This window comes from Silene latifolia, chromosome 10 (genome assembly GCF_048544455.1).
Source record: "Silene latifolia isolate original U9 population chromosome 10, ASM4854445v1, whole genome shotgun sequence".
In the NCBI taxonomy this organism is placed as follows: Eukaryota; Viridiplantae; Streptophyta; class Magnoliopsida; order Caryophyllales; family Caryophyllaceae; genus Silene; species Silene latifolia.
The window spans coordinates 163,618,196-163,690,284 of record NC_133535.1 but is presented as its reverse complement, the minus strand read 5'-3'; the positions used below and the strand labels follow the sequence as shown (position 1 = coordinate 163,690,284).

The following is a 72,089-nucleotide window of genomic DNA, read 5'->3' as shown; positions in this document are numbered from 1 at the left end:
TCTTGCTGCGAGGGGGGAAGCCGGGAAGGCTAAGCTGGATCTCCGTGCTGCTGAGGGGCGTGCGGAGGAAGCTGAGAAGCTGCTGAGGGCCGAGAGGGCCAAAGTTGAGGATGCTGATGGCGCCACGGCCAAGATGATGGAGGAACGGGACAGGTACAAGGGCGCCTACGACTCTGTGGTTGCCAAGAGGGACGAGTGGGAGGATCGGTTTCAGAAGCAAGCAGAGGTGCTCAGGGGCACGCAGGCTATCCTTGCTCAGAAAGAGAAGGATATTGAAATGCTTCAGGATGAGCTCCTTCCTAAAATGTGCGTCCGATTCGGGACCAGGCCGAGAAGGCGACCAGGGAGGCGATAAGAAGACTCGTCCCCGAGGGCTCCTTTCCATGGGATAAATTTGATACTCTTTTGGATGAAATGACTGATGCTGAGGAGGCCGCGGCTACGGAGAAGGCTGAGGCGGCGAAGGCGGCTCAGATAGCTGAGGCCAAGGCGGCTGATGATGCGAAAGTGAAGGAGGATGAGAGGCTGAAGTTGCTTGAAGGTGCTCGGCCTTCAACAAAGCCGCCACCGATGATCTTTGTGGCTACGACGCAGGGGAGCATCGAGCATAGGGAGACGGGCGGTCGTCACCGGACTCACCCGGCATCTCGGATAGCTTTAGCTGTTCGGGGGCCAATTATTGAGCCTTCTCTCCCTGCCATCCTTTTGGCGCTTTAATTTCCAAGTCTGTACCTTTTTGCTTTTCTGTTTCCTTGCTTTTTGTAAAGCTCTGGTAGGTAGAGTTTAGGCAATCCTTATGGGGACGGCCGTCGTTTGTACTCTTCTTGCAGTCATTTTAACAAGGTTTTATCTTTTTGGTCCTCGGCTTGGCCGGGACTCTGATTACGATCCTTTATTTGTCTTCTTGTGTCACTGACTGAGGCGATTTGAATGTATGTCTTAACCGTGTAGACATATTGACCGCTAGATTGGCGTCTTAATTGCACTGTATATGTTTCTTAGCGTATCGGCCGACGTGTTCCCCGTCGCTCTCGGTTTTGGTCGAGGTAATCGGGGTTGCGGTTTTGATAGCAATCGCAACTGTGTAGGCACATTGACCGCTAGATTGGCGTCTCAATTGCACTGAGTATACGTTTCTTTTTAGCGTATCGGCCGACGTGTTCCCCGTCGCTCTCGGTTTTGGCCGAGGTAATCGGGGTTGCGGCTTCGATAGCGATTCTTCCCTTCGAGTTTCTGTCTAGTGGCAAATTGTGGAGGGGACAGATACTGATGGGGAACTTTGGGCGATTCACTTGCTTGTTATCATCGTGCGTTGGGGTGTCCACAATGTGTTCGGACACCTCCGCCGCTATACAAAGTATTTTCTCAAGTTATCGGTGTTCCAATGGCTCATCAGAGGCACACCTCCCATGTCTGTCAGCCGGTATGTACCCGGCCTTATTTCTTCGATCACTTTGTAGGGACCTTCCCAGTTGGCCGTCAGTTTGCCATGAATATTTCCTTTGTTGGTGGCGGCCGACTTCCTTAGGACTAGGTCTCCTACTTTTAAGTCCCTTTTGTGGACTCTTCGGTTGTAGGCTCTCTTCATCCGGCTCTGATATACGGCCAAGTTGAGGCGTGCCGTGTCTCGGCTTTCTTCGACCAGGTCAAGGGAAGCTCTAAGGCCTTCCTCGTTTTCAGCTGGGTCAAAAGTGGCCGTTCGAATGTCGGCACCGTCGCTTCGATCGGCAAAACCGCTTCGGATCCGTAGACCAGGTGGAAAGGGGTGTATCCCGTGGCTTCTTTCTCCGTGGTTCGAAGGGACACAGACGCCGGGTAGTTCATCGGCCCATCTTCCTTGAGGTCTTCAACCGTCTTTTTCAAACCGTTGAGGATGGTTTTGTTGGTCGCCTCCGCCGCCGCCGTTGCTCTGTGGGTGGCAGACGGAGGAATACGCAAACTTGATGCCGAGCTCCTCTAACCAGTTCATTATTAGGTCGCTCCAAAACTCTCGGCCGTGGTCAAATACCATAACTTGGGGCAATCCGAAGCGGGTTATAACGTCAACCACATGCCCCATGATGGTGACCTGGTTGGTTGGCACCGGCGCGTCGGGTATTATTGGCATCCCGAACTCCGGTTGGATTACTCCGCCGGTGGAGGGCTGCATGACTCCGGAGTTGTTGAAAGCGTCATCTTGGTAGAACGCGGTTTCGTCGGTAACGACTGCGTCTTGCTGTTTCGACATTTTCTCGGCTTTTTGGGTGGGTTTTTGTTTTGAGTTTTGTTTTTGTTTGGGAATGAATGTGACTAGCTTCTAGTGTCTTCCCCACAGACGGCGCCAATTGTTCCGGGTATAATTTCCAGAGCAGTGATTAGTTACCACCCTTGACTCGTAGAATAATGTCTTGAGCTGAATCCTTCTTGCTCCTATCGTCCCACTCGGCCTCTCCTGCAACAATGAACGAACTGAGGGCTTGGCTGTGTGCCAAGCGTACTCACTCCGACGCTCAAGTCAGTAAACTTAAAGGATTAAGCTGTGTTACTTGGCTAGATGCGTATTGTAGAGAGATAAGGGAGATATTACCAGATGAATAGTGTATTTAGGTTATAATCGTGAGATGCTTTCCTCAATGAAGGTTGAGGAGTATTTATAGACTTTCACCTTTTGTCACGTAGTGGCCAAGTGGCCAAGTGGCTAGCAGGTGGAAAGACTGATCTATCCCTCGGCCGAGGGACCTATGGCAGGCCGGCGGACAATGTTGACTCGCCGCCGAGGGGTCTTGGATATGAGTACGCGGATGTGTGTCCCGGCTGGCAGGTTGTCACGCCGAGACCCAGGTGGCGGGCCGATGGGATGCATCGGCTAGGCTATCTAAGTCGTTGACTTGCTGTGGATATCTTTGACCTTGCTCAGTGTGTTGACTTGGTCAGCGGTGCAGAATATGCCCCATCAGTTCTAATTATATTATTTCAAAACAATGTTAACCATCAAATTTACCTTAAATTATAGTTCACAAATAAAAATATTGAAATTTTTGGATTAAACAATCATTAAACATCAAATACTCCAAAACCATCATTTATTTTTTGATTTAATTGTTAAACAAAATTTTACGGACAAAATCATCGTTTATTTTTCAGCGTCTATAGTTCTCACTAAATTCCTCCAAAACAATGTTAACAATCCAATTTACCCTTGAATTATTGTTGGCAAATAAAAATATAGAAATTTCTATTTTGAAAAAACTTCTTTTAGGTTGAATTAATTATGTATTCCAGCTATTTTTAATGAAAGAACAATAAAAGGTAAACAATAAAACAAATTACCGCGGCAAATATAGTATAATAATTAAAAAAATCGAAAACAACAACAACAATAATAATAACAATAATCGTGACAAAAAACTAATAAACATAGCAATATCTGTAGCAAAATACTAATAATCTGTGGCAACGTTTGGTAAATTTCACGGGTAATAAAATTAGTTATGCTTTAATTAGTACTATTCTCATTAAGCTACATGATAATCTTGAAAAGTCAGTTCGTGATGTTAGCCCTCGTCATTTGTACTATGTAGTCAAAAGTCAATTGTCTGCGAATACAAAGATAAAGAATGTGATCAAAATCATTGATGATCTATGTTGTTTCGGGAGTTGCACCCGGAAGTCATTAGGAATGAGCTATTCCCCTTTGTAGCTATTCGTTTTGTGCTTATATTTCACTTAAAGAAACCGATATGGAGGGTAATGAGATAATCACTAAGTGTACAAACATGGTAAGACATTACCCAATTGACATGAACTCGACCTTCAAGATAGAGAAATCTACAACACGTCCCGCAAAATTAATATTAGTCCCGGATCTTGTTCTCTGTCTTTGCGTTGCTCAGCTCTACAAACTCGGACACATTGCAGTAAGCCATTAAGCCTATTTAGCTGTAGCTATCAATCCAATTCTTTACAATAACCGTGTATTGAATCATGCAGAAGGCCAGACTCGAAATACTCGTACATGACAAATTTGGGGCGCTCTCTATGAGAGGCAAGCTATTAAATGTGAGGGTAGCTAATGTTAAGCGAATCTCGGAAAATTACGCAATCAATAGTATAATAAAGAGTCTGGGTCTGAAGCGGGAAGAACGTTACGCTTCAGACGACAGTGTCAATGATAAGTCCAATTTATATACATTTTATCCCTTATTTTAGCTCCAATTTACATGTCATTATGCACTAACCTTAGTGATATTGAGCTAATATTTGCTTTCTAGTTCTATTTGTATGTTTTGTCATATTTTGTAGGTATTTGAGCTTTTAGAAGCTTAATCCTACTCATTTGCAAGTCACTAGAAGCAAGCTAAGTTGAAGACTAAGTATGGACTAGCATGAAGATAATGTTTGGACTTACATAAGCAAAAGTGATGGATTAAATGAAAAAATGCACAACAAAGTCAAATGGAAGTCAAGCCCAAATGCAAAGTCCACAAAATGCAAACATAAGATGCTAAATATTGGATGCTACTTTGGATGCTTTGAGGAGCTTGGGATGTCAAATTGTGATTAATCGAGTGATTAAACAAGCATTAAATCATAAGAATTGGATACCATTTGATAATTAATCACAATTGAAGACAAATAAGCGAGAAACACACGACCCCGATCGGGGTTGAACAGTCCACGGGTGTGTTCAATGCTCCGTCAAATGCATACGTTTCCCTTATGATCTCCTATAAATAGAAGCCTCTAGGGACGACTTGGGGACAACTCTTACACATATTTTTCCATCTAAATTCTCTCTAAATTTTAGTAGTTAGTTTAGGTTAGCTTAGTTTAGTTTGTTTACATTTCCTTTAAGCAATTACATTACAATTCAATTTCAAGTTTAATTACAAGTTACATTTCAAGTTTGTTCTAGTTTCATTGTTCTTCTATTTCCATTTCCATTTCCATTCAAGGTAATTCTTATTCTATTTTCATTATGTTATTTATCATTTCATTTAGCATTAGTTTAATTTACATTTCCACCATGTTAGAGTAGTTGCATTTGTCTAAGGAGTAAAGGAAGCCATGCATGATTAAGTAATATATAAATGTCAAAATGAGGTTAAGTTAATATTGTCTAAATGTTTCTATCATATGTTTGCACCTTAATGTTTAATCTATGTTTAAAAGGCTTTATTCATTTATTAAGTTTGTTCATTCGTTCTAAAAGTCGAGAGGCATGGAATTGAATTAGACTAGGCATGTGTAGTAGGACGAACTAGTCATGGACGAGAGTTTCTCTAGGACTCGGTCTATGGTTGACACTAATATCGTAAGGTGGGTGTCTCTAAACCTAAACATTTACCATAAAATCAACTTCCTAACTTCACATAAGCATTTACGTAATTAGCATGTGTGACCCGACCTCCCTAGACATTTTATTTATTATTGTTTTATCACTTCAACCCAATCAATCAATCGATAATCTATCAAAGTAAAATTCAATCCATAACAATTAATTAATAACTTCCGTCTCCTTTGGGTTCGACCCCTAAGTACTACATTCATTTGTTTTGCTAGAGTATAAATATTATCTTTGCATAGGTGTGCGATAGCCTATCAAATTTTGGCGCCGTTGTCGGGGAGACGGTTTTGTTTGCTAATTAGTTGTTGAATTTTACCTTATTTTATTTTGTCTCGAGGAATATTTGTTCCTTGGGATCATCTCACAATTTCTTTGTAGTTTTAGTGCCTATTTTGTAGGTAATAAAGCTTGGCCTTTTATAATGAGTTACGAATTCATCCCACAACTCAAAGATGAGCCTTTTCCTGACTATCTTGACCGATTCTACTATTTTTGCAATAGTCTCATGTCCCTTGGACATGTCCTTGATGGGGATTACTTGGGTCATTTTGGGCTTGGTGGCATGGATTCTGAGACCTGTGGATTGGCTCTAAAATTGAGTAATGGGAGTCTCTAGTCTCTACAACATGATTGGGCCGGAACTTTGGAATTTCTTAGATTTCATGGCTTCCGAATGTCGGGAATTAGCAAGCCAATTCCATTATTGGCGCATTGAAGAGGAGCTTAAAGTGTTACAGGCTCGTTTGGGAAAAAATTCTCAAGAGAAACCGAGACGACGTGAGCCTATCTTCTCTCATTTTGCTTTTCTACCTCCCCATTGTGAGTCTTTTGCTACTAACGATTTTGACCTATTGGATGATGATGATGATGGTCCGATTTTATCTTTTAAAATCCCCCTAGTGTCATTCAAATAGAAAATATAGAGACTCATGTTGATGACATTAACCCCATAGTAGATGAGTCACCTTCTATAAATGAATTTGTCGAGATTCCTTGTAATTCTAATGAGGTTTCTCCCGAGTCTTTTGACCCCATTGACAATTTATTTGTAGAAGATATTGTTGATCTATTTGAGGAGGATAGAGGTCTAAGCACTTTCGACTTAGAAATTAAGTGGGATAAACCTCCAATTTTTGATGATCCTCTCCTCTTTCATTCTACTTACCACCCATTTGAGACCATTTATGATTATAATTTGTGCTCTAACGATTTATTTTGTGGTCTTAAGAATGATACTCCATTTCTTGCTGACGAGTGGAGTGATATGGTGGTATTATTTGAAGTCTCTCATGCGCCAATTGATAAGATATCCTATTTCTTACCTTTGATCATTCATGCTAATATCTTATCAATTGCGTATATATGCTTCCATGTTTCCCATGCGCAGGTTTATGATAGACTTCTAAGGGCTTTGGCGAGCTTTTTAAGCAACAAAGTCCTTTGTTCTCAAGCCCCTTCTCAAGCTAGCTTGGGGGAAGCTTCTAAAAGTTGGTATGCATTCATTTTCTTTATTTCCCGCATGTGTCATTTCCATTTCCTCTTGTTGGCTTTACTTGTCTTACTTTGTTTTTTTTTTTGCGGTTAACCCCGTTTTACACATTGAGGACAATGTGATATTCTAGCTTGGGGGAGGGATTTAGTGTGTCAAGTTGTTTTATTGTTTTCAAATAAATTGAAAAAATTGTTTGGTTTTCATTTAGTTAGTGTAGATTTAGTGAGAATTTTTGAAAAAAATTGTGTTGTTTTTGCTCTAATTCTTTGCTTGTCCTACTTATGCCCTCTTGTTTGTCCCATTTTTGGCTTGATAGCTCTTGATTCGCTACTTTTGACGGGATGGAGCATGCATGGGGATGTCTTGACATAGTAGGTGGAAGATGGATTTTGGACCAAGTAAGCTTGATCTTGACTTTTTGCAAGCCACAAGATGGTAAGGTAGAACCTCCTTAAAGGCCATTTCATCTTTATTTGGTCTCACTTAGGTGAGTGGTAGGTCTCCATATGGTGTGTGTTACATCAAAACGCACAAGTATAGTCTTTAATTCATCTCTTTAAGCATTACTTTCATTTTGTTATGCATTTTTGAAGCCTTTCACTTTGATAAACTAGCCCATTTTCTAGCCCCTTTCACATGTTCTTATTTCCTAGCTACATATAAATAACCTACCCTTGTTAAGCTAGTAGCTAAGTTCTTTTGGTGATGGGATGCTCAAAATTGGGATGATCTTTAAAATCTATATCAATGTGAAATTGGTTTGCCGGATATGTCATTGTTTTCCGGAGTTATGAAAGAAAGAATTGGAGCAAGAAAAAAAAAAAAAAAAAAAAAAAAAAAAAAGAGTCCGAAAAGAATGAAAAAAAGGAGAAAAAGAAAAAAAAAATGATGAAAATGAATAAAGTGTTGTAATTTGGAAGAAAGGAAGAAGAGCTTGTGTTATTAAGAGTTCTCTTATGTTTATCAATATCTTATGGGGAATTTCTCATGATTAGTAATGTAAGAAGTCATTTGTCATTTTGCCTTCTAATTGGGTTATTTGGGTTGGATTGAGCATTCTTACATGGTTTTGTTGCTAGCTTAACTTTAGCTCCACAAATCCATAATCATTTGTCCTCCTTATGTCTCATGTCACAAAAAGCCTTCTTCTTACCCTTTCGCTTCATTATTTGCTTGCATTTGATTGTTTTGCTTATGATTTGATTGTTTACCATATTAGATTGTGGGCACATTCTCATGAGTTGAGGATAATTGAGTGATTATTCACAAAATGTCCTTTACACAAAATTGAGTTATGAGTGGATCGTGAGAGTCCGAAAGTTAAAAGAACATGCAAGAGCCGAAAAGTTTATTTGAAGTCTCGACCACGCTACGCCGCCGTGTAAATCTCAACCATGATATTGCTTATCCTAATGCCCATGTTGTTTAGGGATTTGAATCATTTTGCTTGTTAGTCATTTTGGGATTTGCAATGTTGGGATGATTTCTTGGTTATGGACAAGCAAGGGCTTAGCTTGGGGGAGTTTGATAAGTCCAATTTATATACATTTTATCCCTTATTTTAGCTCCAATTTACATGTCATTATGCACTAACCTTAGTGATATTGAGCTAATATTTGCTTTCTAGTTCTATTTGTATGTTTTGTCATATTTTGTAGGTATTTGAGCTTTTAGGAGCTTAATCTTACTCATTTGCAAGTCACTAGAAGCAAGCTAAGTTGAAGACTAAGTATGGACTAGCATGAAGATAATGTTTGGACTTACATAAGCAAAAGTGATGGATTAAATGAAAAAATGCACAACAAAGTCAAATGGAAGTCAAGCCCAAATGCAAAGTCCACAAAATGAAAACATAAGATGCTAAATATTGGATGCTACTTTGGAGGCTTTGAGGAGCTTGGGATGCCAAAGTGTGATTAATCGGGTGATTAAACAAGCATTAAATCATAAGAATTGGATACCATTTGATAATTAATCACAATTGAAGACAAACAAGCGAGAAACACACGACCCCGATCGGGGTTGGCATCCCCAATCGGGGTTGAACAGTCCACGGGTGTGTTCAATGCTCCGTCAAATGCATACGTTTCCCTTATGATCTCCTATAAATAGAAGCCTCTAGAGACGACTTGGGGACAACTCTTACACATATTTTTCCATCTAAATTCTCTCTAAATTTTTGTAGTTAGTTTAGGTTAGCTTAGTTTAGTTTGTTTACATTTCCTTTAAGCAATTACATTACAATTCAATTTCAAGTTTAATTACAAGTTACATTTCAAGTTTGTTCTAGTTTCATTATTCTTCTATTTCCATTTCCATTTCCATTTAAGGTAATTCTTATTCTATTTTCATTATGTTATTTATCATTTCATTTTAGCATTAGTTTAATTTACATTTCCACCATGTTAGAGTAGTTGCATTTGTCTAAGGAGTAAGGGAAGCCATGCATGATTAAGTAATATATAAATGTCAAAATGAGGTTAAGTTAATATTGTCTAAATGTTTCTATCACATGTTTGCACCTTAATGTTTAATCTATGTTTAAAAGGCCTTATTCATTGATTAAGTTTGTTCATTCGTTCTAAAAGTCGAGAGGCATGGAATTGAATTAGACTAGGCATGTGTAGTAGGACGAACTAGTCATGGACGAGAGTTTCTCTAGGACTCGGTCTATGGTTGACACTAATATCGTAAGGTGGGTGTCTCTAAACCTAAACATTTACCATAAAATCAACTTCCTAACTTCACATAAGCATTTACGTAATTAGCATGTGTGACCCGACCTCCCTAGACATTTTATTTATTATTGTTTTATCACTTCAAACCAATCAATCAATCGATAATCTACCAAAGTAAAATTCAATCCATAACAATTAATTAATAACTCCCGTCTCCTTTGGGTTCGACTCCTAAGTACTACATTCATTTGTTTTGCTAGAGTATAAATATTATCTTTGCATAGGTGTGCGATAGCCTATCAGTCAAGCAGTTGCGTTATGGTCAACTTATGATAATGGCTGATCCGGTAAAGTAACTGTCAATTTTTCTTTTTCTCCCGATATTTTTATTACGCGTCCCAGGTCATTTCAGGAGTTAACCTATTCGATTTCAGACTCGGATAACGAGTATTAATACATTTTTCACGACTATTTTAGGTTCGACGAAGGTTGGTTTATGGCATATCGGCACCCCCAAATGTATTTTGTTGCTACTCAAATTTTGCGTGGCCCCTTTATCTGACTTGAGGAAGTTTCTGTGTAATTTTCGGAGAATTTTGTTCTGGGACCCTATAATCCCGAAAAACCGTGTATTATACACTTCATATTCAGCCATTCGGGAGGTTATACCGGACCCTCGTTCTTTTTCTTCTGGTTTTCTATCACGCGTCCAAGGTCATTTCAAGAGTTAACCTATTCGATTTCAGTCTTAGATAACGAGTATTAATACATTTTTCAAGATTATCTATGGTTCGACGAATGATGGTTTATGGCATACCGGCACCCCCAAATGTCTTTCGTTGCTACTCAAATTTTGCGCGGGAGAATTTTGTTCCGGGACCCTGTAATCCAGAAAAACCGCGTATTATACACTTCAATTTCAGCCGTTCGGGAGGTCGTACAGGATCCTCGTTCTTTTTCTCCCGGTTTTTCTATCACGCGTCCGAGGTTATTTCAGGAGTTAACTTATTCGATTTCAGCCTCGAATAACGAGTATTAATACATTTTTCAAGATTATCCGAGGTTCGACGAATGCTGGTTTATGGCATACTGGAACCACCGAATTTATTCCGTTGCTACTCAAATTTTGCGTGGCCCCTTTATCTCTCCTGACGAACTTTCTGTGTGATTTCCGGAGAATTTTTTTCCGGAACCCTGAAATCCCGTAAAACCGTGTATTACACTTCAATTCAAGCCGTTCGGGAGGTCATACCGGACCCTATTTCTTTTTCTCCCGGTTTCTCTATCACGCGTCCGAGGTCATTTCAGGAGTTAACCTATTCGATTTCAGCCTGGGATAACGAGTATTAATACATTTTTCACGATTATCCGAGGTTCGACGAATGTTGCTTTATGGCATACCGGCACCCCCAAATGACTTTTGTTGCTACTCAAATTTTGCGTGGCCGCTTTATCTGACCCGATGAACTTTCTGTGTGATTTCCGGATAATTTTGTTCCGGGATCCTGGAATCCCGAAAAACCGCGTATTATACACTTCAATTTCAGCCGTTCGGGAGGTCGTACCTGATCCTTGTTCTTTTTCTCCCGGTTTTTCTATTCCGCGTCCAAGGTCATTTCAAGAGTTAACCTATTCAATTTCAGCTTTGGATAACGAGTATTATTACATTTTTCACGATTATCCGAGGTTTGACGAAGTTTGGTTTATGGCATACCGACACCCCGAAATGTCTTCCGTTGCTACTCAAATTTTGCGTGGCCCCTTTATCCGACACGAGGAACGTTATGTGTGATTTCCGGAGAAATTTGTTCCAGGACCCTGGAATCCCGAAAAACCGTGTATTATACACTTCAATTTCAGCCGTTCGGGAAGTCGTACCGGACCCTGTTTGTTTTTCTCCGGTTTTTCTATCACGCGGCCGAAGTCATTTCGGGAGTTAACCTATTCGATTTCAGCCTCGGATGAAGAGTATTAATACATTTTTCACGATTATCCGAGGTTCGACGAATGCTGGTTTATGGCATACCGGAACCCCCAAATGTATTCCGTTGGTACTCAAATTTTGCGTGGCCCCTTTATCTGACCCGAGGAATTTTCTGTGTGATTTCCGGAGAATTTTGTTAGGGACCCTGCAGTCCCGAAAAACCGCGTATTATACACTTCAATTTCAGCCGTTCATGAGGTCGTACAAGACCCTCGTTCTTTATCTCCCGGTTTTCTATCACGCGTCCGAGGTCATTTCAGGAGTTAACCTATTCGATTTCAGCCTCGAATAACGAGTATTAATACATTTTTCACGATTATCGTAGGTTCGACGAATGCTGGTTTATGGCATACCGGCACCCTTAAATGTCTTCTGTTGCTACTCAAATTTTGCGTGGCCGCTTTATCTGACCCGATGAACTTTCTGTATGATTTCCGGAGAATTTTGTTCCGGGACCCTGGAATCCCGAAAAACCGTGTATTATTCAATTTCAGCAGTTCGGGAGGTCGTACCGGACCCTCGTTCTTTCTCTCCCGATTTTTCTATCACGCGTCCGAGGTCATTTCAGGAGTTAACCTATTCGATTTCATCCTCGGATAACGAGTATTAATACGTTTTTCACGATTATCCAAGGTTTGACGAAGGTTGGTTTATGGCATACAGATACCCCCAAATGTCTTCCATTGCTACTCAAATTTTGTGTGGCCCCTTTATCTGACCCGAGGAACTTTATGTGTGATTTCCGGAGAATTTTGTTCCGGGACCCTGGAATCCCGAAAAACCGTGTATTAACCGGACCCTGTTTGTTTTTCTCCGGTTTTTCTATCACACGGCCGAAGTCATTTCAGGAGTTAACCTATTCGATTTCAGCCTCGGATAAAGAGTATTAATACATTTTTTTTATCCGAGGTTCGACGAATGCTCGTTTATGGCATACCGGAACCCACAAATGTATTCCGTTGCTACTCAAATTTTGTGTGGCCACTTTATCTGACCCGAGGAATTTTCTGTGTGATTTCCGGAGAATTTTGTTCCAGGACCCTGCAGTCCCGAAAAACCGCGTATTATACACTTCAATTTCAGCCGTTCAGGAGGTCGTACAGGACCCTCGTTCTTTATCTCCTGATTTTCTATCACGCGTCCGAGGTCATTTCAGGAGTTAACCTATTCGATTTCCGCCTCGGATAAAGAGTATTAATACATTTTTCACGATTATCAGAGGTTCGACGAATACTGGTTTATGGCATACCGGCACCCTTAAATGTCTTCCGTTGCTACTCAAATTTTGCGTGGCCGCTTTATCTGACCCGATGAACTTTCTGTATGATTTCCAAAGAATTTTGTTCCGGGACCCTGGAATCCTGAAAAACTGCGTATTATACACTTCAATTTCAGCCGTTCGGGAGGTCGTACCCTATCCATGTTATTTTTCTCCTGAATTTTTTATTACGCGTCCAAGGTCATTTCAGGAGTTAACCTATTCGATTTCAGCCTCGGATAACTAGTATTATTACATTTTTCACGATTAATCGAGGTTTGACGAAGGTTGGTTTATGGCATACCGACACCCCCAAATGTCTTCCGTTGCTACTCATATTTTGCGTGGAAACTTTATCTGACCCGAGGAACTTTCTGTATGATTTCCGGAGAGTTTTGTTCCGGGACCCTGTAATCCCGAAAAACCGTGTATTATTCAATTTCAGCCGTTCGGGAGGTCGTACCGGACCCTCGTTCTTTCTCTCCCGATTTTTCTATCACGCGTCCGAGGTCATTTCAGGAGTTAACCTATTCGATTTCATCCTCGGATAACGAGTATTAATACATTTTTCACGATTATCCGAGGTTCGACGAATGCCGGTTTATGGCATTCCGACACCCCTAAATGTCTTCCGTTGCTACTAAAACTTTGCGTGGACGTTTTATCTAACCCGAGTAACTTTATGTGTGATTTCCGTAGAATTTTGTTCCGGGACCCTGGAATCCCGAAAAACCGTGTATTATACACTTCAATTTCAGCCGTTCGGGAGGTCGTACCGGACCCTGTTTCTTTTTCTACCAGTTTTTCTATCACGCGGCCGAAATCATTTTAGTTGTTAACCTATTCGATTTCAGCCTCAGATAAAGAGTTAATACATTTTTCACGATTATCCGAGGTTCGACGAATGCTGGTTTATGGCATACCGGAACCCCCAAATATATTCCGTTGCTACTCAAATTTTCCGTGGCCCCTTTATCTGACTTGAGTAACTTTCTCCGTGATTTCCGGTGAATTTTGTTCTGGGACCCTGCAATCTGAAAAACTGCGTATTATACACTTCAATTTCAGCCGTTCGGGAGGTCGTACCGGACCCTATTTCTTTTTCTCCCGGTTTTTCTATCACGCGGCCGAAGTCATTTCAGGAGTTAACCTATTCGGTTTCCGCCCCAGATAAAGAGTATTAATACTTTTTTCACGATTATCCGAGGTTCGACGAATGCCGGTTTATGGCATACCGGAACCCCCAAATGTATTCCGTTGCTACTCAAATTTTGCGTGTCCTTTTTATCTGACCCAAGGAACTTTCTGTGTGATTTCCGGAGATTTTTTTTCCGGGACCTTGTAATCCCGAAAAACCGCGTATTATACACCTCAATCTCAGCCGTTCCGGAGGTCGTAAACAGACCCTCGTTCTTTATCTCCCGGTTTTCTATCACGCGTCCGAGGTCATTTCAGGGTTAACCTATTCGATTTCAGCCTCGGATAACGAGTATTAATACATTTTTCACGATTATCCGAGGTTTGACGAATGTTGTTTTATGGCATACCGACACCCCCAAATGTCTTCCGTTGCGACTCAAATTTTGCCTGGCCCCTTTATCTGACCCGAGGAACTTTATGTGTGATTTCCAGAGAATTTTGTTCCGGGACCCTGGAGTCCCCAAAAACCGTGCATTATACACGTCAATTTCAGCCGTTCGGGAGGTCGTCCCGGACCCGGTTTCTTTTTCTCTCGGTTTTTGTATCATGCGTCCGAGGTCATTTCAGGAGTTAACCTGTTCGATTTCGGCCTCGGATAACAAGTATTAATACATATTTCATGATTATCCGAGGTTCGACGAATGGTGGTATATGGTATACCGGAACCCCCAAATGTCTTCCTGAAATCCCGAAAAACCGTGTATCAATTTCAGCCGTTCGGGAGGTCGTAACGGACCTGTTTTTTTTTTTCTCCCGGTTTTTCTATCACGCGTCCGAGGTCATTTCAAGAATTAACCTATTCGATTTCAGCCTCGGATAACGAGTATTAACACATTTTTCACGATTATCCGAGTTTCGATGGTTTATGGCATCCCGGCACCCCCAAATGACTTCTGTTGCTACTCAAATTTTGCGTGGCCGCTTTATCTGACCCGAGGACCCTGGAATCCCGAAATTTTGCTACTCAACTTTCTGTGTGATTTCCGGATAATTTTGTTCAGGGACCCTGGAATCCCGAAAAACCGCGTATTATACACTTCAATTTCAGCCGTTCGGGAGGTCGTACCTGATCCTTGTTCTTTTTCTCCCGGTTTTTCTATTAGGCGTCCAAGGTCATTTCAAGAGTTAACCTATTCAATTTCAGCTTTGGATAACGAGTATTATTACATTTTTCACGATTATCCGAGGTTTGACGAAGGTTGTTTTATGGCATACCGACAACCCCAAATGTCTTCCGTTGCTACTCAAATTTGGCGTGGCAACTTTATCTGACCCGAGGAACTTTATGTGTGATTTTCGGAGAATTTTGTTCCGGGACCCTGGAATCCCGAAAAACCGTGTATTATCACTTCAATTTCAGCCGTTCGGGAGGTCGTACCGGACCTGTTTGTTTTTCTCCGGTTTTTCGATCACGCGGCCGAAGTCATTTCAGGAGTTAACCTATTCGATTTCATCCTCGGATAACGAGTATTAATACGTTTTTCACGATTATCCGAGGTTCGACGAATGCTGGTTTATGGTATACCGGCACCCTTAAATGTCTTCCGTTACTACTCAAATTTTGCGTGGCCGCTTTATCTGACCCGATGAACTTTTTGTATGATTTCCGGAGAATTTTGTTCCGGGACCCTGGAATCCTGAAAAACTGCGTATTATACACTTCAATTTCAGCCGTTCGGGAGGTCGTACCGGATCCTTGTTATCTTTCTCCCGGTTTTTCTATTACGCATTCAAGGTCATTTCAGGAGTTAACCTATTCGATTTGAGCCTCGGATAACGAGTATTATTACATTTTTCACGATTAATCGAGGTTTGACAAAGGTTGGTTTATGGCATACCGACACCCCCAAATGTCTTCCGTTGCTACTCAGATTTTGCGTGGCCACTTTATCTGACCCGAGGAACTTTCTGTATGATTTCCGGAGAGTTTTGTTCCGGGACCCTGTAATCCCGAAAAACCGTGTATTATTCAATTTCAGCCGTTCGGGAGGTCGTACCGGACCCTCGTTCTTTCTCTCCCGATTTTTCTATCACGCGTCCGAGGTCATTTCAGGAGTTAACCTATTCGATTTCATCCTCGGATAACGAGTATTAATACGTTTTTCACGATTATCCAAGGTTTGACGAAGGTTGGTTTATGGCATACAGATACCCCCAAATGTCTTCCATTGCTACTCAAATTTTGTGTGGCCCCTTTATCTGACCCGAGGAACTTTATGTGTGATTTCCGGAGAATTTTGTTCCGGGACCCTGGAATCCCGAAAAACCGTGTATTAACCGGACCCTGTTTGTTTTTCTCCGGTTTTTCTATCACACGGCCGAAGTCATTTCAGGAGTTAACCTATTCGATTTCAGCCTCGGATAAAGAGTATTAATACATTTTTTTTATCCGAGGTTCGACGAATGCTCGTTTATGGCATACCGGAACCCACAAATGTATTCCGTTGCTACTCAAATTTTGTGTGGCCACTTTATCTGACCCGAGGAATTTTCTGTGTGATTTCCGGAGAATTTTGTTCCAGGACCCTGCAGTCCCGAAAAACCGCGTATTATACACTTCAATTTCAGCCGTTCAGGAGGTCGTACAGGACCCTCGTTCTTTATCTCCTGATTTTCTATCACGCGTCCGAGGTCATTTCAGGAGTTAACCTATTCGATTTCCGCCTCGGATAACGAGTATTAATACATTTTTCACGATTATCAAAGGTTCGACGAATACTGGTTTATGGCATACCGGCACCCTTAAATGTCTTCCGTTGCTACTCAAATTTTGCGTGGCCGCTTTATCTGACCCGATGAACTTTCTGTATGATTTCCAAAGAATTTTGTTCCGGGACCCTGGAATCCTGAAAAACTGCGTATTATACACTTCAATTTCAGCCGTTCGGGAGGTCGTACCCTATCCATGTTATTTTTCTCCTGAATTTTTTATTACGCGTCCAAGGTCATTTCAGGAGTTAACCTATTCGATTTCAGCCTCGGATAACTAGTATTATTACATTTTTCACGATTAATCGAGGTTTGACGAAGGTTGGTTTATGGCATACCGACACCCCCAAATGTCTTCCGTTGCTACTCATATTTTGCGTGGAAACTTTATATCGACCCGAGGAACTTTTCGTATGATTTCCGGAGAGTTTTGTTCCGGGACCTGTAATCCCGAAAAACCGTGTATTATACACTTCAATTTCGGCCCGTTCGGGAGGTCGTACCGGACCCTCGTTCTTTCTCTCCCGATTTTTCTATCACGCGTCCGAGGTCATTTCAGGAGTTAACCTATTCGATTTCATCCTCGGATAACGAGTATTAATACATTTTTCACGATTATCCGAGGTTCGACGAATGCCGGTTTATGGCATTCCGACACCCCTAAATGTCTTCCGTTGCTACTAAAACTTTGCGTGGACGTTTTATCTAACCCGAGTAACTTTATGTGTGATTTCCGTAGAATTTTGTTCCGGGACCCTGGAATCCCGAAAAACCGTGTATTATACACTTCAATTTCAGCCGTTCGGGAAGTCGTACCGGACCCTGTTTCTTTTTCTACCAGTTTTTCTATCACGCGGCCGAAATCATTTCGGGAGTTAACCTATTCGATTTCAGCCTCAGATAAAGAGTTAATACATTTTTCACGATTATCCGAGGTTCGACGAATGCTGGTTTATGGCATACCGGAACCCCCAAATATATTCCGTTGCTACTCAAATTTTCCGTGGCCCCTTTATCTGACTTGAGTAACTTTCTCCGTGATTTCCGGTGAATTTTGTTCTGGGACCCTGCAATCTGAAAAACTGCGTATTATACACTTCAATTTCAGCCGTTCGGGAGGTCGTACCGGACCCTATTTCTTTTTCTCCCGGTTTTTCTATCACGCGGCCGAAGTCATTTCAGGAGTTAACCTATTCGGTTTCCGCCCCAGATAAAGAGTATTAATACTTTTTTCACGATTATCCGAGGTTCGACGAATGCCGGTTTATGGCATACCGGAACCCCCAAATGTATTCCGTTGCTACTCAAATTTTGCGTGTCCTTTTTATCTGACCCAAGGAACTTTCTGTGTGATTTCCGGAGATTTTTTTTCCGGGACCTTGTAATCCCGAAAAACCGCGTATTATACACCTCAATCTCAGCCGTTCCGGAGGTCGTACAGGACCCTCGTTCTTTATCTCCCGGTTTTCTATCACGCGTCCGAGGTCATTTCAGGGTTAACCTATTCGATTTCAGCCTCGGATAACGAGTATTAATACATTTTTCACGATTATCCGAGGTTTGACGAATGTTGTTTTATGGCATACCGACACCCCCAAATGTCTTCCGTTGCGACTCAAATTTTGCCTGGCCCCTTTATCTGACCCGAGGAACTTTATGTGTGATTTCCAGAGAATTTTGTTCCGGGACCCTGGAGTCCCCAAAAACCGTGCATTATACACGTCAATTTCAGCCGTTCGGGAGGTCGTCCCGGACCCGGTTTCTTTTTCTCTCGGTTTTTGTATCATGCGTCCGAGGTCATTTCAGGAGTTAACCTGTTCGATTTCGGCCTCGGATAACAAGTATTAATACATATTTCATGATTATCCGAGGTTCGACGAATGGTGGTATATGGTATACCGGAACCCCCAAATGTCTTCCTGAAATCCCGAAAAACCGTGTATCAATTTCAGCCGTTCGGGAGGTCGTAACGGACCCTGTTTTTTTTTCTCCCGGTTTTTCTATCACGCGTCCGAGGTCATTTCAAGAATTAACCTATTCGATTTCAGCCTCGGATAACGAGTATTAACACATTTTTCACGATTATCCGAGTTTCGATGGTTTATGGCATCCCGGCACCCCCAAATGACTTCTGTTGCTACTCAAATTTTGCGTGGCCGCTTTATCTGACCCGAGGACCCTGGAATCCCGAAATTTTGCTACTCAACTTTCTGTGTGATTTCCGGATAATTTTGTTCCGGGACCCTGGAATCCCGAAAAACCGCGTATTATACACTTCAATTTCAGCCGTTCGGGAGGTCGTACCTGATCCTTGTTCTTTTTCTCCCGGTTTTTCTATTAGGCGTCCAAGGTCATTTCAAGAGTTAACCTATTCAATTTCAGCTTTGGATAACGAGTATTATTACATTTTTCACGATTATCCGAGGTTTGACGAAGGTTGTTTTATGGCATACCGACAACCCCAAATGTCTTCCGTTGCTACTCAAATTTGGCGTGGCAACTTTATCTGACCCGAGGAACTTTATGTGTGATTTTCGGAGAATTTTGTTCCGGGACCCTGGAATCCCGAAAAACCGTGTATTATCCACTTCAATTTCAGCCGTTCGGGAAGTCGTACCGGACCCTGTTTGTTTTTCTCCGGTTTTTCGATCACGCGGCCGAAGTCATTTCAGGAGTTAACCTATTCGATTTCATCCTCGGATAACGAGTATTAATACGTTTTTCACGATTATCCGAGGTTCGACGAATGCTGGTTTATGGTATACCGGCACCCTTAAATGTCTTCCGTTACTACTCAAATTTTGCGTGGCCGCTTTATCTGACCCGATGAACTTTTTGTATGATTTAGGAGAATTTTGTTAGGGACCCTGGAATCCTGAAAAACTGCGTATTATACACTTCAATTTCAGCCGTTCGGGAGGTCGTACCGGATCCTTGTTATCTTTCTCCCGGTTTTTCTATTACGCATTCAAGGTCATTTCAGGAGTTAACCTATTCGATTTGAGCCTCGGATAACGAGTATTATTACATTTTTCACGATTAATCGAGGTTTGACAAAGGTTGGTTTATGGCATACCGACACCCCCAAATGTCTTCCGTTGCTACTCAGATTTTGCGTGGCCACTTTATCTGACCCGAGGAACTTTCTGTATGATATCCGGAGAGTTTTGTTCCGGGACCCTGTAATCCCGAAAAACCGTGTATTATTCAATTTCAGCCGTTCGGGAGGTCGTACCGGACCCTCGTTCTTTCTCTCCTGATTTTTCTATCACGCGTCCGAGGTCATTTCAGGAGTTAACCTATTCGATTTCATCCTCGGATAACGAGTATTAATACGTTTTTCACGATTATCCGAGGTTCGACGAATGCCGGTTTATGGCATTCCGGCACCCCTAAATGTCTTCCGTTGCTACTAAAATTTTGCGTGGACGTTTTATCTAATTCGAGTAACTTTATGTGTGATTTCCGTTGAATTTTGTTCCGGGACCCTGGAATCCCGAAAAACCGTGTATTATATACTTCAATTTCAGCCGTTCGGGAGGTCGTACCGGATCCTTGTGATTTTTCTCCCGGTTTTTGTATTACGCGTTCAAGGTCATTTCAGGAGTTAACCTATTCGATTTCAGCCTCGGATAACGAGTATTATTACATTTTTCACGATTAATCGAGGTTTGACAAAGGTTGGTTTATGGCATACCGACACCCCCAAATGTCTTCCGTTGCTACTCAGATTTTTCGTGGCCACTTTATCTGACCCGAGGAACTTTCTGTATGATATCCGGAGAGTTTTGTTCCGGGACCCTGTAATCCCGAAAAACCGTGTATTATTCAATTTCTGCCGTTCGGGAGGTCGTACCGGACCCTCGTTCTTTCTCTTCCGATTTTTCTATCACGCGTCCGAGGTCATTTCAGGAGTTAACCTATTCGATTTCATCTTCGGATAACGAGTATTAATACGTTTTTCACGATTATCCGAGGTTCGACGAATGCTGGTTTATGGCATTCCGGCACTCCTAAATGTCTTCCGTTGCTACTCAACTTTTGCGTGGCCGCTTTATCTGACCCGATTAACTTTATGTGTGATTTCCGGAGAATTTTGTTCCAGGACCCTGGAATCCCGAAAAACCGTGTATTATACATTTCAATTTTAGCCGTTCGGGAGGTCGTACCGGACCCTGTTTCTTTTTCTACAAGTTTTTCTATCACGCGGCCGAAGTCATTTCAGTTGTTAACCTATTCGATTTCAGCCTCGGATAAAGAGTATTAATACATTTTTCAGCGTCCCTAAGTTTGCCATACCTTTGGCAAGGCATGCATTACGATAACAATTGCAAATTCTATGTGTGGAAGAAATATCTTCCTATGAAGATAAGAAACGAGGACTGAATTTGATTTCGTGTATTACTGCTGCCATGAATGGGATGGATATTTTGGTCTAGTCTTATATTTTGGTTTGATTGCAGCCTTGCAGGTGATCATCATTTGTAAAAGCAGTTTTATTAAACTTTGTCGCATACGTAAATCTGGGCTGGATTATATTTAACCTATTGTCTTTAGTTTTTTGTGATATTACGATTTGCTGAATTTGCGTTCTCGTTCTGAAATCTGAATCTCCTTGATCGTCAAAGTTATTGCCCTTGACCTTGAGGCGCTTGAGCTAACTACCTCTTTTCCTAGTGTTATTTATTTAATTACTCACACTGGTTTTTACAGTGCTTTTTAGCTTTTTGTTCCTTCCCGTCTTCTTCCGTCTTTTTTATGGCAAGCACAGCGCAACTAGCGTCCCTAATGTTATTTAATTAATTATTCAGCTCAGCTCAACTCAGTTCAGCTCTAAAAAGCCAAAAAGAATAGGGCCTTAGTGGTTTGTTGAACTAGGATTTGTGCCTTAATGAAATTGGTTGTGCCATATGAACGTAGGACAGTCTTAATTGGTTTCAGACTTTCAGTTCTACTTTGATTACCTGATACCTTAATTAATAACCTAATTCACACCTACCTTTCATTCTAATTCTAAGTTTGAAATTTAACTGTTATCGTATAACTTAGACGATTCCGTGATTTTCACGGGTAATAAAATTAGTTAAACAATCATTAAACATCAAACAAATACTCCAAACCACCATTTATTTTTAGATTTTATTGTTAGAAAATAAATTTACGCATAAAATCATTATTTATTTTTTAGCATTTATAGTTCTCACTATATTCTTTCAAAACAATGTGAACCATTTAATTTACCTTAAATTATAGTTTGCAAATAAAAATATTGAAATTTTTGGATTAAACCATCACTAAACATCAAACAAATACTCCAAAACCATCATTATTTTTTGATTTTATTGTTAGACAAAATTTTACGGACAAAATCATCGTTTATTTTTCAGCGTCTATAATTCTCACTATATTCCTGCAAAACAATGTTAACAATCCAATTTACCCTTGAATTATTGTTGGCAAATAAAAATATAGAAATTTCTATTTTGAAAAAACTTCTTTTAGGTTGAATTAATTATGTATTCCAGCTGTTTTTAATGAAAGAACAATAAAAGTTAAACAATAAAACAAATGACCGCGACCGATATAGTATAATAATTACAAAAAATCGACAACAATAATAATAATAACAATAATCGCAACAAAAAATTAATAAACCTAGCAATATATGTGGGAAAATACTAATAATCCGTGGCAACATTTAGTAAATTGTGTCATATACATAAAATAAATATTAACAATCAAGCCCCTTTTTTTCCGGCCAAAATCAAGCTCCTTTTTACTTCAACGTGAGATTACTTCAACCCCGAGAGAAATTTATACCTAATATGTACACCGATATGTGAAATTGATGAGAAATTGAAAAATCCTGTGAGATTTTGACCGGAAAAATAAAAAGGGCTTGATTTCACTTTATAGCAAAGTTAAGGGGTTATTTAGTACAAATCTTAAGGGCTTCATCATACGTAGAAGTAAACCTAAGGGGGTTGTTTACCACTTTCGCGTTATTTTTAGTATAAAATACTAAAAATGTTATGTATAGCAGTATATGTCACTAAAACGTGGTCGATGTTAGTTAGACGAAACTATTCGAGTTTACTAATTGAATATTTGGACGTTTGGATTCCAAACCAAACCCAAAAATCCACAAACCCTCAAAACAAACAAATTCTTATTTCGATCGATTTCTGAGGTTGTGATTCAGCCAACAACTTCCTGGTACGTTATATAATTTAAGTTTAACATATTATTATTACTACTATTATTATTATTATTATTATTAGTCGGAGTATAAATTAGGGTTGTGCCCTTAAATCAGGTTTGAAGATTATATGGAGGAGACGAAGCAATCCGGAGTTCAATTCTTTAATTCTGATGCCGTTGTAGTTAGTAATGTTTTCGTTTATGAAATTCAACCTCTGTTTTTTATTCTTGGGAATATTATTAGGGTTTAGGGTTTGGCCAAATAATACAAAATGATTAAATTGATCGAAAAGCGGGAGTTAAATGTGATGGTCATCGGGCCTAACAGCATCAAGCTTTGTGATGTGCATCTTAGAGATACAATAGCTGATATCAAAGAACGTGTGTGCGACGAAGTGACGGAAACATTTGGAAAGACTTATGTCTGCGAACCTGTTGTATTTATGATGATCCTCTCCTGATGGTTGCATACTCCCATACTCCTAGATAACATGGGGACTTTCTGTGTTTTTGGCAAAATTCTTGTTCACCGCCTTATTACCAACCACGGAAAAAAAAGGCGTTACATACCTTATGAAGGTTACCTATCCCTTTGAGCAGGTTACCAAGATGACCATCTCCGCGTCTCTTGTGCTTTTGGTTTCAACTATGAGAATTTGGTTGTCGTAAGGGAATTCATAGTGGATACGTGTGCTACATCGACGATGATTATACTCCAAGTCAGTTGGGATAAGTTCAGCTACTTGTTCCTCAGGAAGCTTAGGCAGAACCTTTGTCCTAGTGTGCCTATTGTTGCTGTCACGGACATGGATGTCCGCCATCTTGACCTTTTAGCCTTCTTGGACACTCCTCCTTGCGATCTACCTCGGCTTTATGACTGGAATTTGTCTCAAGACTGTGCTGAGCTAGGTGTCCAAGATAGTGAGCTTGTCGTCGATATCAAGTGGCTTGGAATCAGACCTTCTGATATGGATGATGCTTCTTCTGTCGACTCTAGCTGCTTTGCTAATGCATCCTCCAATCTTCCTCTTGATTTCAGCAATGTCTATCACTTCCTTTCCACCCATCCTCATCTTTCGAAGAATAATAAATGGGTTGAAGAACTGCGCATTATCGCTGATCGTAGACTGCATCGCATATTGCCATACCTTTGGCAAGGCATGCATTACGATACCAATTGCAAATTCTATGTGTGGAAGAAATATCTTTCTATGAAGATAAGAAACGAGGACTGGATTTGATTTCGTGTATTACTGCTCCCATGAATGGGATGGATATTTTGGTCTACTCTTATATTTTGGTTTGATTGCAGCCTTGCAGGTGATTATCATTTGTAAAAGCAGTTTTATTAAACTTTGTCTTTAGTTTTTCTTGATATTACGATTTGCTGAATTTGCGTTCTCGTTCCGAAACATTTCACACTTGTCGAGACACGTTTTGCAACGTGAATATCTTTAGTTACACATTATTAAAAATTATAAAAATTTGATATTCTTATAGCATTTATGACGATAAATCAAACAAGATCTCACATGACTATATTTTGTCTTATAGATTAAGAATAATATCGAAGATTCCCTACGATCATGAATAGTACCAAGATTCTCAATGTTACCATTAGTGTGGTATGGAAGGAGTATAACTTAAAAAGAGATTACATAGTATACGATTACACACCAAAAACTAGCTACCATACAAACAGGGGCGTACTAGAGACCCCAAAACCACTTGAAATCCAACGGCTAATCTTAGAAATAGACGGAATTGAAGGACAATGCCGACGTTTCTTGAAAGGTGGATGATAATGGTTGTCGAAAAGGATCAAATTGGCATCCTTTCTTTTAGTCTTCTTATCTGTAGACGTCCTCTTAGTGTACCTGCAAACAACATTTAAATGCTCGACAGGAACCAAAGATTTGGTCTTCAACTTACCATCAGCCCTGACCATTTGATCTCGACCCTTGAAGTGATCCCTCGTGTGGCGACATATCTTGCCCGAATGCTCCCTAAGTGCTGCAAAATGAAACTGTTCCATGGATATTTTGCTAACAATGGAAGAGTCCAACGATAGACGTTTCTTTTTATCAATTTGAAGAATAACTTCCTCCTCAACCAACTCAACATTCTCAGACGAGTCAGAACTCGAAATCTCATTGCGCATCTCAAACAAAGGATTAGAAGGGGGAACTGTTGCTTCCCTTGAAATTTCTTCATGGGGAGTTCCCATCAGAGTTTTATTTTGTGGAAGGCTGTGAACACGAATTTTCATTGTAGTTAAATTTTTTTGCTGGTGTACATGAATTTCTTTACCTTGAAGGAGGTCTTTATATGAGTAGGCACTTGAGCTAATGCTACCTCTTTTCCTAATGTTATTTAATTAATTACTGGTTTTTACAGTGCTTTTTAGCTTTTGATTCCTTCCCGTCTTCTTCCGTCTTTTTTATGGCAGGCACAGCGCAACTAGCGTCCCTAAAGAAAAGGGCCTTAGTGGTTTGTTGAACTAGCATTTGTGCCTTAATGAAATTGGTTGTGCCATATGAACGTAGGACTGTCTTAATTGGTTTCAGACTTTCAGTTCTACTTTAATTACCTGATACCTTAATTAATAACCTACACTTAAAAATACTGTAATTAGTTTCATTTCTACTCTGATGAACTGATGATAACTCAATATAACAGTATTGTCTGGGATGGTGAAGTTTGTTCAAAATTCGACCATGTTTTATACAGTCGAATTGAAAAACTACACCTTAGTCCATCAATGTGGAAAATAACTAAGCCTCCGCCACAAAAATACAATTGTTGTTAAAACCCATAGGTATGAAACTTGGGCAAAATTTTCCAAGAAAGAAAAATGGCAGCAAATTTCCAAAACATTTCGACAAAAACAGGTGATAGAGCATCAACTAACAGTAGCCGTAACACATAAGAGAGCTTCTTCATCGACCACAAAGCATACTGTAACCAATTATTACAATCGCAAATATTCCAAACTTCACATATAAACAATTTCTTTAACATGGTTTCGTTTTCTTCTCTCCCCAAGCGAGCACAAAGAGCGGTTTTACATGGTGCTTAGCGAAGAAAATACATGCAAGAACACTAACATCGCTACAGTAAAATGAAAGTATTTTTGTTAAGCTCTTCCAAGCATGGATTCAGAAGAACTTTGAAAGTTTACCATTCTTGAGTAACCCAAACAGGTGACACTTTCACCAAAACAAACAAGTTGAAATGCTTGATTTTGATTCTTCACTTTGTTGGGGTAGATGCACCCCGGAAAACGAAACTGCCCCTATTTTCTTCGACCCGTGCCAATAGACAAGAAGTCAAAGCTGCGTAAAGTATCATCTCGACCTGGTCTTGTTGCAGAGACGCGTGTACGAGAAGATGTTTTTGACTCTAACCCTGGCTGTATCCTTTGAGTTGTAGAAACATGGCCACTGCTTGCCAACAGCCGGCTTGATCGGCCGTCACTGGGCCCATTAGAGGAGCTTGGCCTACTAGTTGAACCAACTGCTCTTTTTGAAGTACTGCCATTTCGAGAACTGCGGCCTCTTTCAAGTTCACCTTGCTGATATTGCAACAGTGTATTTGAGTTGAAATATACGGAGTAATAATTTCTTTTTAACAGACGTGTTGTGGTTTAGGGTTAGATACCTAAAAAAAGAAACATTGCATATCGACTTACCATATCCTTGGACGATGGATCCCCTAGTGATCTATGACGAGATTGATCGGCTTGCAACCCAGAGACCTGACTATTTCTTCTAGCAAATGCCTCAACAGCCCCTGAAACTCTATCTCGAATTTCTTGTCCCACTGTGGAGCACAAGCGAAGTGTGTTACAGAAAGAATTGCTCATTAGTTGGTCATTCTCATCTAAAATGGAATCTCGGTTCTCGTTTATTACTTATTTGTCTATATCCATTATAGCAGTCCCTTGAAAGATAGTCTCATGTTATGCGCAACGAATCCTTTTGACTAAATCTTGCCCAATCACCATTCATTAAAAGAATTAACTATCCCTATCTTATCCTCATACAGGCCAGTCTTATGACAATATTATCATGACACCGTCTCCATGTGAGAATTTGTGACCTAGTTAACTGTTTTTTGGGAAGGCAAAGAGCCGAGACTTGTAAGCTGTACGGTATTTGTGTTCTAAAATGAAGAATCGCTGACCTGAAGTCCTGTCAGCTCTTTCTGCAGATGGCCCTGGAGTTAAAGCTGGTTTGAGAGCCGGCTGCAGGATGAAGATCATATAAGAAAAAAAAATGCCCTAAGAAAAGGAAAGGAAAATAAAAAGCGAATACACAGTCAACATACTAACCCGTGTTCGAGAGCTAGAACCAATCTGTGGGTATTTCAGTATAGTCCAATCAAATACATAGTCAAACTGGTAACCTGTGTTAATAAAAACAATAGTGGTCTATTATTCAACAAATACAAAAGAAAATTGTTTCGTAAATCACATAAGGAATTAGGAGTAAAAGCCGTCAGTCGTCAGAAAACATTGCTAATACCTTCTCTGATGAAAAGGTCCCTGAAAAGCCTCTTAAGATACGAATAATCTGGCTTGTCATCAAATCTTAAAGAGCGACAGTAGTGGAAGTATGATGTGAACTCCGATGGATAATTTTTGCAAAGTACCTTCAAGAATGAATTGTAGTCAGTCAATCATCTCCAAGCATGACAATATCACCGTAGTAAAGTCATGGAACGATACACATATAACATGAAAGTCTAGTAAGCGAAAGTCTAGTAAGCGAAAGCCCTATCACTACTCTGAACACTAACGAGCCAATGTCGGTACCTCAATTGGGGTGAGCATTTTCTTTTCACTGATTTTGTCATACTTCTGCTTTTTAGTACCAGCTTTCAAGCCCTGCCATGGGAGACTGAGACGGAAAAAAAAGGATTAAATTCAATGCGCGCAATAAAATACAGAATTAGAAAATTTAAAGAAGCGAAATTGCCAAGTAGTACATTCCCACCTTCCCCTTAAGAAATACATGAGCACATAACCAAGGGACTCCAAGTCATCTCTTCTGCTTTGTTCTGTTTCGAACAATGCAAAATGTCAGCAGACTACTTAATTCGAGGGCAACAACAAACCTGCCATCATTTTCAGCAAGAAAAAGAGATGTGGCAACAAAAAATAATTATAAAATGATAGTAAAGATGACGAGGCAATACTTACCAACACCAAGATGTGTATTAACACTGGCATATCGAGCAGTCCCCGTGAGATTCTTGTTCTCTCTGCACAGGAATCATGATAAGCACTAGATAGGTGATTAAAAAAAGTTTGATCAAGTGCACATGGGCACTGTTGAATTACCTGTAAGGTATGTGTTTGTGTGTTTGTAGATCACGAAACTTTTTTGCAAGTCCAAAATCAATGACATACACCTGCAAATAAACAATTGTCAGCAAACATTTCTTAACAAAATCTATCATAAAGTTGATAAGCGCAGGAGTGTCTGAGACAATTATTCAGCGAGTTGTTACATTTTTTTAGTCTAAAACAAGTGTCAAAGTGTGCTGATGTGTTGCTGACATGCACGTAAAGTCCTTAGTAAGGCGCACTGAGGCGCTAAGGGGCCGAGGCGACGAGGCGCAAAGCGCAAGCCTTTTGGATGCGAGGCCCCCTATTTTTGATAACAAATATGTAATTTCCAAATAAATTTTTGGGCAACAATAGCCTTTTTAGGAGTTTTCAAGTTGGCTAACATGTTAAGTTGTAAAGTTAAGAATAACGGGGAAAAAATGGCAAACCTTATCTAAAAGATATGGAAAGTGCGTCCTAGTTAGCCTTGTTACGTGAGCCTTGTCTAAAAGGCGCACCTACAATGCACCATGGCGTTTTGGCTAGTGCCTCATCCAAGGCGCGCTTTTTTAAACTAAGACGTAAACTGGTGAAGTTTTGAAATAAAACATCAAATTGCCGAAATTTTAATATATGCTCAACTGTCGACCAACTTTGACTAAAGGGAGACATCTTGACAGTGGTGGTCTAGAATGGGATGGAACTCGGAAGTCAGCAATGGATGCTGGGCTAGAAGGTAAGTCCAAATGACCGGCTAGAGGCCTGTCTATGGAGAAAGGAAGTTGAGGTGGAGGTGGACAGGTGGTGAAGGTTCTGATGTAGGTAGTGAGCTAGTGATAGAAATAAAAAGTGTGCAACGCTAGAGATTCCATGGAATCCTAGAGAATGAAGGAGGAGTTAAGCGTACTTGATTAGGAAGAGATGGAAAAAAGTAAACTTCAGCAGTAAACTTCCATTTTTTTTACTTTTCAAAGACTTTTTTGGGAAACAAAATCCAGAATATGAAAATGTTTTTAATAGTGAAATAATTTATTTATAAAAATAGTGCCTCCACGGTACTAAAATCCTAGGTCCGCCACTGTTGATACCGAGGTACAAGAAGATTAGGCAAGCGTATGATTAAAGTAACTCGCAACAAAAAGACAAAACTCAAAAGTGCGTACTGTTTACTGCCAATAAGCAAGGTAAGATTCAGTACATATACACAACAGCACTCAGATAACACAAAGGCGTATGATATCGACATAAAGGCAAGGATTACATTTGGCAGTAATATGAGAGGTGGATCAGAGAGCTAGTTCCAAATATAAGGGAAGTTTGCCATTTGTTACAAGAGTTTGAGAAGTACAGAAGCACTTTGGCTGTGATGTCATGTAACATACTCCGTAGAAGACAAGACCAATCCCATAAACCCGAGAATGACTTGGCATGCAAACGCACAACGAGAATCTCAGTAGCAGAGTAGCTAAAAATGAATTATACATCCAAAGGTTCAATGCCAAATAAACTAATGAGTATCACATTTTTCTCCTATTTCACGAGGCTGGGAAAAAATTGCTCTTGGATCCAAACTGATCCAAAGCTTCAAAACAGAAGTCAGATGCAAGAAAAAGCTTTCCCTAAAAGATACCTGATTTGCCTTACGTCCGAGGCCCATTAAAAAGTTGTCGGGTTTGATATCACGATGCAGAAAACCTCTTGAGTGCATGTACTCCACTTTATTGATCTATCAAAGAGAAGAAATTCAGTTTAGAATAGGTGGGTAGCAAGCAATTTAGACTCTCCAAGGTTTATCAAATGTTCACGTCTGTAAGCTCATTCGAAGACTAATTGTTCGTGAGTTACAACTTACCATTTGATCAGCAAGCATTAGAACTGTCTTCAATGAAAACTTGCGGCTGCAGTAGTTAAACAAGTCTTCCAAACTCGGGCCAAGAAGGTCAATAACCATAACATTGTACTCGCCTTCTACTCCATACCACTTGATATGTGGAATACCAGCTTGATTACATACAACAGATCATAGCAGCACAAATACTAAGCCAAAGCATAAATACACTAAAACGGGGATTCCGAAAGATACAAGGGCTGTGCACTTACTTCCTCCCTGAAGAAGCATGTACAATTTTGACTCATAATGCAATTGAGGGTGCTTTGTCTTTGCAGATTCCTACAACACACAACACAAAATGCTCCGAACTGTCAATTACCCTCAAAGACTACATGAAGGATTCTTAGGTAACTTCGACCAATAGTTCAGACTTCAGACTTCAGACAGCGACACAGATCACAACCGCGTTTCCAGAATAGAACAACCTAACTCAAACACTTTCACTCCTCAAGTACTTCACAGGGAAAATATCAGTTTCTCCTTTTGCCATTTCAGTAACCTATATGGCTTAATCTACCTGATCCACACTCCACACAATGTGAACACTAATGCCAGCAGAAATTCGAAGTTGATAAACAAACTAGAAGTTACTATATACTTCCTCCATTTTTCTATGTTTGCCCCATTTCATTAAAATATACCTCACATTTCATTATTTTATGGGGCAAACATAGAAAAATGGAGGGAGTAGTTCATAAACACGTAGCGAAAATTAACATGCTACACCAGCATACACAATCAATCAAACTCATAAAACCGTCTTACGCCTACATATTCACAAGGAAAAGTAAAAGGATCAGGTACAAACCAGCTTAACAGCCACTTCTTCTCCAGTCTGCACATTGATACCTAAACCACACCAACCCACAATTTATCATAAGAACTAGAACTACATAATATGCATGATCACATCATCTACAACTTAATACTCCCTCCGTCCCAATTATTTGTTTACCGTTGATTAAAATACCCTCACAAAGAATAATAAACATAAACAATTGACCGAGACGGAGGGATTAAAATAGAAGACCACCACCAATATATGTTACCTAAATAAAGCTCCCCAAATGAACCACTTCCAATCTTTCTCCCAAGCTTAAACTTTCCACCAATTACATGATCCATGATCACACAAAACCTAAATAACTAAACCTTATAATTCTCTATATAATTACCTAAAATCTTACCCAAAAAAAAAGCAAAAACAACAAAGGAAAGAACTTCCCCCTTCACTAAAATTAAGAGGTAAAATTAATTAACCCTAGTTACCAAATAATCACAAAATTACAGCCACCAACTTCCTTTTTTACAATCAAAATCCAAACTTTTTACCACAGAAATTAAGAAGAACAAAATTAATACCCAATTAAACCAACTAATTACTATAATTACTACTAAACAGATCTTTGTACCACTAAATTTGACCCAAATTAAAAAGATTCAATTTTTTCACAAATTAGATTAAACCCATATCATAAAATCAAAGATAATAACTACCCATTAACTCAGATCAATCAAATTCTATCAAGTAGTTACATATGATTTTGATGGAAACCCTAAAACCCCAAATTAAAAGGAATTGATTTATTGATCATCTAATTATGAATACATTACTCAAAATTTGATAAAAGTAACATGGAGTTGAAATCAAAGTTTAATTTAATTAAAGGGGGTACAGAAAAAGGGGGGAAAAGGATAAAAATCGAATCTTTTTTTAGGGAAATTGTGTAGTTCTTTTGACTAAACTATGAATCTATGAAACTGATAAGTAGAAAAATTAAAAGGGTTTCTGAATTTATTTTTAATTTTTGAAATTTTTGAAGAGATTAAGTGGGTAGATGAAGAACACAATTGATTTTATTGATTTTTTTTTTTTGGATTTTTGATTATTTATTTGGTGGGTGTGTGAAGAAAAAAGATGATGAATTATAAGAAGGGAAGAGGATAGAGAGAAAGGAAGAGAAGAGGTGGAGATAAAGTAAGTGAAGAAAAGCAAAGTAATGTAAAGTACTTAATTACTTAATTAATTAATTAATAGTTAATAATCAATAATCATTGTTAGTACTCATTTTGATTAATGGAGTAGTTTCTATCCTGAATTATGAGTGAAGTCTCTAGTAAAACGGTTAAAATAAAGTCTTTGATGTCTTTATCATGGAGGAGTGTTGATTGATGAAAGTTATTTTACTAGATTATTTAGATAAAAGCCCGTTTAAAGACGACACTTGGTGTTTTTATTATTAAAAAAGTAAATTTTATTTGACCAAAATTTCAATTTACTGATTTTTTTGCAAGTGCTTGATAAGTAGCTTATTTGGTCAAATAAGGTACCTGAAATGAAATGCTACCTCATGTAGCATTTGAGAAATCAGGTATCTGAAAGGACTTATTTTCCATTTTTTACCCCTTTATTCTATAATATTAAATAATTTTCATATCCTTTTACGTCATTTTACCAAAATCATCTACCTTTTCAGCTAGTTTGCCAAACACATTTTTATATAATCGTTATCTTATCATTTCCTAATTTTACTACCTTTTCGAGTTCAGGTTAACTTTTCGTTTTTTTCTACCTTTTCAGGTTTCAACTACCTTTTCAGGTAGTTTTGTCAAACAGAGCCAAAATATCACTTATTTTTACAATATTACTTATTTAAATCAGTTTTGTATCGGAATTATTGTTGAAGTAGAAAAACATAAGTTATTTGGTAACAGGTAAGTAGTTACAAGGATACGAAAGAGTTGTTTATCAATAACTTAATGGGAAAAAAAAGTAATGTTTTTTTTTTTTTTTTTTTTTTGTGTTGAGTATCCCTCATCGTGGTAAAGGGGAATCTCTTCGGCCAGATCAAGGAAATTAAATGGGTTGACCCCTTCCAAGTTTGACTTTTTCATTCGCAAGAGTCAGGAATCGAACCCCTGACCACTTGTTTAAGAGATGAGAGCCCTTACCACTCACACCAGCCAACTTTGGTGAAAAAAAAAAAAAAGTAATGTAGGAGTACTTAATTACAATAAGTAATTAATAATCATTGTTAGTACTCCATTAGTTTACTTAGTGGAACTAATTTTGGTTCATTATTGGTGTAATTTTTTTATCATGATTAGATTCATAGGAAATCATAAATTATTATAAGACTCTTGTAAGACTTACTATGACATTTAACAACTTATACGAGTAGAAAAATAATAAGTGATCGATCAAATGTGTATTCAGAATATGAATTGAACTCACGTTAAATATCCACCCATGAATAAGCGAGTTAACGAGTTTCAGACAGATAATAGGCATGAGTGCATGACCTTTGTAAACTTGTTAAAATGCCTTATTTATACCAGATTATTTTACGAGTTGGATGGGCCACGTTCAATGGACGGAATTACCCATAAATAACTCTAAAGTATGTTTATTCTTTGTGATTATCACTAGATAATCATGAAATTTAGGTTTATTTATTTAAACTTTACTTAGTTCAGTTTAATTTAATTTAATTTAATTTAATTTTATTTAAATAAGTTTAGTTTATTTCTGAGCTTCTCGCTAAAATGACATAAATATTATTTTAAGTAGGTGGAAGTAATTTTGATTAATTAATTAACACAATACCATGATTACATCAATAGAAAAGGACTAATTTTTTAATGATGGGATGGAATTTTGAGGGGTGTGGTGGCTTCCTTTGCCTACTTTTGAGTGTGGGTGGGTTTATATGCTTTGTGGATGGGGAACAAATTCTTCATTTTGTTCAATGCAAATGTCATGTGATCATTACATTAATCTACTTACTCAATTATTAATTAAGTTATTTTTTTTAAATAAGGAAACATTTTACAAATATATAAATAATTTATATAGATAGAGAGTATTCGATGTACTTTGGTTAATATTTTGTATTGGAACGTAAATTATTAACGTCGAAAAGATTTAATTAAATAACTAATAAATTCACTTGATTTGAGATGGTAACGTTTCTTAAGGAATACACAAATGTCACAATAATAGAGTTAATGAAAATGAAAGGAAGGAAATTTTTGAAAAGTAAAATATACCATATAATGATATAAGTGAATGATAAGTCACATGTGATAATTTGTTCAATGTTAGAAATGGACATGATTCTTATTCCACACTTAGTGTTAATTATCGATCAAAATGGCATGAAATTCTTCTTTATCTTCTTACAACAGTGTAGTTAGAGGGATAATTGACAACTTATCACTTTCTAAGGCTCCGTTTGACACGACACTTCAGGTTGTTTATTTGACCAAAGTAGCTTATTTGACCAAAATTTCAGCTACCTGATTTTGTTGCAAGTGTTTGGCAAGTAGCTTATTTGGTCAAATAAGGTAACTGAAATGAAATTCTACCTCGAGTAGCATTTGAGAAATCAGCTACCTGAAATGACTTATTTTCCATTTTTTACCCCTTTATTTTATAAAATTAAATAATTTTCATATCTTTTTACGTCATTTTACCAAAATTAGTTACCTTTCCAGCTAGTTTGCCAAACACTTTTATATAATCAGCTACCTTATCAGTTCCTAATTTCCAGCTACCTTATAGTTACCTTTTCAAGTTTCAGTTAGGTTTTCAGTTTTCAGCTACCTTTTCAGGTTTCAGCTATCTTTTCAGTTAGTTTTACCAAACAGAACCTAAGTAGTAGACTCGAAACTTTTAGTTAAAATTTTGATTTTTTTTCCAAAAGTTATTGTATTTCATTAGTAACTCGTTTTCGATTTGTGGGCAATTTAAATTCGTGCTATTTGTTAAGTGTCGGCATTTTGAAATTATAATTTTGAAGAAATAATGTGGGTCATAAACGAAATTCAACCATAACCATTCACCAATATCACAAATTGACAATATATATATATATATATATATATATATATATATATATATATATATATTTATGCATAGATGTGATTTCACATACAAAAACTCTAAGGCATGAATGAGTGCCACACTGCCACCACCCTCTTATAGTATGGACCCTTCTCATAATTGTTGCTTAATTAGTTTTTATCTTTGTGTGATTGCATGACAACAAAACAATTGGACTATAACCATATGCATCCGATATTTTTTGTCTTTTGAAATCACATTGTCAATTGTCATAGTCTCAAACTAGAATTTATAGATCTCTAAAGATCGGATTTTGGAACCACATATTAAATGTTAAAGGTCCTCACGGCCGCATTCTGAATATTTTTTCTACAGTAATTGAGATACGATCACGAATTTTAAAAAAACGAGTAGAAATTGAGAATTGATGGTAGGTTAACTTTGACGATATTTTTTGAAATAAATAAAATGTGACTTTATAGGGGTATTATACCGGTTATTTTTGAAATCGAGAATTGATAGTCCTCGTAGTAATGCGCCTTTATAGGGGTATTATGACATGAACTAGACGAACAAAGAATGTCGTCGAACATGAGATGAGACACCATTTGAAACACAGGATCTTGATTCCTTCAAGAATCCGTCATATGATTCTACAATTTTAAGCAAAGTATAACCTTAATAATCAACAATTTTGGTCGAAATTTATGATTTCTACGCGATAAGGGTATCGACATTAGACATACATTGTTGATTTAATTAAACAGACGGAATACAATGGCAGATACTACTGCCATTTACAGCAAAAGAGCAGAAATTATTGTTAACTCATTTCAAGAGGCTTCTTCCAATCTGTCAAGAAATCCTTTGTGAGGAGTTTCCTCGAAGTTGAGGTCGAACCCATTTGTCAATGATGCAGCTTCGAACCTTGTCCATAGTTCCTTCTTCAATGTATTCTCGCCAGGGCGTTTTCCTGTCCTCACTGTACTTGCACACCCTTTCCATACAGGAGTGCTTTCCACCATTTCAATGTTGCCTGCAATCGATATTAACTCAAGTCAAATAACGTGGATATGCCGACTCAGGGTGGAAACTACTTGACAAAGTCTTAGCATGTGAGACCAGCCCATTAAACCGATAACTAAAAGAGGATTACAAAAGAATTTGGGTTGGTCTCATATGTCGGAAAATATATGACTTGCACCTTTTTTGGTTTCCGTGTCTTGGTTAGGAGGAGCAAGACTCATTTGCTGATTAAATGTACTGGTTATGTTTTGCAGACAGTCGTTCAAAGGAGAATCGTGTTTGACAGGTTTCTCATCGAGTGGTTCCATCAAAGTACAACACTTGGGTGGTGATCGTATCCAAGCTGGTGACGCTTCAAAAATTTTCTGTTCATTTCTTAAAGTACAGGAGGGCTTTATTCCAACGAGTTCAGGGTACTTCAGTCCCAATTTCTGAGAAACTTCGCCACTGGAGCTCTCAGAATCTGTCGACTCAGAAAACCTGTTATGTCCTACTGGAAAAGGCGTGGACTTGTGGAACTGATCAATCTTTCTGTACGAGAACTGATGATATGGCTCTTTCTGCACACATGTTACTGGAGGGTTTTTAAGGCACGGGGTTGTCAACACCGTGGATAAATCACATATAGGTATTTCCAAAGGAGACTCAGCTTCGATCTCAGGCTTGTTATTTTCAGATTTACCGTTTTCAGCAAGAGAGGGAACTCTAGTAGCTTTACTGGAGCAATCGGCTGGCTTAACTGAAGCGAAAGGCTTAGAAGTCGATGCTGTTGGCTTTGGCAGAGGGGTGAGCAGAAAAAGCTGTTTACCTCCTTCGGCTAAGCAATTATTAGCGCGCCAAGATACAAGGGGTGAAGGAGAGACCAGAGATTCCGGTACAGTGGGTTCAGGAGTACCAACTTCAGGCTCCTCACTCTCATTCAAAGTAGGAGCTCCAATGGAATTCTCGCTCGAGTGAATATTAGAATCAGAACCAGCATTAGGGGCAGCTAGCGACTTCTGAAGTCTGAGAATCCACGGCTAAACATAAAAAGAGGATGACTTCTTATCATCATGAATTCACGATACAATAGAATAAGAAATATAATAGCCATCTAAATAGGCAAAGGTTTAGTGCTGACCGCGAGAGAGGATTTGACATCTGACAACACGTTGGTGAAAGAATTGATTTCCTTACTCTTCTCATCGTCCATCTTCACTTTGACAGCTTCGACAACAACTTCATCGATCTGGAAAAAATGTATAAGTTGCAATTAAGACCACAAAATGTAGCCAGCAAACCCTACTAATCACACAAGCACAACTTAAGAGCATCCCGTTGTTTGGATGGAATGATTTGGAGGGGAAAGAAGGGGAGACTAATGCCCTCCGTTTGGTTAAAAGAAATTGAGCCGAAGGATAATGGAGGGGATAGAAAATGGATCCTCCTACAAAGCAAATTAAAATTATCCCCAACAGAAGATATATTCGGAATCAAAATTACAATGTTCCGTTCCTTCTCCCCTTCTGACCTCTTTTTGTATCAAACAAAAGGTAAATGCATTTAGCTAACAATCCTGCATAAGAATCGAGTAGTGATACTTACAAGAAAAGTCGAAAATGCATTAAGCAAATCAACAAACAAGGCAACAGGAGACAATAGACAGTAGACAGACACAGACAGTTCATAAGTTTGCAGACAGGCCCCTGCAAGGAACAATTCTTCTCCTACAAAATGTCGTTTAGTAGCGGAAAATTAGACAGCTGATTTCGAAACATATCCCATTCCTGCAAAGCCTTCCACTCACTTCAAACAACCCGGGAACATTCACATTTTGAAATCTCTACAGCGCGACATTAGCAATGTTCAACAACTCAACACCTGCTGAGCTGCTGAATTACACACACAAAATCGCTTCTTAAAGACATAGAATTTGCTCAAAAACCCGAGTTGCAACGACATCCACATCACCCCAATAACCTCCTACACAAATCAGTTTAATAACCACCAACGCCCTAAACTGATCAAACAACAAATCTGTATTCACTCCTAAAGCGAAAGCTAATGAATTTCAGGCGAAAAATAACGGAGATTATATCAATTAACAATCAATTGAATCAAACCCTAACAAAAATCAATCAAATATCTACAATCAAACTAATTAACACCACACTTCTTCCCCAAAACGATGAATTAGCATCGACATTCCGACACAATAACTCCCCGGAATTCAAATTATACCCTAAAATCACAAATTCTAAAACATGGGTTTTTTTCCTCATCAAAATTAAAAATCAGGGTAATTTCAAAAAAGGGGAAAACTGAAAAGCAATAACCTGACGAAGAAGAGAAGAAACATCGGAATGAAGCAATAAAAGGCGGTGAAGCGGGTCGCCATTAAACGACATTTCTTCTTCTTCTTCTTGATGAAGCTTCCGTTTCTTCAAAGAAGTAAAGTGTTTTTTGTTGTTGAGTTTGAGAAGATGGGGTTTTTTCGAAGGTGCGTTAATGGCGGAATTGGTGACGTCACGAAGAGGGTTTCTTCTAATGGAAGATTTGAACTTTCCGTCGGTTCGCCACGTCATCGCCGGCAGACGGTGGTTTCTCTCTCTAGATTTGTGGAGTGGAGTGTTGTTAGAGTGAGGAAGAAGAAGGCGGGGGTTTGTGTTCTTGTGTTCGATTATTTGAATTTGTGAATGTAAAGTGGACCCGGTTTAAATGATCCGACTCGAATAATACTCAATTACTTCCACATTTGATACCGCCCTTCTGGGCTAAACTGGGCTTTCTGGCCTAAATGGGTTTTTGGATCTTAAAATTTACCACTTACCGAACGAAAAAAAGTTGGATAATACCTTCATCTGAATTGGCTCGAAAGCTCGGTCAAACTAAACTCAATTCCAGTCGAGTAGGCAATGGGCCGTGCTGGGGTGGCCCGCGTGTCGGCCCGTCGTGCCTTCCCCAAAATTGGCCCGGCCCAGGCACGGATATTGGGCTCCTCGGGCCGTGCCATGTCAGGCCCACTGATCCAAACCTACGCCGCGGTCCGCTCAAGGCACGACCATTTTCGTGCTCGGCCGTAAGTCCGTAACTGGCCCATGGGTTTTTCGTGCCTTGTCCATGGGCCGGCTCATGTGCTTTAATATTTTTTTTATTTAAAAAAAAACGTTATATACTCCCTCCAAATTAAAGTGTTTGCCCCAATTCATTAAAATACAAGACTCATATAACAGAGAAATGGGGCAAACACTTTAATTTGGAGGGAGTAATTGATAATATTTTTAGTAGTTTTTGTTTAATAATGATTAATGGTTCAAATATATATATTTTATTAAATATTAATGTACTTTTTTTTTAATAAATGATGAGTAATGGTTTAAATATATATATTTTATTAAATATTAATGTACCTTTTGTTTAATAAATAATGATCAACGAGCCATTCTTCGGGCCGGGCTCCACCGTGCCTGGGCACGGATTTCTGAAGAAAATCGTGTCGGAGCCCTCTTATGCCAAGTCGTACCGTGTCCGTGCTTCCTCGATTTTCTCGCCGGGCCAGGCCGTGCCGTGCCGCCCACGGCCCTTTATACCAACTCTAAATCCCAGTCCAAACCGAGCTTGACTAATAAATGTTAACTTCATATACAAAGTATTTTTATACATTATACAATGAATCTCTCTTAGTACGAATACTTTATATATCATATTAAAAATGTATTTTTTTGGTACATAATGTGATTTTTATATTAGGAGCTTAGTAAGGCTCATAGTCTCATAAGTCATACCATTAGAAATTCAAAATCACTCTTGGGCCCAATGATATCGGATCGGCAATTCCAAACCAATGTTATACATTTTTAACAAAACGGATTGAGCTCAAGCTTTTTCCGATCCGGGCTCAAGCTTCAACTTTTCAGGCTCGACCTGACGTCTGAGACAAGCTCGAGCTCTAGCTCGATTTTGAGCCCATTTGAGTTTAAGCCCATCATTTATTGGTTGTGTGATACGGAGTATATTAAATAAAAACCCTTTGATATATCTCCTAATGTTAATGATTTTGTGGTGATTGAAAACTTGGAAATTGAAAAATCGTGTATTATATACGGAGTATTATCGTCTCCTATTGTAATCGATATAGACACAAATTAACGATCATTGATACATTACCTTTATAAATTCTCCCTCTCACGAAGAGTAAAGTATGATAATCAAATCAAATTAAATAAAATTCGGGATGTAAAAAAAGTGAAATTCAATTCACTTAGAGATGATGCAAGACGAGTGTCCGGTGGGACGAGTGTCCGGTTGATGAGGACATACCGATACCGATACCGATACCGAATACGTGGGATGACTATGGTGAGGACATTGCCATTCATTCCGCCGTCCGGTGTATTATTAGTGTACATGAGGCAGCAGCCAAGCACAAGTCACAAAAGAGACAATCAAAAGCACAAAAGGCGGAAAATGTACAAAAGGGAAGAGGTCCTACGAGCCATGTCCTGCATTACTCAATAAGCTTTTAAAATCGAGTCATCAAGGAAATCCTAAGAGCCGTCTCCCGTATTGCTTAAGTTTTGACTCCCTCAGTCCTAATCATTTATTTACCTTAAATTAAAATACTCATCACAAAGCTTCACAAATTTAGATCAGAATCAGAAGCATTTGTTTCAAGCCAGAGAAATTCAGAACTAAAATTAGAATAAAAACCTGACTTACCTCAAATTAAAATGTCCCACATTCCTCAAACATCGGAAACAGCCAGTACAATCCCACTTTTTAAAAGCGAGGATCCAAAGCATGCGCTTTAAGCCTGCCTTAGGAGCTAACTGCCTTAGAAGCTGCAGCCTGCAAAGGCAAGTTCATTACGGAAAAAAAAAAAAAAAAAAACTGTATATCACGAGGGTAAAGCTAAAGGTGAAGATCCAAAGCATGCGCTTTAAGCCTCTCACTTTACTAAGTGTTGCCAAATCCTGTAAAGATAATTCTTCATTCTTATGGTCCTTAATATAAGGGAGAGCAAAATCATGAAGTTTTTAAAGACGATTGCAGCACCTGAACAGCAACACTACGATGACGAGGAACATCATTGACCAAGAATGATCAACTGCAAACACTGAGGGTGGAGTTGCACACATCAATAGTGCAGGGAATGTAAATAATAATAGCTAAAATCAGGGAATCAATCAATCAAACAATAACAGAACATCAATTTTCATGATTATATCAGGCTATATGTATCAATAAATAGTCAAAATACAGAGTACCTAATTAAACAATGCAAAAATCAATTGTAGTATGGTTCATCATTTGTTTCCATATTTCCAACGGAGCCAGACTCGTTACTCTTTCGTTCGTGATTATGATGGAATAAATCAAAATGACTCACTAAATCTTTCACTTGTGAAGTAGTGGTCCTTCAACGCAGTTCTCAACACAATTTTGAACTTGGGTCATTCAGAAACAGCCACTTTGTGTTGCTAACACAAGGATAAGGCTGCGTACAACCGACCACCCTTTACCCCGCAATTTGTGGGAGCCATTTAGGCGCTGGGGTAATGTAGTTGAAGTCTGGTTCATCATCGGAATATATTATAGAGCATGAGTTGGATGCCCTAGGTATCTCTTCGAGTTTGTTCTTAAACTGATTTAACTTAGGTGTGTCAAATAGGATTCCCTTATGTCCTTTTGACATGGATATAACCAACTCTTTCAAAACAGATGCTTTACCAAGAAGAAATCTGATCATATTCAGTTCTTCATCACGCCCGCAGCAACTGTAAGTCCTGATTCGTTTGAGATGAGATTCGCAACACGAAGGGATTATTTGAGTTAGTCCCCAGCTAGTAGCTTCCAGAGTAGCGGCATCCAGACTGTTTGGCTTATGAATAAAACATGTCTTGTAAAAATTAAAGAAGCCCTGAAAACAACACACCATTTTGCAGCACAGTTAGGTTGTTCCTTTTATGTCATTTTTTCTTAAAACAGGTTTAGTTGTATAATAGACACCAAAATGGGAAAGTTTTGTCAATCTCCTAAATATTACAAGCCTTGATTCTTAGAAACTGCTCCATATTCCATTTTCGACAGGTTTTAAGAATTGCACATTTTCATTTTGAGTATGTTTTTGTTAATAAAATCCTCCTACTTTATTGTTGAGACCCACCACCCCCCCACTCACAACCTTAATCCTTGTGCATAAAGTAAACGGGGGCATTTCCAAAGAACCGGGTGGAGCAGCACGGATAATAAAATACAGACTAACCTCCATAAAAACAAGTTCTTCTAACAAAGGGGAACGATGACAGATCGACAACAGCACAATATCCCATCTTCCGCTACAACATGAACCACAGAATGCGTCCAGCTTCAAAGTTTTTAGATTACGAAACATAGGTAGTGATTCCTTGAACTCGGCAGCATAATAAAAACCCTTCAGAAAAAAAGTAGGCATTAGGCATTTAAGACTGTTACGGTCCGGTACCTTGAGCAGGAATGTGCTTAGTTTGAAAAGGAGGAAGGCGCAACAAGGCGCTTAGGGGCCGAGAAGATGGAGCGCAAGGCGCCTTATTTTCGGAACATTTTATTTCCAAAATAAAGTTTTGGGCAACAATACCCTTTTTAGGAGTTTTCAAGTTGACTAGCATCTAAATTTAAGAATAATGGGGAAAAGAAAAGGCATATTAAAGATATAGACGTACTAATGAACCTCGCTAAGTGAGCCTTATCTAAAAGGCGCACCTAAAGTGCACCAAGGCGTTTTGGATAGTGCCTCATCTAAGGCGCACCTTAAGCACTCGAGGCGGGCCTTTTCAAACTAAGGGAATGGGTACCACACCCTTGCCTGTAAAGCTAAGGGTAGAAATGTATAGACCGTCACACATAATGTTCATTTACAATATCGTGTCTCTACACTCTGTATCTCACTTCTGTTGTCCCATTTGATTTTGGTGGCGAAAGAATGACAACTACACATAAATATTTCCCCACAACTACTTTCGGTACAACTTTTTTAGACAATATCAGGGGAAAAAAACTTATACGATCATAAAATAAACTAATAATGTAGACCCTTTTTACGTGTATCTTAGATAAATTAGAAAATATATCGTGAAAAAAATACAAATGGAACAAAGATGGTGGAGTAATATATAAACCAGCGAGGATGAAAAAGGTGGAGAGACAAACCTTAGGAAACCATCCGAACAGAGATAAATATTCAACATTAGACAAGGCTCTTGTAAAACTAAGCTGGTTCCTGAAAGCAGCCTCGAAAGTGAAAACTTCCGTATTGTGCACACGGACGGAAGCTTCGACTAGCGCATTCATATTTATAATATATTTCATTGCTAAATTGTCGCTATATCTAAAATACTGCAAATTAGGGGTCTCAATAAGCACAATGTCACCGCATTTTTCTTCTTCTGTGAAAACAAGGAAGGTGAATCTCTGAAGCGATTGTGAGGAAATGGTGAGACAATCTGCCTTCTCCCAGAAACAATAAGAGATAGAGAGATCTTCAAGAGCAGGGCAGTTTGAAACTAGCTTAGTGACAAAGTCGTGGTCATTAAAAACAAAGGAATGGAGGTTAAGGATTTTCAAGTTAGGGAGACAAATGGGCGGGATTTCAGTGCTACTGTTAATCTCAATATTGGAATCAAGCGTCAACACCTCTAACAGTTGGCGAGTAAAAAGGCCAGGGGGAAGCTTACATTCAGCAGGGTTGGGTACATGAAAGGAGAGGTCAAGTTCCCTAAGGCCACAATGGGCTAACGGGTAAGAGATCCATGCATAAAGACGGTCGGGTTCAAGGTTGGGGAAACAAGTTGGCTTACATTCGTGATAAGCTGTGTGGGAACGATAGAAAGTGGTTTTGTCCCCACCCAAACGAAGTCTAAACCGAGTAAGAGGCTGCTGAGACAGAGATAAATTATGCAGGACATTGTCGACAAATGACTCAAAAAGAGAGGAGCGCTCAACCAGATGGGGATATTCAACACAATGTGATACAGGAGAATCATCCAAGTCCACACTTGTTATACAACAGAAAACTCGCGGCATTCTCTTGGACAGTACTTGGGACGCAGCAGCATCCTTGGTTGGGAGCATCGACAAAATCCGAGTCAATAATTCATCAGGTAAACTGGTTAATCTATCCGCAGAACACGGCCGCAGCGAATTGCTACATGTACAACACCTTTTCAGTCCCCATTCCAAATTCGCCATCGTCATTCCTGATAAAAGAAATTAAACATCCAATCTAATTCATTGATTCATACTGCGATTTGCAATCTGAAATTAAATTTCAACAGCGATTTACAGGAAATAACATGAATCTCTCAATAAAAAACCCTAGCTGCAGGGGCGGATCCAGGAATTTAAAGTACGGTGGGCTAATAATTAACTGAATAAAAAGTCGCTTAAAAAAATACAAATTGAGAATCTACATTGCTAACTAAATTTACTTTACGAGTTCCACTCCATTCAAATTCAGCAACCACCTCATCATTCTCAATATTATCTGCATATTTCCTTTCAATATAAAGCACCATCAAGTCGTCTAGAATTTCGTGTTCATCTTGTTTCTAAGTCTGCTTTATACGATCTTCATCTAATTGATCAATCTTACTTTAATCTCGGTGAACACTAACTAATCATCATAATTATATTTTCACCGATTTCTAATATCATGTGATCTTTAGCTTCATTCTCACCATCAATATATTATCATCATTGAAAAATGACAAGAGGAAACAATGTACTTAGCACTTAGGCATAAAGAGGTTACAAGGGTACACTTAGCTATGTATGAATTATGAATCTATCAGTATCCAATAGCCGACTACTGCACTATCATGTAACAACTAAGAAGATCAATAAACTTTCATAAAACCAATTCAATTTATCATGTAATATTCATGATTAAATCACTTCAGTAAAAAAAGCAATTCAATTGATCATTCATATTTTCAATCTTATAAAAGTACCCTAATAGAGTAATTGCGCATAATCAATAATATGATAGTCCATACAAATAATTGAGAAAGAAAAATTGATTTTAACATTCTTAAACATCATCAAAACCAACTAATTTATCTAGAATTTGATTTTCAAAAGAGCCCTAATAGCATAATTAGCATTACTACTTTCAAAAAGAAGATGGTGATTGATGAATAATAAAAGAATTACCTATGAATGTAGTAGTTTGAGGGCGGTGAACGACGCCGGAGAGTGACGATGACAAGAAAGGTGGGTAGGGCGGTGAACGACAATGAAGAAGTGATTTGTGAACTTGGTGCGTTGGAGTCGTGATACTGATTTGTGAAATTGACGCTTGAGTTCTTTCTTTTTTTCAGTTTTTTTACTATTGAATTTCTAACTTGTGAATTTTTTTAATTTTTTTGGGTTGGGCTCAAGCCCAGACAGCCCTAGGGCTGAATCCGCCCCTGCCTAGCTGATAATGAAAGATGATAAATGCAATTTACAAAAATCTCTCTCAGAAAAAAAAAACACAAGCAACTTTGATCAGATTCAGCAAATAATTGAGACGGACGGAACAAGTATCAATTGCTAAAAATAAATCAGATTAAAAAGAAGAAGAAGAAGAAATTGATAATGAGAATCAATCAAGTTGTAATTGATAATAATAAACAAGCAAAAGGGCGAACAATCATGGAAAACAATCAAGTGAAGAAAAGAATGACTTACAAAGCAATAACAACTGTACAGTGAACTTAATTGGGGAAGATGAAGATGATGAGGACGATGAAGTACAAAGCAAACAAGCAATGTTCGAGTCAATTGGTTAAAATTTGGGTGAAATTTATTTGGGACTCGGGTTATTCTTCAAGAGTAATCTGGGTGAAAACCGTATATTCGATACGTTTTTCGTATATATACAGTATTCAGATTTTAATCCAATTTATGTAATTTTGGGTCTTATCTTCATTTTATTTGGTGATACTATGGTTTTTTTTATACGGAGTAACAAAGTGTAAATAAACTCAAAATGTATGAGATTAATACGAGTGAGTCACAAATATATTTAATATTTTCCATTTCGAGATTTTATTCTAATATATCCCATCAAAATTTACCAATACATATCCCATGCGGTTTTTAATAATCTGATATATGAAAATTCGTATAGGATACTATACCGAGATCCATATAATTGAAACTATAGAGAGTTAAATGAAATTAGCGGAATTAAGAAAATGTGTTTGACCATTAAATTTGCGGAATTAAGTTAAATGCGTTTGGAAATGAGCCGATTATATGGCCGAAAGTTATGATTACTAAGCGATACACTGTTAATTTAAACAAACAGACAGAATACAATGGCAGATACTAGTGCCATTTACAGCAAGACTCATTTGCCCATGGTCTTGCGTGTAAGGCTATGGATAGCTAGGTGTACCTCTTTTTACAGCTGCCAAAAAAAAAAAAAAAAAAAAAAAAAAGGAAAAAAAGGTTTCTCATCGAGTGGCTCCATCAAAGTACAACACTTGGCTGGTGATCGTATCCATGCTGCACCGCTGGAGCTCTCAGAATCTGTCGACTCAGAAAATCTGTTATGTCCTACTGGAAAAGGTGTGGACTTGTGGAACTGATCAATCTTTCTGTAGGAGAACTAAGGATATGGCTCTTTCGGCACACATGTTACCGGAGGGTGTTTAAGGAACGGGGTTGCCAAAACTGTCGCTAAATCAGATACTATATTTCTGAAGGAGACTCAACCTCGATCTCAGAGGTGCTCTTTACAGTACCTACACCATTTTCACCAAAAGAGGGAACTTTAGCCACTTTACTTGATGCAATTGAAGCAAAGAGTTACGTCGATCTTGGCTTTGGCAATGGGGCTATGCACTTATTAGCACGCCAAGATACAAGAGGTGAAGGAGAGACTAGAGATTCCGGTATAGTAGGTTCAGGAGTATCAACTTCATGCAGAATTCTCACTCAACTGAATGTCGGAATCAAAATCAGTACAAGGGGCAGCCGGTGACTTCTGAAGTCTGAGAATACACGGCTAAACATAAAAAACAGGACGACTTCTTATCATCACGAATTCACTACACAGTAGAATAAGAAATATAACGGCCATCTAGATAGGCGACCGTTGAGTGCTGACCTTGAGACAGGAATTGACTTCATACAGCACATTGGTGAAAAAATTGATTTCCTATACGACAAAAGATAGTTAATTACCCCACCATAAATATATTCGGACTCAGTAAATGCACCAGGTAAATCAACAAACAAGGTAACAAGAGACAATAGACAGTTAGACACGGTTCATAAGTTTTCTGACGGGTCCTGCAAGGAAAAACTACTCTCTTACAAAACCATTCCGCGGATTTATTGAATAGCGGAAAATTAGACAGCTGATCTGGAAACTACGATCATTCTAATTAACCCCTAATGAGCTGCTGAATTACACATGCAAAATCCCTTCCTAGAAAAAGAATTTGCTCAAAACCACGAGTTTTAACAGCGTCATGCACATCACCCCAATTAACCTCCTAAGAAAATCAACTTATTAACCATCACCAGTGCCCTAAAATGATCAAGCAAAAAGTTTACAATTTCTATCGTTTTCACTCCTAAACAGAAAACTAATGAATTTCAGGAGAAAAGTAACACAAATCAATCAAAATATCTTCATTCAAACTATTAAATAACAATTAACACCACAGTTCTTCCCCGAAACCGCAAATCCCAAATTAGACCCTACAATAACAAATTCTAAAACATGAGTTTTTTTTTCTTATTGAAAACAAAAATCTGGGTAGTTTCAAAAACGGGGAAAAGGCAGCAATAACCTGATGAAGAATAGAAGATCCGAATGAATCAAGAGTTAAATGCAAAAATCAATTGTAGTTTATTCATCATGTTTCCATATTTCCAATGGAGCCAAAGACTCGCTACTCTTTGGTTCGGCATTATGACGGAAAAATGGCTCACTAAAATGACCGCACTTCTTTCTCTTGTGAAGTAGCGGTCCTTCGATGCAGTTCTCGACCCAATTTTCATCTTGGGTCATTCGGAACAGCCACTGTGTTGCTAACACAAGGGTAAGGATGTGGGCGCCACCTAGGCGCTGGGGTAACGGTGCAGTTGTAGTCTGGTTCATCATCGGAATATATTATAGAACATGAGTTGGATGCCCTTGGTATCTCTTCGAGTGCGTTCTTAAATTGAATTAACTTAGGTGCGTCAAGTAGGATTTTGCCAGGTCCTTTTGCCATGGATATAACCAACTCTTTCAAAACAGATGCTTTACCAAGAAGAAATCTGATCATATTCAGTGCTTGGTCACGCCCGCTGTATTTATAGATCATGATTCGTTTGAGATGAGATTTGCAACATAAAGGGATTGTTTGAGTTAGTGCCCAGCTAGCAGCTTCCCAAGCAACTGCATCCGAATCGCCTGGTTCATGCACATCACATATCCAGAAATCGAAATCACACTCAAAGAAACCCTGCAAACCAACACCATTTTGCAACACAGTTAGATGCATCAGAAATTCAGAACTGTCTGATTTATGCAAATAACATTGAGGAGCATCATGACCAAAGAAACCCTGCAAACAACATACCATTTTATAACACAGTTAGATTTTTCTTTTAATGTCATTTTTTCTTAAAACGGGTATAGTTGTACAATAGACACAAAAATGTCAACGTTTTGTCAATCTCCTAAATAATAATGCCTTGATTCTTAGGAATTGCTCCATATTCCATTTTGGGCCTATTCTTTAGAATTGCACATTTCCATTTTGAGTAAGATTTTGTTGATAATATTCTCCTACTTTATCGGTGATACCCACCGCCTCACTCACAACCTTAATCCTTGTGCATAAAGTAAATGGCACATATCCAAAGAATCGGAGGTGAGTAGCACGGAGAAGAAAAAACGGACTAACCTCCATAAAAACAAGTTCTTCTAACAAAGGTGAACGATGAAAGATCAACAACAGCACAATCTCCCATCTTGCGCTACAACATGATTCACATAATGATTCCAGCCTCAAAGTTTTTAGATTACAAAACATAGGTAGTGGATCCTTCAACTTGGCAGCATGATAAAAACCCTTCAAAACAAAAACGTAGTGATTAGGCATTTTAAGACAGTTTTGATCCGGTACCTTGAGGCGGAACATGTACCACAACATCTTGTCTCTACAGTCTACACTCTGTATCTCACTTCTGTTGTCCCATTTGATTTTGGTGGCAAAACAATGTCAACTACACATCAACATTTCCCCACAACTACTTACGGTACAAGTTTTTCAGACCAATTTTACGCGTCTCTTAGATAAATTAGGAAATGTCGTGAAAAAAATAGAAGTGCAACAAAGATAGTAATATATAAACCAGCGAGGATGAAAAAGGTGGAGAGACAAACCTGAACAAACCATCCGTGCAGAGATAAATATTTAACATTAGACAAGGCTCTTGCAAGACTAAGCTGGTTCAGGAAAGCAGCCTCGGAAGTGAAAAATTCCGGATAGGGCACATAGATGATAGCTTCGGCTAGCGCATTCATATTTATAATATATTTAATTGCTAAATTGTCGGAATATTTAAAATACTGCAAGTTAGGGGTGTCAATATGCATGAGGTCATTGCATTTCTCTCGTTCTTCTTCATCTCTGCAAACCGTGAAGGAGAATCTCTGAAGCGACTGTGAGGAAATGACGAGACGGTCCGCCTTCTTCCAGAAACAATAAGTGATAGAGAGATCTTCAAGTACAGGGCAGTTTGAAACTAGCCTAGTGACAAAGTCATGGTCATTAAAAACAAAGGAATGGAGGTTAAGGATTTTCAAGTTAGGGAGACAAATGGGCGGGATTTCAGTGCTACTGTCAATCTCAAGATTGGAATCAAGCGTCAACACCTCTAACGATTGGTGGGCAAAAAGTCCGGGGGGAAGCTTAAATTCAGCAGGGTTGGGTACATGAAAGGAGAGGTCAAGTTCCCTAAGTCCACAATGGGCTAACGGGTAAGAGATCCATGCATAAAGACGGGCGGGTTCAAGTTTGGGGAAACAAGTTGCCCTACATCTGTGACCACTATTCCAGGAACGAAGGAAAGTGGTTTTGTCCCCACCAGAACGAAGTCTAAACCGGGTAAGAGGCTGCTGAGACAGAGATAATTTATGCAGGACATTATCGACAAATGACTCAAAAAGAGAGGAGCGCTCAACCAGATGGGGAAAACGGCTGCAGTAAACTGCTACTGTTACAGCACCTTTTCTGTTTCTGGTCCAAACTCCCCATCCACACTCCGAAAATAAACATCAAATCTAATTCGTTGATTTATACTGCGAAACGCAATCTGCAATTAATTTTGATGATGATGAACTAACCCTAACTACACAATTGGTAATAGATAACAACAAACAACAACAACAACAACAACAACAACAACAACAAGAAGCAAGTTTGACGAGATTCAGCAAAACGATCAATTGCTAAACAAATGATTGAGACGGAGGGAGTATCAATTGGTAATAACAATCAAGTCCTAAAGGAGGAATGATAACGATGATCAGGAATAAACTTTGATGATAAACATGCAAAAGGGTTTATCCTGCCTGGTCGTCTTACCATAAAACCTCGCTCGACTATTTTAAATTCCATCTCTATTAGTTTTAAGTTAAAACGGTCTTAAACAAGTATTGAAGCAACTTTAATTCAATTAAAACATTCATCATAAGAGTCGAAAGAGTTCAAATTAAGTGGAGAAAAAATGACTTACAAAGCAATAACAATTGATGAAGATGAAGATGATTACGGAGATTAATAACAAGTCCTAAAATAGAAAATAGGCTAGGTTTGTATTTTAAACTAAGGAAAATATATAGATTAGGTTTAGGAAATTATTACATTTTTTTTTTTTTTTTTTTTTTTTTTGATGACGAGGAGGTTTGGTCACAGACTTTATCTGTGTGAGTTCTTTTCATGGGGATTATTCCTCTCCGAGTGGTCTCAGGAAAGTGTTCATCTAGGGAATCGAACCCAGGACCTCGCAATTCCTCCTTAGGAGGCTTTGAGGTTACCCTGGAATTCCACTAGACTCACACATCTTGGGTAAAATTATTACATTTGTTTATCTTTGATGACCAAAAAATTATTTGTAAAAAATCAACCTAAAATAGAAAGGTAAATAATTTTTTTAAATAAAAAGATAAATAATTAATTGAGACATTTTTAAAATAGATTAAATAAACAAATAACCGGAACAAAGTAAATAGATATTTGTTCAAACACATAATGTTCAAAAAGAAACCCACCTGGCAGCTGGTTGTGACTTGTGAATCAACAACAAGCAACTTTGACGAGATTCATTGACTGAATGGAGTTGAATCAAATCGAATCGAATTTGAATCGAACTAAATTTGAAATTTGAACTAAATTGAATAGAGTTGTGCTGAACTGAAATGAGTTGAAAATAAGGCAGAAAGAACAGAGCCTTACAAAGCTATCAAGTCTTAGTTTGGGAAGATGGAGATGAAAGAGAAGATGATGATGATTAGTTGATTACGAATTACGGAGTAGAAGCAAACAACAAGTAAGGGGCGGAGTCTAATGGTTAAAATTTGGTAAAATTTTCAAGGGAGGAACAAAACCATACATCGATTTTCATATATTTCTTCTTTTGTATGTAAGGTGTTTGGTTTTCAGTTCAATTTATGTAATTTTATGTCTTATTTTTAATTTATTTGGTGATTTTATGGTTTTCTTAAAACAGAGTCATATAGCAAATAGTAAATAATTTATAAATGTACAAGAGTAATAGTAATAGATATATATACTCAATATTTTGTGGTTTATGATTTTATTCTAATATTTTCTATTAAAAAAAAGAACTGTATTTATTTGGTTTCAAATTTTGCCGGTACGTATTTTAATAAACCTTATCGTATACACGAAAATTCGTATAAGATATACGGAAATCCATATAATAGAAACCGTATAAAAAGGCAAACAATTCCAAAAATAGAAAGGTAAATAATTGACAAAGACACTCCTAAAATAGATTAGGTTAACAAATAACCAGAACAAGGGGACTGAGAGAGTAGATATTATAGATTGGGCAAAACAACCCGACCCGATTAATCCTCCCCGAAACCCGAAATACATCACCTAAATGTGACCTGAAACCTGAATTGACCCGACCTGAACAAGACCCGAGCTTTCTTGACTCATAAATGACCCAACACAATACCGCATTACCGCCCAATTCGAAAATGGTCCGACAAAACATATCTCTAAGTTACCCAAAAAAACTTGAAATGATTTTTTCTTTCTTATCCATTGACCCGAAAATGATCCGACCGAAATAACCAAATCTGCTTGAACCCAAATATAACCGACAAACATTAGAAACATACCCGAAACCCTAAATGAGCCGACTCGGTCCAAATTAACCCGAAAACAATGAGAGACCCGAACTGACCCAACCCTTTGCCGAGTCTAGATATTTTCTAAAACACCAAATGATCTATACAACCATTATAGCAAAAGACTAGCCCAATAGTTAAAGCCCAACTAAATAAATTTATAGACTTGTAAAAAAAATATACTTTATAGTTAATTTCGTAAACATGATATTTTATTTTGATAACTTGCATATAATAAAAAAAATGTCACTATTCATCATAAAATATCAGGTAATTAAAATAAAACTGAAATATGAGTATAATTAAATATAAATTTTTCTATGCTATAAGACAATGTTATCAGAAGAGTTGATGTTATTCAAATTAACCGTATTTGGCAAACCTTTGTTGGGTTACAGTTCTGCTTGCGTTTGGGCTATTTGGCAAACCTTTGTTGGGTTACAGTAATTACTTGCATCCACCACTTTCTTTTGCATTATATGTCCATCTTAAAATCGTTACCGTTGAGGGTATTTCAAAACGTTTCTACCAACATCTGACGATCATACGAAAATCAAATAACCATATATAGTTATTGAATTTGGTTAGAAAGTGTCATAATCCTGAACTTTTCAGAGATGATGAGGAACAACAATAGAGATACGAGCGTTTGGAAAGTCTCCATACTCGTTGAATATCACCATGCCACACAGACTCATCCAATCTCATTTGCAAACAATTTGGGCATGTCATGCATCACACGTCGAGTCTCACCTGTAAACAATTTTGGTTTAAGAATTTTGTAGCTAATGACCTAAGGAGACAATCTATTTTGCCTGTGTTATGAAATCAATTTTAAGCAATGCGCAAAGTCAAGAAGAAGAAAAAGAAGATGATGATGACGACGGAGAATCAAATTATTCATCAAACAATTTCCTAAAATACAAAGGTATAAACAACTGATAATAAGTTTCCAATAAATTATTCAATAATAATAATTATTATTATTTATAATTTATAATTATATCTAATCTAATTATACATAGGTAAAACAATTGATAATATACAAAGGTATAATAAAATAAACAAATGGCATGGTGGAAGATATTTATTTGACTAACGTTTGGCTTTGCGTGCGTTCGTGAATTGAACACTGTCTTGGTCGGTTAAACTCATCTACATATATTATTATTATTATTATTATTATTATTATTATTATTATTATTATTATTATTATTATTATTATCATCATCATATATTTATCTAATGTAAAAACCAAAGCTGCTGACATGGCATTACAAAATTTGATCTCAAGATGACATGTCAATTAATGAAACCACTAAGTTCAAAACATAAATATGGCAACAAATTTAAAGCTTCTTATAAAAGCTTCCTATAATAAAAATGAATTTAAAATAAAATATGATGTATTCCCTATCTTCTTTAAAAATATTTTATTTGATTTTATAGTTAACTTACGAACAACTATAATAGTAATCCAAATATAAATTTTATAGGAGCTTTTTTGAAAATCATTTTTCAAGTACTTTTTTTCCAAATTACACGGGTGTAATTATTTCCGAAAGCATATACAAGATAAAGTGGGCTGAACTTATCAACTACGAGTAATTAGTGGAAAATGAAAATCATTCATTTTGAATGAACATATAAATGTTTTAAAGGTGTTAATAGCAGTATGGCTCAATACATCTATATAACTAATTTTATCAATCTTGAATACTTCGTATATAATAATATACAGAGACTTAATTTTTGTTATAAAATATTTATTATAAAGTATTTTGATCAAAAATAAAATTGATAGTAATATATGTAATGACTACTCCTAACGTTCAAATAGAATATAATTACTAAAAGAGTAAATTAAAAATTACTCCCTTTTAAAATCCTGTTTTCTAAAATTACTCCCTTATATAATTTTTTCCTAAAATTACTTCCTTAATATGCACTTTTATCAAAAATTGCTTCAAAACTCCAATTTAGGTGACTTATTACATCTGTTTTTGAACTTATTCTCCATTGTTATATGTTTCAAAGCATAAATTGGCTAAGACACAAACGAAAGAAGTTTATAAAATGACGGAATGATAACTTAAGTTGGTGTTTTGAAGCAATTTTTGATAAAAGTACATTTTAAGGGAGTAATTTTAGGAAAAAATTATATAAGGGAGTAATTTTAAAAAACTGGATTTTAAAAGGGAGTAATTTTTAATTTACTCTTACTAAAAATTAATCAAATAAGTTAAAATAATGATACATTTACAAAATATCAAATTTTATATCGGTTACAAAAATAGTTAAACATGACTTATCTTCATTACAAAGCAATGAATTATGTTTTTTAGTTATTTGTATGTTTTACATAATTACATACAATTGCTAATTGTGATTTTTTTTTATAGCAAACCCGTGAATTTTCACGGGTTTAAACCTAGTTAGACTCAACGTGCTACTTTGCCCAGATACACAAATATGAAATGAAGAAGAGCTATCTCCTTCTAACTATATGAAAAGGGCACTATTGTCAATATTCATCACAATCCATCAGCATCCACCCTCCATTATACCATCTCCCTCCTTACTCCCCTTCCATTTCCCTCTCATCAATTTTGTTATCCAAACAGCCACAATCCATTTTTCCTCCCCCTTATCCCCTCCCCTCACCCCTCCTCCCCTCCATTTCCCTCCTAAAATTATATCCAAACAAACCCTAACTGTAATTTCTGACTCCGCCCCTATAACAATCTTATGAAGCACGATATAAGATACAACACATCCTATGTAATAAATTGTTTTAAAAATCTCAGAACAATCTGTATAAATTGATTATAAACTTCTATTACTAAGACATTGTAGAAAGCATTAATAATAATAGCACAAGAGCGTCGGGAAACGCATGAGCATCGAGAAGCGTAGGAGCATCGAGAAGCGCAGGAGCATGAACAACCACATTAGCAACAACAGGAACCCACATTATTATTATATATTAAAAATTTTAATGCCATGTCGAGATCAACATCTAAAGAAAAATTAAGGGAAGGCTTGAACAATACTAAAGAGGAATCTATATTTAAGATAAATTACCGATACAGCGAGTAATGGTACAATATTAAAAATGAGTCTAGAATTTTCCCGCGCTGAAAACGAACGGTAGTGCCTTTTACGACTTCAACACTCCTCCTGAATGCAGTCCATCCATTACAGAGAATGCGATCCTTGACAAACGTTACTCCATACTCATTCGTGACGAACCTCGATCTGATTATCATATTATGAACATTTCCAGCACAATCAACTACGACAGGTATAAGAGTACCTCAATCAATCGCGGCTCTTTCATCTTCGTTTAGAAGAGGCTGAAACATGCCTGATAGAATAACAAATCTCTTTTAATCATTTTTTTTTTGTAAAACCTGAGTATTCGCCGGAGCGGGCCCCATTGAGATCGGCGATAAAAATGAGGAGAGAAATTAGACCATCTACAACAACAATAAGATCTATACTCAAAGTTGATATTTTTTACAATTATTACCCCCACAACAACAAAGAATTTATCAAAATATGATTTTTTGTAAAACTCATCATATTTGGATGAGTTTCACAAAAGCTTACTTTATGATAAAGACTGTGACACCCTCATTCATTGCGGAAAAGTAAACACGTAATTCTAGAATAAAACTGTGACACCCTCACATTTAGCGTTAAATAAACACGTAAATTCTACAGAAAAACTGACAGGATATGTTTGTAATTGGTTCAACTAGATAAAACCTGTAATTTTAAAAACTTTTCTAAACCATTCACAAACATTCCCAAATGTAGAGTGCCAAAACCTGCAAATACTAACAAACTACTTTACATAACTATGCTAAAGACAAGAAAATATAGTGATACAAACCAAAGTAAAAGAGGGAGACATATGTCCCTTCAAAATATATACACAACCAAAAGTTAAAAGGTTTACTACAAAAATAGCCAAACTAGGTCCAAGGTTCTTTTGCTCACTAGCTCGTCTGTGAACCCATCTAATCATCATCAACCTGTCGATCGCATTTTATACAAACACGAAAGCCACAATTCAGTGGGGAGTAACTTCGAGTCCTCCCAGCCACGAAATGTCATATTTAATGTAACATGTAGTGTAACATGTAAACAATATGATAAACAATTTAATTATCAAGTATTCTAACCTATGAACACTAAACTGACCAAATTACACTATCATGTGAAACATATAACAAGCAGTAATCCAAACTTTATCAATTGTAACCGGCTTACATCTCACCTATTACAATTCATAAAATCACCATACAAGAAAGGACAATATATCAAAGACAGGCATAAGTTCTTAGTCCCGTCAATAGTCACTCTGTAACTCGAGTCTATACCACGAGGTAGGGAAGATAATCGAACCGGTATCTTGGCTCAGAGGTTCTATTAAAACATGGCCAAGACACAACACAACCCTAGCCTAAAATCTGCGCAGACCTAGACATGCGGATACACACCACCGCACCCAAGACCCACAATTTTTCTAAAACAAAGTGAGTACCCTAAGGAGTCCACCAAAGGGTTGGCTAGTACTTAAGCTGACCACTTACTATCAAAATAAGTAACGAGGTCATGCCGCAACTTGGATATAATCCCACCAAGTCAGGAACACAAAGGCTATTAAGCAGTGAACATATACTCGTCAAATACTATAAAGGCCTATCTATGACAAACACAACAACCTGCAAGAAGTATTCAATACCAATTCCAATTCTAACAATATTAACAATATTAAAGGTTTCAGGGAATCTAGGGCCGTTTCTATAATATAAGAAACTATTAAATTCAACCAACAACACATGTAAACTAAAAACTTAATAAATGGCCTAAAACAAGAATAAGGCCAATTATCCATTTTTCACATTAATTTTCATCCAACCGAATTTTTACCCGCAACCCCAGCCCTGCGACAGGTACGGGTTAAATTGCGGCTGACCAATCACACAATTGACTGACATCGATTCAGTCAAAGGGACTAAGGCTCAGTTTTCGGCATAATCATCCAAACATTACAATTATCGCTATAAAATTCATTTTGAGCCTATTCATTACAATTTCATTTTATAATCTATCCTAACATGTACAACTACCAATAAGCATAACTTCACCATCAAAATTTTATTTACTACTAACATTATTCATTTCATAAGACTACCCACATGTTACTTTTACTAAACATATCATTAATAAACCCGAAACTACAAGTAATGCATGAAAATCCGCGAAACAAGCAACGGGCCAACCCGGGCCAACCCCAAGGCAGCCGTGGGCCTGCCTGGGCCTGCCGGGCCTGCTGGCCGCCACCCCTAACCTCCGTTTTCTCCGTTTTTGTTCATTTTAACATCGTTTTAAGCATTACTTAATCGTTCCCATTTCATTTTCATACTAATATGTAAACTTAAACTAACAAAAGACATGAAATAGACATGAAATTAACCCATATTATCATGTGAAATTAACTACTCAAACAACAATCACAAAATCAAACAAGAAAACAAAGTTGTGACATTTATTCGTCGAGTAACTCGAAATAGTTACCTTTAGCAACAAAATGAGCAATTAGCACCTTGAACACCAAACCCTAATCTGCCAACTAACCACTATCTTCAACAATATACGAGTCCCCAAACTCGTCCTCTAAATCTTCACCTAAATAAACAATAAAAACACAACAATAAGCATAAAAATCGAAATATGCCCAAAATCAGCCAAAATCGACATAATTAAAACTGAAATTAAAATATACTAGGATGTAGATCTTGAAGAGAGGATTCCGAAAATATAAATTATGCGAAAATCGGACTAGAAACGAAGAAATTATGATGAAATTACCTTAGAAAGGTAAGAAAATGATGTTTTTGGCTTGGAACAATTTAGAATGTTCAAGGAGATGGAGTTGGGTAAGAAAAATCAGAAAGAAAGGAAGGGGGAGAGGTGTGCCGCGGAAAAGGAAAAGAAAGGAGCGGGATGACGGGATTTCATGAGTCGGTTTTGGCTCGTTACGACGATAATTAGAACCGTTTGTCAAATGCAAATTCCGACAAGTCCAAAGTTCTTAAACACGAGACTACAAGAAAATTGAGTACTCATATGACCCATTTCCAAAATCGTTTGCCCAATTTTCAAAAGAGTTGTCATTTTTTTCCGATATGCCCTTATTTCGAAATAAAAGGTTTTTACACAGTTTAAACTATTTTTAAACATTTCGAAACTATCAAAATAAATACTTTACTTCAAAATATAATAGAATTATATTTCTTTGAATTATTTTTACTTCAAATACATTAATATTAAATTCAACTTGATTAATAAATTACTTCCGCAATATAATAATGGTCCGAAATTACGGGGTACGTCAGGAGGTCATGCCCTAACTTGGATATAAACCCACCAAGCTAAGACACAAAGGCTATTAAGCGGTGAACATACACTCGTCAAAGACTATAATGGCCTATCTATGATGAAGGCCGAAATACTCACCTAGGACCTAGTCCCAGCTTGAATACTTTAGCCCCCACCACACAAGACAAGTAGGACACCCAATTAACCATAAGAGGGGCAAAGAGTCCAAACTTGAACATACAAATGATCATACACACTCTAGCATATGAAAGGCTACGCAAGAGCATATTTAGCTGACAATCTAACAATATCTCCAATATCAATAATAATCCAAATTCCAGCTAACCAACAGTACCATAATCCATGAGAATAAGCTAAAATGTGAAATGACAATCACAAATATCAAGGCATAACATAAAACATACAATAACAACCAATCTCACCTCAAAGACAAACCCTCGACCCGAGTCTCGCGACGGGTCATCGGTCAAATCGAGACTGACCGGTTTAAACCTAGTTTGACCAAACTCGTTCGGTCAATCTGGCCCAGCTCAGAGTCTTGGCCTACTTTGGCCCAAATCACAACATTCATTACAATATCATTCTCATGCAATATTCCAATTTCTATCATGTGAACACTATCAACATAAAGAAAACATTCCAACTTACAAAATAACTAATTCCACAAAATTCTCGTATAATAAAATAGCATAAATAACCGTTTCACACAAGGGTAAACTTTTCTATAAATTTTATTCGATAAAACGACGCCACTTACTCATACGGACTCCGAATTGAGTGATTCAAGTGGCTAAACCACCTAATTTTTCGATGCCGTTCAATCTGTCATATTTTTGGAAACATTGGAAACCGTCTAGGTCCGGTACCGACGCGTTCCAGCCAAAACACGGACTTGTCACAACACATAATTCCTCATCCAAATTTGTTCCAAACAATAATATACAAATGGGTAACATAAATTAATCATAAGCATACTCATCTTACTCCATTCATTCATTTATCAACGAGATCGTCTCAAACAACAACAAACAACAACAAACGACAACAAACAACAACAAACAACAAATACAATTACTAATGTGACATTAATTCGTCGAGTGACTCGGAATAGTTACCTTAAGCTAGAAAAAGAGAACAATAACACTTGAGAAAGAGCCCTAGAAACCGAAATCACTCATCATCTTCTACAATATATGAGTCCCCTAACTCATCTTCAAAATCTTCACCTATACAAACAATAAAAACATGTTAATTAGCCTTAACTCGAAACCCTAGAAAAATGTGTATTAAACAAAATTGGAGGAAATGAAAATAAAGCTTACTAGTAGATGAAGATTAAAGAGAGGATTCCAAATATATAATTTTTATGAGATTTGGTGGAGAAATGAAGGATTTATGGTGGATTTAGGGATTGTAAGGAGGATTTTTGAGATGAATTTGGTGTTTGGTGAAAGGAAGAGATAGATTGAGAATTGAGGAAATGAAAGATGAAGAGGAGACCCATGAAGGATGGAGGGTGCAGGGTTTGGGGTAGGGTGTTTGGGTGAGTTTCAATTGTTTACGTTTTGGTTCGTTTCGACGGAAATTAGAAATATTCGTCGAACGCGATTTCCGAGAATATTAAAGTTCTTAAACACGATTTTACTAAAAGATTAAGTACTCATATGCCCAATATCCAAACTCGTTTACCCAACGACCGTAAGAAATGGGAAAATCCCAATTTTACGACTTTTATCCGAAATCTATTTTATCAAAGGAAAAGGTTTAAATATAGTTTAAATCACTTTTAAACATTTCTAAACTATCAAAAATAATTACATTTCTTCAAAATAAAATAAGATTATATTTTGTCAAATAAATTTTATTTCAAATAAATTAATATAAAATTAAAATAGATTAAAATATTACTTTTAAAATATAATACAGGTCTTCCAATTTACGGGGTGTTACAATCATCCCTTCTTTTAAGAAGTTTCGTCCCCGAAACTTAGAAGAAGGAACACTGTATATATGTAGGTCTATCTCTTTAAAATCAAGTAAACAAAATCTTCAAAATATGAACGTAGGAAATATAAGTGTCTTTTCAATGGAACGGAATATCCTCGTCGGCCGTTCAAGAACATCAACATTCCAAATCAAAGACATAAAAATATATATTTTTACACCAACAAATGAGAAAACCAATTATCGGACGTCTCCAATAACGAGCTTTACCACTCATTGACGTTAAAACCAGTGGAAAACATTAAAACATTTTCAAAAATCTTTAGTTCGAAACTCTATAATAAGGATAATAACTCCACTAGCTATGACCAAACTCTAACTACGACTTTTAAACAACTAAGCAAGGACTACTAACGCGGAGAGTATTTAAGAGAAGGAGAGGAACACTCGAAAGGATAGCTAAAACTCACAAGAATTAGATAAAGGAAAGAGAATTACCTCACGAGAAGAGTTCGGGATATTTAGCTAACATAGAAGATTCAGGCTCCCAAGTTTCTTCTTCGACATTTCCACAACGCCAAAGGATACGAACTAGAGGCACCACTTTGTTTCTAAGTTGCTTGTTTGCCCTTTCGAGGATTCGGATCGGCCTTTCTTCCAAAACCAAGTTAGGCTCCAAATCTGGGATTTCCTCTTGAATGACATGGCTCGGATCACTAATGTACTTCCTCAACTGAGATACATGGAAGACATCATGAACCTTGCTCAAATTCGGGGGCAACTCCAAACGGTAAGCAACGGGACCAATCTTCTCAAGCACACGGAAAGGTCCAATGTATTTGGGACTCAGCTTTCCTTTCACACCAAACCGTTTCACCCCTTTCATATGTGACACCTTAAGGAACACTCGATCATCAACCTCAAAGGCAAGTGGTCGACGACGGACATCGGCATAAGATTTCTGTCGGTCTTGAGCGGCTTTCATACGCTCTCGAATGATCTGAACCTGATTGATGGTCTCAGTCACCAAATCGGGTCCCAACACATGAGCATCTTGAACTTGATCCCAACAAACAGGACTACGGCACTTCCTACCGTATAAAGCTTCATAAGGTGACATCTTGATAGAGAAATGATAGCTATTGTTGTAGGAGAATTCGACAAGAGGTAAACATTTCTCCCAAGAAGTGTGGAAGTCTAAAGCACAAGCACGGAGGAGGTCCTCTAAAGTCTGGATAGTCCTCTCAATCTGCCCATCTGTAGCGGCATGAAAAGCGGTACTCATCAGTAGCTTACTACCCATGGCTTCTTGCAAAGCAGTCCAGAAACGGGAACAGAATCTAGGGTCACGATCTGAAACTATATCCTTAGGCACTCCATAGTAGCGTACTATCTCCCTCACATAGGCCTCAGCTAGGACAACTAATCTCCACGTCTCCTTGATAGGTATAAACCTAGCACATTTGGTCAATCGATCTACAACCACCCAAACAACATCTTTTCCACTCGCAGTCTTAGGTAAAGCCATCACAAAGTCCATGGAGATGGACTCCCATTTCCAAAGGGGAACATCCAAAGGTTGTAGCAAACCCCCGGGTTTCCGATGCTCAATCTTCACTTTCTGATAGGTAAGACACTTGCTAACATATTCTAGGACATCAATCTTCATCCTAGGCCACCAAAACTGTAATCTCAAGTCTTTATTCATCTTATCACCACAAGGATGAATAGAGTAAGGAGAAAGGTGAGCTTCATCAAGGATTACGGATGGCAATGGGTAGGATCTGGATAGGATCGTATAAGATCCAGATCCGATCCATATTTGCAGGATCTGAAATTCCCATATCCATATCCGGATCCGCAGGATCTGGATTGGATCAGGATATACCATATCCTTTTAATAATAAAAGAAAAGTCCCTCTTAAAATATGAAAAGATTGTTTTTTGTATTGTACTACGACATAACATACCATTTTCCTTTATTAGATACTAGTAATAAAGCTAAAGTTCTAAAAACATAAAAATAAAGTCTTATGAAATTACAATAACACTAAAAAAGTATCTTTTTTTAACCAAAAAATGTTAATCAGAAAAATCAAGGTTTGATTTATGAAAAAAATTAAAAGAACAAAGCATATAATTTTACTATTTGTTTAGCTGGACTCATTTTTTTAAAAAAATGAAATAAAAATGGATCTAAGGGTAGGATCTGGATCTCGACCGTACGATCCATATCCATATCCTTATCCACTGGATCTTAAATATCGCGATCCATATCCGCTCCGTAGGATCTGGATCTCAGGATCTGGGCAGGATCTGGATTCTGTTGCCATCTCTATCAAGGATCTTCTTCCTCAACTCGGCTACTCTCGGAACATACATCCTACATTGGTAACGAAGGTATCCATCACTATCCACCACACAATCCTTAGCTTGCCCAAGTTGGATTTTTGCTTGAATGGACTTGAAAGTAGCATCCTCAGGTAGGCAAGTACGGATCTCACGGTAAAAGTCGGGTTCTGTACTCAAGGCACTAAGATAGTCAAAGCCCTTCCCAACAAGGCTTATCCCTAACTTTTGAAATTCCGTGGTAAGTTCATAAGGTAACACACGGATAGTGCTCAAAGAGTGACTAGTCTTCCTACTCAACGCATCGGCCACCACATTTGCTTTCCCTTCATGATAAATCAACTCGGCATCATAATCATTCACCAACTCTAGCCATCTTCTTTGCCTCATATTCAATTCTTTCTGGGTAAAGATATACCTCAAACTCTTATGATCGGTATAAATGCGGCAATGAACTTCAATAAGGTAATGCCTCCATGTCTTCAAGGCATGTACCACGGCGGCTAATTCAAGATCATGAGTCGGATAGTTCACCTTGTGATTTGTGAACCCTTAGTTGTCGAGAAGCATAAGCAATAAACCTTCGGTTTTGCATCAAGACACAACCTAGGCCATGCTTTGAAGCATCACAATAAACATAGTAGTCCACACAATCCTCAGGTAAGGTCAACACCGGAGCGGTACTCAACCTAGTCTTCAACTCCAAGAAGGCATTCTCACACTCATCGGTCCACACAAACTTAGACTCCTTCTTCAACAATTGAGTCATCGGTCTAGCTAACTTAGAGAAATCTTTCACAAATCGACGGTAATAACTCGCCAAACCAAGAAAGCTTCGAATCTCAGTCACATTTTTCGGACTCTTCCAATCAACAACGGCCTCAATCTTAGAAGGATCTACCTTAACACCATCTTTGGATATGACACGTCCAAGAAAAGTTACTTGATGCAACCAAAATTCACATTTCGAGAACTTAGCATACCACTTTTGACGATGTAGAATGTCTAAGATGATACGGAGGTGTAGGGCATGTTCTTCATCATTCTTTGAGAAAATCAAGATATCATCAATGAACACCACCACACACTTATCGAGGTACTCACTCAAGGTACGATTCATTTGATCCATGAAAATAACCGGAGCATTAGTCAATCCGAAAGGCATCACTTTAAATTCGAAATGACCATATCTCGTGCTGAAAGCAGTCTTAGGAATATCGGATTCACGAACCGGAATTTGATGATAACCCGATCTGAGATCAATCTTAGAAAAGGTAGAAGCACCACGTAATTGGTCAAAGAGATCATCAATTCGTGGAAGAGGATACTTGTTCTTAATTGTCACGTGATTGAGTTCACGATAATCAATGCAAAGTCGCATAGATCCATCCTTTTTCTTCACAAAGAGGACGGGGGAACCCCAATGAGAAGCACTAGGCCTAATAAAGCCTTTCTCAATCAAATCTTCAAGTTGAACTCTCAACTCCTTCAATTCGGAAGGTGCCATACGATAAGGAGTTTTAACAATAGGACCGGTTCCGGGAACTAGATCGATGGAGAATTCAACATCTCTTTCAGGAGGAATCCCGGGTAATTCATCGGGAAAGACATCAGGATATTCACAAACAATAGGAACATCCTTCAAAGGAGGAGGAGAAGGATTAGAAGTAGTCACTGCACATAGAAATGCTTGATGACCCTTCTTCAACGCATTGACCATTTTTATGGCCGAGATCAACTTCACACCAGTTTGCTTTCTAACTCCTTGATAAGATACGCGAGTACCCAAAGGGCTTTTAAGAATAATCTTTTGATCTCAAACTTTTATTAGTGAGTAATATTTTCTACAGAAGGAAGAAAAATGGACGAACAATAGATAATTCAAGTAACTGTTATGGACTATGGGCTATGTATTACAGACTATGGATTCTGGACTAACGGAGCTTTAAGATTGCATTATCAATGTTTCTTGTAGGAGCCATCTTGCAAAAGAGAACATTAATTAGCACCTAATAAATAGCAATCACAAAGAGACTACAACATAAAGTCCTAAGTCTACCCATCCTACCCATCTCTCGAGTTTATTATTTGAAGGTCAAGTTATTTATATTGGGGTGCACAAACGTGCGTCGGGAGCAAATATGCTCTGATACCAACCGTGACACCCTCATTCATTGCGGAAAAGTAAACACGTAATTCTAGAATAAAACTGCATGGATATGTTTGTAATAGGTTCATTTGGATAAAAACCTGTAATTTTTAAAACCTGAACCTGTTATAAAGATATCCAAATTGAAAGGTGTCAAAACATACAAGGTCTAAATAGAAGTTTCGCAACATAACCATCGCTAAAGTTGCGAATAGAAAAGTTATACAACCAAATGTAAAGAGGGAGACATATGTCCCTAAAATTTATGTGACATAAAAAGTGTTTAAGGGTCACAATAAAATAAAGCCAATCTAGGTCCCAAGGTTACTTTGCTCGCTAGCTCGTCCATGTACCCCATATATGCATCACCTACCTGTCAATCGCATTTTATACAAATACGAAAGCCACAGTCAGTGGGGAGTAACTCGAGTTCTCCGACCACGAAATGTCATAATTAATATAACATGTAAACATAAGAATATGAATATGAATAACACATAGCCTTAGCATATAGATGCTAGACAATCGTGCTTATCATGTGAACAACAATATAACAACACATAATCCTATCATGTGAATACTAGACCGACTCATACTACACTATCATGTGAATCACATAACATCCAGGAATCCAAACTCTATCAACCATAGCCGGCTTGCATCTCACCTTCTATGATTCATAGAATCATCAAACAAGAAAGGACAATATATCTAGAGGCAGGCATAAGTTCTTAGTACAGTCAATAGTCACTCTGTAACTCGAGTCTATACCACGAGGTAAGGTAATCACCCTAGTCCTAAACCTGCGCAGACCTAGCGACATGCGGAAAGCTACCGCATCCAAGACCCATGATCACACACATGAGTACCCCTAAGGAGTCCACCAAAGGGTTGGCTAGTACTTAAGCTGACCACATACTTCTAAGAGTACGTCAGGAGGTTATGCCCTAACTTGGATATAAACCCACCAAGCTAAGACACAAAGGCTATTAAGCGGTGAACATACACTCGTCAAAGACTATAATGGCCTATCTATGATGAAGGCCGAAATACTCACCTAGGACCTAGTCCCAGCTTGAATACTTTAGCCCCCACCACACAAGACAAGTAGGACACCCAATTAACCATAAGAGGGGCAAAGAGTCCAAACTTGAACATACAAATGATCATACACACTCTAGCATATGAAAGGCTACGCAAGAGCATATTTAGCTGACAATCCAACAATATCTCCAATATCAATAATAATCCAAATTTCAGCTAACCAACAGTACCATAATCCATGAGAACAAGCTAAAATGGCAAAGAGGCAACAAGACTCAAGTATAAGGCATCCAAAGCATCCAACAACCAACATGTGAAATGACAATCACAAATATCAAGGCATAACATAAAACATCCAATAACAACCAATCTCACCTCAAAGACAAACCCTCGACCCGAGTCCCGCGACGGGTCATCGGTCAAATCGAGGCTGACCGGTTTAAACCTAGTTTGACCAAACTCCTTCGGTCAATCTGGCCCAGCTCAGAGTCTTGGCCTACTTTGGCCCAAATCACAACATTCATTACAATATCATTCTCATGCAATATTAGTATTTCTATCATGTGAACACTATCAACATAAAGAAAACATTCCAACTTACAAAATAACTAATTCCACAAAATTCTCACATAATAAAATAGCATAAATAACCGTCTCACACAAGGGTAAACTTTTTTATAAATTTTAATCGATAAAACGACGCCATTTACTCATACGGACTCCGAATTGAGTGATTCAAGTGGCTAAACCACCTAATTTTTCGATGCCGTTCAATCTGTCATATTTTTGGAAACATTGGAAACCGTCTAGTCCCGGTACTGACGCGTTCCAGCCAAAACACGGACTTGTCACAACACATAATTCCTCATCCAAATTTGTTCCAAACAATAATATACAAATGGGTAACATAAATTAAACATAAGCATACTCATCTTACTCCATTCATTCATTTATCAACGAGATCGTCTCAAACAACAATAAACAACAACAAACGACAACAAACAACAACAAACAACAAAAACAATTACTAATGTGACATTAATTCGTCGAGTGACTCGAAATAGTTACCTTAAGCTAGAAAAAGAGAACAATAACACTTGAGAAAAAGCCCTAGAAACCAAAATCACTCATCATCTTCTACAATATATGAGTCCCCTAACTCATCTTCAAAATCTTCACCTATACAAACAATAAAAACACTCGAAACCCTAGAAAAATGTGTCTTAAACAAAATTGGGGGAAATGAAAATAAAGCTTACTAGTAGATGAGGATTGAAGAGAGGATTCCAAATATATAATTTTTATGAGATTTGGTGGAGAAATGAAGGATTTATGGTGGATTTAGGGATTGTAAGGAGGATTTTTGAGATGAATTTGGTGTTTGGTGTGATGTATCACTTTTATATACACTTTTATAGCTCCCTTTATACCATTTTACGTACCGTTTCGTGCCTATTATATCAATTATATGCCTTATTTCAATGAATTGTCGATACTGCCGCTATTTTGTGTTTTGATGCAGAAATGATTCGTTATGAGTATGATCAAACTAAGATTAGCATGGCGGAGACGACATGGTAGAATACACGATGCATGGCACGAGAAACGAGGAAGCTAGAAGATAAAGAAGAGAAGAAACCGTCTGTGAAGCAAGTTCCTCGATCGAGTCACCACTGGCTCGATCGAGCAGCTGTCTTCGATCGAGTCACCTCTGGCTCGATCGAGGATCCTCTCTGGCAGACTTATTTCCGGATTTTCCTAAAACGATTATCTTTTGTTATAAATTAGAAACTCGTGTTTTATTCTTGGACTACGTTTTATTTTACTTTGATACTGCTGGATATTTCCTTAGAACCCTAATTTCTTCCTTGTGACGGTACTAATCTTTCCTCATTAATTAATCGTTCATCGTTTTATGTTCATTGATGATTGTTTCATGCTTTTAATCATGTTTTCATTCTTAATCATTGTTGTTGTTATTGTCATCATGAGTAGCTAATTCCCTCATCTAGGATGAAGGGGATCTAGGTTAATTAAAAGGGAAAATTGATTAATTGCTATTGATATCGCTTAAGTTGTTGTTTGATTATTGTACCTCTTCTAGTTAATTTACTTGAGGCCTGAGTTATTAATTAGTGTAGCGAATTAATCCTATCGCCGACCGGGTTAGAATTAATATAGGCTGCGATAATCAAATAGATTGTATCTAATTATAGCGACCGCATGTTAGAATCGATCTAAAGGGCATAATTGAGTCGACCGATCTTATGACCTTAAACAACTTGATAGGTTAGCAATTGATTAATAATCCCTAAATAATTGACCTAGTGAACCGGAAATCCTAGACTTTTAATATTATCGTTTAAACCTCAATTTAATTACTTGCAATTAGTTTATTAGATCAAAACAAAACAAAACCCTCAGAAATCGGTTACCTTTAGACAACTTAAATATTTACAGACTTAGCTTTTACCGCTTCCCTGTGGATTCGATACCTGTCTTACTGCTAGCTATTCTTGTTAGTCCTGAGATAAATTTACTTTTGTTTGGTGATACGACTTTAGCCACATCATGGTGAAAGGAAGAGATAGATTGAGAATTGAGGAAATGAAAGATGAAGAGGAGACCCATGAAGGATGGAGGGTGCAGGGTTTGGGGTAGGGTGTTTGGGTGAGTTTCAATTGTTAACGTTTTGGTTCGTTTCGACGGAAATTAGAAATATTCGTCGAACGCGATTTCCGAGAATATTAAAGTTCTTAAACACGATTTTACTAAAAGATTAAGTACTCATATGCCCAATATCCAAACTCGTTTACCCAACGACCGTAAGAAATGGGAAAATCCCAATTTTACGACTTTTATCCGAAATCTATTTTATCAAAGGAAAAGGTTTAAATATAGTTTAAATCACTTTTAAACATTTCTAAACTATCAAAAATAATTACATTTCTTCAAAATAAAATAAGATTATATTTTGTCAAATAAATTTTATTTTAAATAAATTAATATAAAATTAAAATAGATTAAAATATTACTTTTAAAATATAATACAGGTCTTCAAATTTACGGGGTGTTACAAAGACATTTTTATTATTGTAGGGGAATGAATATGAAAATATCAATTTTAGAAATGAGTTTTTGTTGTAGGTACTCACAATGAGAGAGTATATGTCTTTTATTGTCTTATATATTGATCCAAGTCCCTCATAAGTACCAAAAAAAAAATATATTGATCCAAGTGGCATAAAGTTTGCTAATTGTTTTTGTGCAAAGTTTTTGGGAAAAATATCATTTTATGATAAAATGAGGTGGAGAGGTTGATGATCCCCAAAAAACAACAAAAACGTTTTGTTGTTGTGGATGCTCTAACTAAAAAAATTGAAGATAATAATAATAATAACAATAATCGTGATAAAATACTAATAAAAATAACAATATTCGTGGCAAAATACTAATAATCCGTGACAAACGTTTAGTAAATTGTGGGAACACAGATTTAGATCGGTTCTTGATTCGGCAAGAAATGTATGAAGGCATCGTTGGAGTAACAGAAAGAGCGCAAGTGAATGCCGGCCGTAAACTGAAGGTGAAAGGTGTCGATGAATATGGCCATGAGTACCGTTTTATTGTTAATCCAAAGAAGATCAAAGATGGACACTTTGATAAGCATCGGACGTTGATAAACGATTGGAAGCGGTATATCCGCCGTCTCAATCTTAAAGAGGATTGTTTATTGGAGTTCGCTCGAGGGATAGACAACTCGCTGGTGATTCGAGTTCTGCACTGTACTGATGCAGCTCCCGAGCCGCCGAATCTCGTCGTCGCTCTTGTCCTTCCTGTTCCGGCCGCCGCTCTTGTCCTTCCTCCGGACGCCGCCCTCGCGTTTCTTGCTCAGGCCGCCCTTGCCGTATTTGGCCCGACCCGTATCTGACCCGACCCACATGACCCGACCCGCCCAACCCGTTTGACAGGTCACGGCTATTTGGGGTGAATTTTTCTGTTATGTGGTTTAAATTGAAGTTTATTTTGCAGGCTGCCATTCTTGAGAGGCTTCAGCGGGTTGCTACTGAGGTTGCTGAGATCCGTTCTCTTGTTGAACGTTATCTCTGAAGCATGTGGTCTCCGATGATGTACTAGAATTGTACTAGAATTTTTGTATTTTTCATAGTTCAACGAGGGTGGACCTCTTGCAGTCTTGCTAGACCCACTCTCTAAATTTGTCACTATGTTCACACACATATTAAACATGTTATGCAGAAGTGTTGATACTTTCTGTTGGGCCTTATTTTGTGCCGGTGTCATCAGGAAAGTGGATAAACTGAAGCTGACCTGAATTGATAATTAATACCAATACAAATAGTTATTTCCTCTTTTCTTAATTTTGTGCCAAAATCAAAGATAAAACAAATAAGCGAATTGAGGGCGTACATTAAACAACACAAAAACTTTACCTCTCTTACATATCACAAATTCTCATTTGTGATCAACACTATCCGTCACTTTGGAGTGACGGATACCATTTTACCTCACAAAGTACCCACTTTTTCTCTATCTGCAACACTATTCATGTGGTCCCCTTCCTCCACTAACCCATTTTATTACCATTTTAACTCACAAAATATCCGTCACAAATGGTGACCCGTCACAAGGGAGACCAATTGCTTACATATGTGCAACATCTAAAATAAATCAAGTTACCCCATATTCTATTTCAGTCCGTCTTGCTTCAGGATCGCCTTATTTCAGATCGCAATAAAACCTCTCACAAGTGAGAAGCACATGAGTGGTGGGACACCCCCATGTGCTCTCCCACTCACACACCCTAAATGAATTTTTTATGAGAGGAAATGATATTCGTCTGATAATTTCAGACGAATATGACGGTCTGAGATAAAAATTTGTGATTCTATTTAGATACACGGAATTGGAACAAGTCTTTTGCTAGTCCTAAACTCCTAACTCCTAACTCCTAACTCCTAAGATAATGCAGTTTCCCCTCATTTTTCCACTTAATTTATTTTTCTCTCATTTTCAACTCCTTTAACTCTTTCAGCAAGTCCTGCTTGTGACGGGCTAATCCCGTCACAAGCTTGTGACCTCTCACAAAAAGGGAGAGCGGACAAGGTGGGGCACCCCCATGTGCTTCCCCACTCACCTCTCTATGGGTCATTTGTGAAAAAAAACGATATCCGTTATAAATTTGTGACGGATATCGCCGTCACAAATGAGAATTTGTGTAACTCTTTAACTCTACCCAAATCATATTCCCTAAATTACTCTAACTTTTTTCCTTAGTAAAAAACACATCTGTTTGTCTTGTTTAAAATTGGCTTATCTTAAAGCCTCTTATAAGTGGACATGGTAAAAGCAACCTGACCCACTTGACCCGATCAAAAGGGCTGACTCGAGACCCCAAAATTGACCTGAACTACAACACATGAGTGTGACCCGAAATCCGAATTGATCGGACCAGTTTGAACATGACCCGATCTTTCTCGACCAGTAACTGACATACCCGAAAATAACCCGACAAAATATAACTCTATTTGAAGTGAAAAGACTTGAAGTGACTTTCTCTCTCTCTTATTTTGTCTTGAAAATAACCCGACCCGAATTAACCCGACCGATTTGACCCGACAACATGTCGAAACAGGCTCAAAAGTCAAAACCCGAAATTACTCGGCCCGAATAAGTCCGAAACAAATGAAAAACCCGGACTGATCCAATCTAATCTAAACCGACCAACTCAAATCCAACTCCAATTAACCCATTTACTCTTTCCATTCAACTTCACTTTACAAGTTTCTTTTATCACGTTTGCCAATGCAGCTTTTACACGATAAATATCATTAGCTG

General features: G+C 37.9%; 4 protein-coding genes and 1 long non-coding RNA gene across 6 annotated transcripts; all 5 read right to left on the bottom strand.

Moving 5' to 3' along the window:
* Nucleotides 1-25,767: 25,767 nt before the first annotated feature.
* On the bottom strand, nucleotides 25,768-32,186 carry LOC141606848 (casein kinase 1-like protein 10). Its single transcript, XM_074426188.1, has 14 exons — nucleotides 31,121-32,186; nucleotides 30,880-30,920; nucleotides 30,281-30,350; nucleotides 30,033-30,181; nucleotides 29,811-29,906; nucleotides 28,193-28,263; nucleotides 28,052-28,113; nucleotides 27,846-27,909; nucleotides 27,665-27,749; nucleotides 27,375-27,501; nucleotides 27,182-27,255; nucleotides 27,034-27,094; nucleotides 26,540-26,670; nucleotides 25,768-26,422 (listed from the first exon to the last, which is right to left on the bottom strand). The coding sequence occupies exons 1-14, from the start codon at nucleotides 31,194-31,196 to the stop codon at nucleotides 26,144-26,146; spliced, it is 1,386 nt and encodes a 461-aa protein (XP_074282289.1). The 5' UTR covers nucleotides 31,197-32,186; the 3' UTR covers nucleotides 25,768-26,143.
* Nucleotides 32,187-35,609: 3,423 nt separating this feature from the next.
* On the bottom strand, nucleotides 35,610-38,610 carry LOC141606847 (uncharacterized). The gene is made up of 4 exons (XM_074426187.1): nucleotides 38,259-38,610; nucleotides 37,064-37,171; nucleotides 36,122-36,962; nucleotides 35,610-35,953 (listed from the first exon to the last, which is right to left on the bottom strand). Exons 1-4 carry the CDS (start codon nucleotides 38,505-38,507, stop codon nucleotides 35,751-35,753), a joined length of 1,401 nt encoding a protein of 466 aa, XP_074282288.1. The 5' UTR covers nucleotides 38,508-38,610; the 3' UTR covers nucleotides 35,610-35,750.
* A 2,512-nt stretch (nucleotides 38,611-41,122) lies between these two features.
* LOC141606846 (F-box/LRR-repeat protein At4g14103-like) lies at nucleotides 41,123-45,890 on the bottom strand. Of its 2 annotated transcripts, none has more exons than XM_074426186.1 (4): nucleotides 45,631-45,890; nucleotides 43,111-44,156; nucleotides 42,188-42,355; nucleotides 41,123-41,842 (listed from the first exon to the last, which is right to left on the bottom strand). In XM_074426186.1, the coding sequence occupies exons 2-4, from the start codon at nucleotides 44,152-44,154 to the stop codon at nucleotides 41,441-41,443; spliced, it is 1,614 nt and encodes a 537-aa protein (XP_074282287.1). In that variant the 5' UTR covers nucleotides 44,155-44,156; nucleotides 45,631-45,890; the 3' UTR covers nucleotides 41,123-41,440. The 2 variants fall into 2 exon arrangements, with proteins under 2 accessions (XP_074282287.1, XP_074282286.1); XM_074426185.1 differs by lacking the exon at nucleotides 45,631-45,890 and adding an exon at nucleotides 45,112-45,368.
* A 1,675-nt stretch (nucleotides 45,891-47,565) lies between these two features.
* Nucleotides 47,566-50,218, bottom strand: LOC141608859 (F-box/LRR-repeat protein At4g14103-like; the record flags this gene model as incomplete). The annotated part of the gene is made up of 3 exons (XM_074428205.1): nucleotides 47,566-48,407; nucleotides 48,852-49,019; nucleotides 49,334-50,218. Coding segments are annotated over 3 exons (1,506 nt in total), but the record flags the coding sequence as incomplete, so codon positions are not given.
* Nucleotides 50,219-56,207: 5,989 nt separating this feature from the next.
* On the bottom strand, nucleotides 56,208-58,285 carry LOC141609517 (uncharacterized). The gene is made up of 3 exons (XR_012527449.1): nucleotides 58,217-58,285; nucleotides 57,923-58,033; nucleotides 56,208-56,373 (listed from the first exon to the last, which is right to left on the bottom strand). It is a non-coding gene; the product is annotated as an uncharacterized LOC141609517 (long non-coding RNA).
* Nucleotides 58,286-72,089: the final 13,804 nt, after the last annotated feature.

Coding starts and splice junctions, on each gene's coding strand:
- LOC141606846 (XM_074426186.1), bottom strand. CDS start 44,154: ATGACGATGGCGAATTTGGAATGGGGACTGAAAAGGTGTTGTACATGT. Junction 42,356..43,110: donor TGTTCGGATGGTTTCCTAAG/GTTTGTCTCTCC, acceptor TTTTTTCTGAAG/GGTTTTTATTATGCTGCCGA. Junction 41,843..42,187: donor AAGAACTTGTTTTTATGGAG/GTTAGTCTGTAT, acceptor TGTTGTTTTCAG/GGCTTCTTTAATTTTTACAA.
- LOC141606847 (XM_074426187.1), bottom strand. CDS start 38,507: ATGACGTGGCGAACCGACGGAAAGTTCAAATCTTCCATTAGAAGAAAC. Junction 37,172..38,258: donor TTTCTTCTCTTCTTCGTCAG/GTTATTGCTTTT, acceptor CATTTTTTCCAG/ATCGATGAAGTTGTTGTCGA. Junction 35,954..36,121: donor AGACACGGAAACCAAAAAAG/GTGCAAGTCATA, acceptor TATCGATTGCAG/GCAACATTGAAATGGTGGAA.
- LOC141606848 (XM_074426188.1), bottom strand. CDS start 31,196: ATGGATCATGTAATTGGTGGAAAGTTTAAGCTTGGGAGAAAGATTGGA. Junction 30,351..30,879: donor AAGAAGTGGCTGTTAAGCTG/GTTTGTACCTGA, acceptor TGTGTGTTGTAG/GAATCTGCAAAGACAAAGCA. Junction 29,907..30,032: donor TAATGCTTGCTGATCAAATG/GTAAGTTGTAAC, acceptor TCTCTTTGATAG/ATCAATAAAGTGGAGTACAT.